Source organism: Poecilia mexicana, unplaced genomic scaffold, assembly GCF_051168715.1.
Source record: "Poecilia mexicana isolate PSO_F unplaced genomic scaffold, ASM5116871v1 scaffold_3, whole genome shotgun sequence".
In the NCBI taxonomy this organism is placed as follows: Eukaryota; Metazoa; Chordata; class Actinopteri; order Cyprinodontiformes; family Poeciliidae; genus Poecilia; species Poecilia mexicana.
In genome coordinates this window covers 3,660,391-3,732,479 of record NW_028263372.1, presented here as the reverse complement: position 1 = coordinate 3,732,479, position 72,089 = coordinate 3,660,391, and the positions used below count along the sequence as shown (strand labels likewise).

At 38.6% G+C, this 72,089-nt stretch overlaps 1 protein-coding gene and 1 pseudogene across 1 annotated transcript; one reads left to right on the top strand and one right to left on the bottom strand.

The window, feature by feature from the left end:
* Positions 1–15,712: 15,712 nt before the first annotated feature.
* dok4 (docking protein 4) lies at positions 15,713–68,248 on the bottom strand. Its single transcript, XM_088004060.1, has 9 exons — positions 67,131–68,248; positions 37,215–37,614; positions 32,884–32,991; positions 30,582–30,696; positions 30,328–30,462; positions 29,933–30,122; positions 20,883–21,021; positions 16,296–16,413; positions 15,713–16,189 (listed from the first exon to the last, which is right to left on the bottom strand). The coding sequence occupies exons 2-9, from the start codon at positions 37,278–37,280 to the stop codon at positions 16,047–16,049; spliced, it is 1,014 nt and encodes a 337-aa protein (XP_087860186.1). The 5' UTR covers positions 37,281–37,614; positions 67,131–68,248; the 3' UTR covers positions 15,713–16,046.
* LOC106903791 (syncytin-B-like) lies at positions 44,553–46,159 on the top strand (annotated as a pseudogene).
* Positions 68,249–72,089: the final 3,841 nt, after the last annotated feature.

The window sequence follows — 72,089 nt, the reverse complement described above, 5'->3', positions numbered from 1 at the left end:
GAAAAAAGGCCCATTTTGCTGGAGTCCGTGTGATCTTTGAGGGAAAAGAAATCAAATCACCGCTGTCCCCAACTGGACAGAAAGTCATTCCTGTCCTTATGGACACAACAAGCCCTTCATAGGCATGGTCACAGGTTCTGCTCAGTTGGTCACCTACAAAACCTACACACTTAATATTTGGATCCTTTTCTATCTTCTAATTCTGGAAGGCAGTTTGCCTATTCATTTACATTATCTTAATTCACTTCTATGTTTAAAAATAATTATATGTTGTTTATTGAATTCTGGTTTGACTGTGCTTTGCTAAGTGTATTTACTATGTTGTTAAGTACAGTCTCTGCTTTAAGAGAAAATGTTAAACGAAAAGCTTTATTTTTATTTGCCAAACAACAAAAGTCTGATTTTTGTTTTTTTCAAGAGTCATATAGTGTAGCAAATGATGCGTCCTTTTGGAAAACTCAATGGGGAAATGAATTATGGTTTTCTCATGGCTCAGAAAGATCAGCAGGGGTTACTATTTTAAAAAACAACTTTAATGGTTCTGTTCTACACTCAGAAAGTGATCCTAATGGCCACTATATAATTTTAATCCTGAATATCAACAACTATATTACCCTTCTTGCCAATGTATATGGATATAATTCAAAACCTGAAAATGATTTTTTACTTGATAGATTAGAATCTAGCTTTTTACACTGGTTATCAAAATACCCAAATGCTCTTCTTTTAATGGGTGGAGATTTCAACGTTGCTTTGAACAGCTCCCTAGATCGATGGCCTCCAAGTGTTAATAATACTTCTTCTATTAACTTGTCCTCTTTTATACAAAAATTTAATCTCATAGATATATGGAGGGAAAAAAACCCAGTTTCTAGAGCTTACACATGGTCTAATAAGCCTCGCTCATTAATGTCTCGCATAGATTACTGGTTAGTTTCTGATTGCTTACATAAGAATAACATTACTCCTAGAATATTAACAACACCTTTAACTGATCACAAAGCAATATCATTGATTGCCTCATTCTGTCCTAACATTACTCTCACATTCAAAAGTTCTTATTGGAAACTTAATAATTCCATCTTTAAAAATGTGCTAGTAATTGATAAAGTCAAATTATTAATAAACCATTTCTGGAAAAAAGCCTTAATTAATAACAATTTCTCTAGAAATTGGGAACTCCTTAAATTTGAAGTTACAAAATATTTCAGAGAGTTTGGTGCCTCTCTATCTAAATCCAGGAGAGATGAAGAAACAAATGTAATATCCAGAATAACTGAAATTACTCAAATCTTGCCTGAAAATTTATCTGAAAATGACTTAAAGGATTTAGTCATTCAACAAAATAAATTAAATGAAATATACAGAAGGAAAGCAGAGGGGGCTTTTGTGAGATCGAGAAGGAAATGGCTGGAGGAAGGGGAACAAAACACTGCGTATTTCTTTGAATTAGAAAGAACCCGTGGTCGATTCAACTCAGTTCAAAAACTTAACATTAACAACTTTATCACTGATGATCCCCAAACAATAGCAAAGTATTGCTCTACTTTCTACAGTGAGTTGCATGAATCACAATATAATAAATGTGAATCTGAAATTTTCTTTACACATCTTACTGAAACTAAGTCAATTAATGATGACCGAAGGAATATCTGTGATAGTCCCCTATCTCCTGCTGAAGTCCTGTCTGCCATTAAGCACCTAAAACTCAACAAATCTCCAGGAGTTGACGGCCTAACTTCAGAATTCTACATCACCTTTGCAGAACAATGGGCCCCTCTCCTCCACCGGCTGTTTGGAGAATGCATTGATAACCAAATTCTTCCTCCCACTCTGTGTCAAGGCCTTTTGACATTAATTCCCAAACCTAAAAAAGACCCCCTTCTGATTGATAATTGGCGTCCAATCTGCCTTCTTAATAATGACTATAAAATACTAGCTCGAATTTTTGCGATGAGAATGAAAAGTGTTCTTAACTTTATAATTGATGAAACTCAAAATGGTTTCATGACACAAAGACATATAGCTAACAACATCAGGCTGGTGTTGGATCTGATTGACTATGCAGATTTGTGCCATGATGACAGCCTTATATTATTTTTAGATTTCCGTAAAGCCTTTGACACCATTGAGCATAATTTTGTTTTTCAAACATTAGAGAAATTTGGTTTTGGCCCTTACTTTTGTGCTGCAATCAAAACCATGTATAAAAATGCTAACTGTTCAATCAAGCTTCATGCTGGTACGTCTCCCAGATTTGATCTAAAGCGAGGTGTGAGGCAAGGTTGCCCGCTGTCCCCATACCTCTTTTTGATCTGCTCTCAATTACTTTCAGATTTCATTAAACTCAACCATTTGAAAGGTATCTCTTTTGCTGATAAAAATATTATAATTAGTCAACTAGCCGACGATACCACTTTATTTTTAAAGGATGCTTCTCAGGTTTCTTTAGCAATTAATATTGTTGAGAAATTTTCTAGAGCCTCTGGACTCTACCTTAACATTGATAAAGGTGAACTTTTAGCCCTTAAAAATTGTAACAAACCCTCTATTTATAATATTCCTGTTAAAGAATCAGTCACCTATCTCGGCATAATGATCAACAAAGATCAAGATTCTAGAAATGCTCTGAACTTTAATCATATTGTAGAAAATGTACAAAAGAAACTAAATTCTTGGCTTCAAAGAGATTTATCAATTCAAGGAAGAATTTTGCTAACAAAAGCAGAAGGCATCTCCCGTTTGACAATTGACATCATTGATAAAATGCTTTATAGATTTGTATGGAAAAATAGGATTCATTATATCAGAAAATCAGTCTTAATGAACTCATTTGAACTTGGTGGCCTCAATTGTCTTGATTTCTCAACCTTAAAGAATACATTCGAAATAAACTGGATTAAACAGTTTCTCAAAAATCCAACCTCAATCTGGAATTTTATACCCAACTATTTATTCTCAAAACTTGGTGGCCTTAATTTTATTCTCCTTTGCAACTACAAAATTGAAAAACTACCCATAGGTATCTAATTTTCACAAACAAATGCTTCTTTCCTGGTCTCTAATTTACAAACATAATTTCTCACCCCATCGATATTATATTTGGAACAATGGAGACATTTTGTACAAGCATAAATCTTTATTCTTGGAAAATTGGTTTGAACATGGAATCATCTTCAGCAGCTTTTTAGACCTGATGGTGTCTTAATGTCTTATTCTGAACTTCTAGAAAGGTTTGGTCTCCCCATACCACCAAAGGAATATGCGCTTGTTTTTGATGCCATCCCATCTGGTGTTATGATGCTTCTTAAATCTTCTGTAACTTCTTTTCTGACTCCTCCAGGTCTAGACCCTGCTGTCACTAATGTTGGTCAAATCTGTTTTTCCACAAGAAAGCGAAAGAACAACCGTGATGTACGTGCCTTATTCCAGAAGGACATCGTCTCTGTTCCTAATGTTATCTCTTATTGGAATAACTTTGCCCCCAACCTGAACTGGAAAAAAATCTGGTGTCTTCCATCTAAATATTTAATTATTAATAAAATCAAAGAAGTGTCTTTTAAGATAATCCATCGTTTTTATCCCTGCAAGTTTTTCCTTCAACGATACAAAAAAGACATTGACACAAACTGTTCATTTTGCCAACTCTATGAAGAAGATCTCTGTCACTTATTCTGGTCATGCTATTTCTCTTGTATTTTCTGGCAAGATGTTTGTGCGTTTATTTCCCAAAGAATTCTTGATGACTTTTCCCTCACTTATATAAATATGTTGTTTGGATTCTTCTCTTATCCCACTAATAAAACCAAACATTTTTATATTATCAATCTAATTTTATTAGTTGCAAAATATCATATACATAAATCTAAATTCTCAAATCAGAAACCTTGCTTTTCAGCCTTTAAAGTGGAATTCATACAATATATTACATCTCTCCAGTATTCAAGGAATAGAAAAGCAATTAAGACAGTGGATATGTGCTCTCACTTTAACATCTTTCTAAGTTAACTTTTTATTTATTTATTTGCTTTTCATTTTGTTTGTGCTTCCTATGTAACACCCTGGCATTGTTGTCTTGTCTGTTTTGTTACTTATTGCGTTGAGTTTGCTATTTTGTAAACCCCTTTATTATCAATAAAAAAAATTAAAAAAAAAAAAAAAAAAAGAATTCAAAGACTCCTTCAAATGTGTTCTTCTTTTCCCCAGATTTGAAGGATGGGTCCGGTGTATCCTTCACGGCCCACGATATCCCATAATTCATTGCGGGTTCCAACTGGGCGTTCAGGCAGAGCGTCAATGGCGGTGAATAGCAACAAATTATTTAGCTTTATAACACTTTAAATGACACAACGTGATTTGGTACAACGTTTTTAGGCGAGAATGTAAGTGTGTAAATCTCAAATATCTGCTCGGTTCATCAATACATCATCTAATTGCAGTATTGCTCTGACATTTTCGGACCTGTCTGCTACCGCTGCGTTAACTGGTTCCGTACACCGAGAGAAAACGCCTAACTCCTGGCACACTGTTATAAAAACTCCCGCTAGCTTTCCCCAATGAGTGGGAGTTAAACACCGATATTATTCAGACAGGTCTGGTTGAAAAATGTTTGGTTTATAAAGTATTTCAAAGCAGAGCACATCGGTTTGATTGATTAATTAAAGCTAAGCCTTCAAACATAATAGGTTTATTTAACCGTAATGTCCTATCTGCGATGTGGAAAGTATTATATTTGTAAATTAATAATTTGTATTCCTTGTAGAAAAGTGCAGTACACATTTGAACATTTTAGAATCAAACTAAGAGATTTCCTTTTTACTATGGAACATCCTTTACTATAAAAGGTGAAGAAATAATATAGAAATCATTAATACATGACTGAAAAACAAACTTCGGCTCCGTTGGGTTTTTTTCTTCTCCGCTCTCTGCTTCGCGTTGTCACGGTTGCTTGGCAACATGAGTTACGCTGAGGTGGGGGCGGGGACAGTTGGTGAAGGCGAGACCTGTCCGAATCCACAGATATTTTTCTTCCGGTTTTAGTTTATTCCCGTCCTACGTAGACCAGTCCTTCGAAGGATGCAGACCCTGAATGGGGTATATGCCACGAGAGGTGGTGACGTATTTCCGTTTGAATTTATTCCACATAGGATGGTTCCGGGTCCTGCTTGCTCCTATTGTTCTTGGCCGAAGCTGCAAGATCTGTACCATGAAAAAGACGCAAAACTTAAAATATCTGTGAGCTGCTGGTACAACGACTGAGTTTTGTGGTGTGCCATTGTTTCCAGTAATTAGTCGGTACCATCCAGTGCTTAGTTTTTTCATTTTCCAGCTGATAACAAGGCAACAGCGGACTGTAGCCAAAACTTAGCCACTACAGCTAACACGCGGTTTGTAGCTGCCTGCTATTTCAAAGCTTGAGGATATTGAAGATCCAGCGTCAGAAATGGGAAGATGGGGGATATAAAGGGAGTTGTACGTGGTTCGTTTAGTGGAATAATTTGTTGGAGGAAAATAATGCCGGAGGAAATCCACTGCAACGGGAACAGGCTGAGAACAGAGGCAGCGATTCGGCACAAGGTAAGTCAATACGTGTGTGTTTATGTTATATGGAGTATGAAATTATTTTTAGGCAACTCCTTAGTTTTTGTTTATGTGACAATTATATAAAATACATTTAACATGCAGTCGGAGCGATACTGAGCATTTTAATTTAAAAACAGCCGAGAGCAGTGTTGAGAAAATAAATTTAAAATAATCTAGTTTTAAAACTTAACATGTCTTGATTCAAATGGCCTAATTGTGGTTTTGAATTTAGTAATGTATTCTGACTTTTTGACCTTTATGTTACCTGTAGTTACAGCAGATGGTTTGCTAGGATCGTTTGAACTGCCTTTTGTCTGTGGGAAAACAATACAGTGGAAGTTGTAGCTTTTCACACTCATCTGTGAAAGGCCGTAAACACGGCAGGGGTTTCTGGCTTCAGATAGAGGGTCAGAGACAGCTCCTGGTTGGATGAGCAAAGATACGCCTTATTTGAATAAATTAAATACAAGAAGATAAAACTTTCTACACAGAAGTAGCAAATTAGATTTTGCGCTTGCAACTTCTCCAAAGACGTCTTTGCTTTTTGTTTGTCGTTTCCATCTTTTGTCTTTTTCTCTCTCAGGTAAATTCATGTGTTGTTTGTGCTCTGAGGTTTCTGATGTTATGTGATGTGTTTGTCTGGTGATAGTATGCATCTGTCTTGAATAAATGCTGATTATTGTGACGCTGTTATCTCTGCGTGATCTCAGTCTTTGCGCACAGCATTTTTCTGAACCCGGGCATAAGAGAGGATTTAACGAGTCAAAAGGTTTTTAAAGTTCAAGAATTTTTTCCTCTCTTAACAGCAGCAATGCTCCAAACCACACAAGAAATCAGTCAGATTAAGGTCCAAAACCTTCGCTTTACAGCCGTTTAAGTGGCACCGACCCACATAAAAAACCCACAGAACAAATGGTGTAAATCACGTATTTCCCGAATATATGATTATCTACCTTTGCTGTTTCATAATTATTATCCACGTTAGAGTGAATTTTTCCACTTGACTGCTATAATCTGTCCTTGTGTTACACAACGTAATTTCTCTTTTTTTCCCCTCTGAGATTCTGCTTAGAAAATGAGGTTATGAAGTTACATCCTCCTGCTTCTTTTTGTTTTTAAAATGGTTAACGGTTACTGTGGGCAAATCCAGCAAGGACCAAGTGAAAAACTCCATCTCTAACACAGAGTGACCTGTGCACCCGAAGCAGGCTATGTGGAAAAAAAATGCGGAAGTGCTAAAACGGAAGTCCGTGGCATATACCCTATTCGGACAGAGCCAAAAGTGTATGATGATCTACGTCATGATTCTATGTTGCTGATTAAATAAAATCATATGGTAATGACTGCGTATACATGTCTGAGCTAAGCGTCCAGTGTTCAGGGTGAGAATCTGCTTCACTAGGCTGTTTGCCGTTTGCAGGGCCGGCCCAAGGCATAAGCCAACTAAGCAGCCGCTTAGGGCCCCAGGGCCACTAAGTGGGACCCCTCAGTGGAGCTGATTTTTTTTTTTTAGTAATAATTTCTATGTCATTATAATTTCAAAGACACAATTTCACGATGAAGTGATTTGTTTTTACAATAATACAATAATACAGGGCCGTGCAGAGACCACTAAAAGGGCAGGTGCTCAAAAAAAAAAATAAAAGGGCACATCTTACTGCATTCTAGGACAGAATATGAACAAAGCCACACAGCTTTCAGAGTTTAATAAACAATGATAAATTACAAAATTGTGAAATATACAATCAAAGCTAAGGTAAATCTCTATACAGAGCATACAACTATGCATATGTAAGATATTTTATTAGTAATTTCTTTCTGCAGGTCTATTTTGTTATAGGAAAGTTTTGAAATATTCAAACCCGCAATTTAACAAGAAATTGTAAATCAGAGCTGATGGTTTAGCTCTGATTTACATATTTTGTCTTTACAGAATTACACTATTAAAAATATAAACAAGGGCACAAAGCAATCTTTTAGTGACTGTAATCTATAAAAAAGAGCTGCCTGTTTGCTGCAGTGGAGATGAAGATGGTCCATTCAGGAAAGCAGAGCTGCAGCAAACTTTAAGGTGGAACTGCAGAAAAAAAGAAAAAAACAAAAGCAAAAATTGAATTGTTAATGCATGTCACTATGGGAAAAGGCTACTGAGTTTTGCTTAAAACTTTTTTAAACATTTAAATCACACATTTGTCTCATGAAGGGAATTTTTTTTTGCAAAACAAACTTATTTGTGCATGTCAGAATTCTTTTCTTGATAGTCTAATTTTTTGTTTGACTCAAAGTTTTGCTTGTGATTCTCACATGAAGTCATGGGCAAGACCCAAAATCACAACAAAAGATTTCTGATGTGTGCAAATAAAAGTTTATGTTTGGCAAATAACTTTTTAAGTTCACAAGACAAAAATTAGTTATTTAATTTAAAAAAAAGTTTTTTAAACAAAAGAATTTGTTTTTAAAAAAGAAATCATTACAATTCCAAAAGTTTTGATTACAATTTTATTTTACTTAACTGAGGTTAGTTTATTTTTTCCCATTGAATAATTCTGGTAGGTTCTGGTTTTTTTTAGGTGGTCCTTTGGTTTGCTGAGTTATCTCCCCACTAGATGGAGTCCGAGAGGTGGCAGGCTGTGGTTTCATTGATGATGTCATCCTCTCACCGGAGGCTGATCATCTAATTGACGGCAGCATAAGAAGGGTGGAACGCCGGTACTTCGATGCCAGAGTGTCAACCTTAGATGGTACCTCCAGCCTCTCAGAGTTTTGCTCCGAGTTTTTCCTCTTTTTTGAGATCTGCCTGTTGTTGTGTTGTGCTTCATTGGGGTTTTTTGCTCCCCTCAGGATCCTTCCACATCTGGTTGCCTGACTACTGGTTTCTCCCTCGACATCATGGGATCTTGCCCCATAGATGCCTGAAAGCCAAACCTCACCTGTTGCTGTAAGATTCTGCCAGCCATTCAGAAGTCTCCGACCGGCCGTTCCACCTAAACTCAGCCGCTTTCAAAGACAAGCCTCCCTGTTCGCCCTCCAACGCCACTCTCCGAACCACCAAGCCCCACGGAGAAGCAAATCTATAGGTTAGAAAGAACTCCAGGACCAACCAACCCCCTCCAAGCCGTTCGAACGCACTGAGCCAGTAAGTTTACTTAATTCTCATTCGCAACCTCCCATTTCCCAGTCACCTGAACTCACCACACTTCTCTTATCTTCTCAGTGCACCGAGAGCAGCCGAGCAGTTTTCTGGACTAGCTTTTGTTAAGGAAGAAAATTTCTAAATAGTTAACTTTGGAAAAAAGTTTGGCTCTCTCTCTTCCTCTGGATCCCAGGTCCTCTCGGCGGGCCACGTGTAGCCACAAGGAAAACAACAATGCGTGTTGACGTCACAGAATTACAGAGTTTAATCCAATATAAGACAATGCATAAACTTAGAAGTAAGACAATGCACAAACTTACACCAGAAACTGCAGAACAACGGAGACATGCATTCATTTACCTGACATAAATGGAAAGAAGAAGAAAAGCAAAGACGTGCAAAGACATCTTTGGAGAGTTGCAAGAGCAAATCTAATGTGTTACTTCTGTGTAGAAAGTTTTATAGTAAAAGGCGTATTCCTATCTTTAATTTATTCAAATAAGGTGTATCTTTGCTCATCCAATCCAGGAGCTATCTCTGACCCTCTATCTGAAGCTTAAAACCCCTGCCGTGTTTACGGCCTTTCACAGATGAGTGTGAAAAGCTACAACTTCCACTGTATTGTTCTCCCACAGACAAAAGGCAGTTTAAGCGATCCTAGCAAACCATCTGCAGTAACTACAGTTAAATTAAAGGTCAAAGAGCCAGAATACATTACTAATTTCAAAACCACAATTAGGGCATTTGAGTCAAGACATGTTAAGTTTTAAAACTAGCTTATTGTAAATTTATTTTCTCAACACTTTCCTTTAATTGTTGCTTGCTGTAAATAAAACTTTTCATTTTTACATCCGTCTCTTTGGTGTTCCTGCATGTGGGGTGAAATCCGTTAAACCCATCATGACAAATTGGGGGAAAAATTTAACTACATACTCTGCGAACCAGACCCTAAACTTAAAGTCTGGGTTGAGTTTTTCCCCTTCATTAATGACATACATTATATCTATCATGGTAATTCAGGGTGAGTTATTTTTAATTCTAAATAATATCCTTGTTGGACTATTATTTAAGTGCTATTCTCCTTCAAGATACATTTACCTAAAGCTAGAATAAATGCGATGTACATTATGCAGCAAAGGAAATTAGAAGATCAGACATATATCCATTATGGAGATAAGTTTTGGACGGGCGATGTGCCTCGTACACAGGGAAGAAGCTTTTTAGTTATCTAGCTTTGCTAGCAAAGTCGTAGCTAGCAGCTAGCTAATAGCACAACAACAGCAGCCTAATGTCTGTATGATAAAAATACTGAATCGATAGATAAGAACAGTTTTTCCTCACCTGGTTGTCTCCTCCCGTTCAGTAGTTCTTCAGAGAAAGGCAGACAGAGGCCTGTTGTATTTCATTACCTCTCTGCTTAAAGCACTGAAGCAGAAACGATACAATGTTCAACGTTTTCCGTCATCTGACAAGTAGCAAGTCTACTCCATTTTATTCACCAAAAACATTTTTTTATATATATAATTCACCAAAAACTGTTCTGTAATCTGGGAAGTTCGCTACGTTGAGCTCCAGTTAGCCACCTTATCTCACTGCGCGAGAGGCAACTGCGTCATGCGTCACGAGCAAAAGGTCAAAGGTAACAAGGTGACCGGAAGGCTTATTATGTTGTACAAAAAACCAAAACAAAAAAGTAATTTTAGTACATGTTATTATGTGTCAGAAGAGGGCTTTGAAAATAATAATACCAAAAAAAAATTAAAAAAATTGACCAAAAGGGCACTTGGGGGCAAGGAGCAAAAAGGGCAGGTGCTCAAGCACCCCCAGCTCCCCCCTCTGCACGTGCCTGCAATAATATATATTTGATCATGTATGTAGAAATTATTTGATAAAAAAAAATTGCTCTTCAGTTTTCTGGCTGATCCCTGGTTACAGATCTTTAAAAAGCCTGACATGCTGATTTTGGCTATGATTTAAAAAAAAATTTTTTTTTATTTTTGTCTGAAATGTTGCTAAATATAGCAAGAAAGTCACTGAATTGGCAACAGTGGGGTGAATATTGTTAACTGTAAATGTGTAGACCTGACCTGGTGGTCCGATAAGATGGGCTTCAGATGTAAGTATCGGCTAATCACGATCCCCCAAAATTAAGGATATTGGTGCCCAGAAATCAACTGGCCAAATCAGTTGGCCAATAAATGTGTCCTATATTATACATGTAAATAATGTAAACAGTACTGCCAGAGATGCAATAAGTTTATAGCAGGTGTGTGAATGATCTAATGATCAGACTGCTGATTGCAGCCAGTCCACATTGTTAGCAGAACTTGAGGGCCCAAAAACAAAAATTTCACTTATGGCCCGATGGAGGCTTGGGCCAGCTCTGGCCGCTTGGAAGTGACTTTGAGTTTGTTGATTTCTTTGAGATACTTTAAATGTTATACATGTTTAAAGTAATGTTGCTTGCAAAGTTGTATGTTTTTTTAAAATTATTATTAGTTTTATAAATGTAAATAGCATGCTTATGAAGAGGTGCTTTTCTGTATTTTTATTGTAGGATCCATTTGGCAAGCCTACTGCTGTTGTCTTTTCTGGTGTCAAAGTTTTATTTGTAATTTTCAATTTACGGGAATTTTTTTTTTTTTTTTTAAAGAAAAGCTGAATTTATTTTTTTATTAACACATTTCACAAGTTTCTTTATTTTGTTTATACCAAATCAAACCAAAATTAATGCTGTTCCACCTGAGGACAGTCGGGAAATAAAATCCACCAATGTTTTTCATTATTTGACTGTGTTTGGCTCACTGGTCTAAAAGTTTGAAGGAGTTCAAAGAGAGTGACAAGGTATTTTTTAAAGGCTGTTTGCTCACAAATGTACTCTGTGGTAAGATACTTTATATCCTACAAAAAGACTTAGTGACAAGTGACAGAAAACAGTGGCACAGCTCACTGACGGAAAGCTTTCACCTTTTAGTAAGCAGGTAAGACTTTATTTTTCACCAATACGTGCATCTAGAATAAACAGTGTAATTGGGTTACAGCTCATTTTCATCAGTCTGCAGGGAGGTCACAGTCAGGAGTGAGAGGTGATAATGTGAAAACAGACATGCTATACAGCTTTGCTTTTAGCCTGAAGGACAACTGGCACTGCAGTCTCTTTCTTTTCTGCTTTTCAGCATATTTGTTCAATTACCTCTTTAAATCATCATCAGCAGGTAAATGCAGCTTCAGTGGCCCAAAGGCAGTTTTACAAAGCAAAACTGCCTTTGGGCAGAACTGTGACTATAATAATAATAACAATAATAATAATGGAGGAAGTTGGGTTATGGTCTGAGAGAGGAATTCAAATGATTGGTTTTTGTCTTCTATCACTATCCACCAGTTCGGCTCAGACTAATGACTGTTTCCTAATGATTTTAGCAATAATTGCAGTTTTTATGTATTTACAGAAACAGTCAAAGTCTTGTCAATGACATTTTTCAGTTATCCATTGATATTTTGGGGAGGGAACAGGAGGAGAAATTTCTGGAAATATTTTTGGTATGAAATGTGAAAGCATTTTTTTTTTTGCCAACATACTGACTTCTAATTTGGTTGATGATCAAATACCTGAAATTTTGTAGCTATATATAATATAGCTATTGTGACACCAATAAGGAATGACTGTGGCTCAATTTTTGGCTAACAGTACTTAATATAATAATGATATAACCAGTTAGCTGAAACACACGTAGGTAATTAGTGCTGTAGTTTCACGTTTGATGCAGTAACTGACTTTGATAAGTAGTGAAACAAGGCAGACTGAAGGTCTACATTTCTTTGTCAAAGTATTCCCATTTCTTCATTGACAGACTTCAATGTCAACCTCATGGTTGAACCTCATGGTGTTACATTTGTGCAGGGCAGTCCTTGCTCATCCAGGCGTTTCAGTCATAGCCAGACTGGACTTTCCTAAAGTCTGTATTGGTCTTACAAAAACAATTTACATCAATTTCAATCTAAAAAGGTCAGTAAACAACATTTGTTTCTAGGTTTATGAAACACTGTAGCTTTCCGCTACAGTTATTTTCTCCAGGAAAGCAAGCAAACACATCAACATGTGGCAGTAATTAATCTACTGCCACAAAGCACATAGGAAACTGCAGGCACAAGACACTCTGGTTAATGTGTTCTTATTGTCCAAACAGGTGCAGATTCATGCTGGCAAAGTGTGGACAGAATACCATATGCTTGTACAAAGTACAAGCTAGGTTCTGTCTGCATTTTCATAAACATATGTTGAAATATTGCGTCAGACTCTTTCACGCAAAAACAGTGTCATTTTCAAACACGAAAAATAAACATTTCAGAATAAATAAGTAGTGAAATAAGGCAGACTGAAGGCTACATGTAAAAGGCTACATAAAGAAGGCATCATATATAATAGTAGACTGTAAGTACACAGAAAACAGACAATTCACAACCAACACTGTGTAAACAAACAGAAAAATGCTTAGCCCTCTTTTGTTTATGCCATGGAGTGGAAGTTAGGAATTTCATCATTATTCCAGTTAAATCCTATTTTATAACTTGTTCTGTGTAGATAGTCAGTTTGTTGCTAAAATCTGAAAGGTCCTTTCAACAATCAGTGGCAAACACAACAGAATAGTTATGCCCTGTATTAATTAGCCTTAAGTAGACCCACTGCATGACTTGGCAAGTGTTCTCAACAGAAAAGTGACCGACATACAACATCCCAATTTCAATAAGTAGTGCAGTGTTGAGTTCATGTGTAAAGGAGGAGGATTTTTTCCTGACAGTAAGCAGGCATATTCCCTTTTACATTCCTGCATGTTTGCAGCAGGTCATTTTTTCTGTGCTCACTTGTAGTTGAGAATAACAGTCAAAAAAAAACAAAGAAGAAAATTTAGACATCTCATACATAATGTAGAACTGCTTTGTGTGACTATTTCAGGATTTTGTTTAGAATTTTTAACTCTAAACAATCTGATCTTCATTCATATGAGCCTGAAGTTTCATGGATTCTGAGCAGGTACATTTTTATTATTTTGAACTGTCAATAGTTAAGACTGAATAAACCAACAATCTTGGAAATCTACTTGGAGTTTGTTGATGTTGCATATGTTGGTAAAGTCAACCTTTCATTACCTGCTGGCCTTTCCAATATCTCCACATGAAAAATAAATGCATTCAAAATTCTTCATGCTTTATGTTGCTATAAGTAGATGATTTCATTACAGACCTATTTATCTTAAGCTTTTGCTTGAAGTTGGCTTACAAATGTATATGTGTGGGTGGTTGGCTTTTCAGTCATCAGAGCCAATGTCTGTTCTACAAAGTATGCTCACAAGTCATTATCATCATAAATTTGCAAAGCAAATTAGACCTTGGAATAATGACAGGGTTGTATAAATTCAGCACAAGACACATCTGCAGCTCTTACAAAGACTATTTACAATTTGCGCACATGTATAAAAACATTCTAGTGACAGCATCATCCCCTACTTCAAAACCTGCTTTAAGTGTCAGTAAACAGATCTTCCATCTGAAAGATTACATTATTTTGGGCAAAGTCAAAGGCATCAGTCCAGAAGTAGAAAAACTAGGGATCTTCCAAATTAGAAAACTAGTCTTACCTTTCCAGGAGTAGCACAATCTATTTGGTGCTAGTAAGGTACCTTCCAGCCTTGGTCACTCCAAGGCCATTGGTCTAACAAAACAGGCTTAAGAAAATTCCATGAAACCAATTTTGAACATCTAATCCAGGGGTCCCCAAACTTTTTCCTGCGAGGGCCACATAACTGTTCCCTTTTCTGGTTGGGGGCCGGTCTTAGTTTTTCGAGAAAGAAACCTTAGAAAACTTTTGTTGACGGGGGGGTGGGGGGGGAGAGTGAAACAGTGGGACAGGGGGTGGTGGCTGGATTACTGCCGACGACATATTCGCGTTTGTAGATAGATTTTTACCCAGAATGCAAATGGAAAAAAACCGTGAGCGAAACGGTGACTGGTACTGACTACTGACCATATTCCATTGAGGGAAACTAAGTTTCATATCTGCTCAAGAGCCCCCCTGGTGGTTGAAGAAAAATCCACATATATATGAAAAAAAAACACTGAATGCTCTCTGGTATTGTTCAGGGGGCCGGACCAAATGAGGAGGCGGGCCGGATCCGGCCCACGGGCCGTAGCTTGGGGACCCCTGATCTAATCCATCTGATCCAAGGTAGCCCTAACATATACACACATTACAAACTGTGAAAAAGGAGCGAAAGTTAGAATATCATTATGCCTCCATAAAAATAACTGACTTATAGATCAAGGCATGCAGCTATTGCACAGTACACATTTAGCCATAAAAGCCTAAGTATGCTTTATGCAATCTATCTGGGATATGTCTTCCAAATGTCCACATGTCCCAGATTTCTTTTCTTTAAGGAAAAATCATTCTCTCATTGAGACCCCAACTACACTAATGTGCAAACTATGAGCCAATTGTTGAAAACTTATTTGTACAGTTTAAACAACATCATGTTAAATTTGATATACTTAGCAGCTAAACTTGTAAGTCAACTTTAAAAGGAATAAAAAGCAGTTCCAGAGACGCTCCTCTAGATTTACTGACAATTCAAAGCATTTTTAGATTACAACAAGATTCACTCAGTTGTTCTTTCAAACATGTACACACTCATACAGAGATGGTTAGCAATTTGGGATTAAGTGCCTGGCTCAAAGACACACTGACCGGTGGCATGGGGAGGAAGCTAGAATGAAACTCAAACTGTTCTAACTGCAAGCTGACTACTTTTACAACTGAGCTACAGCTTCCCAAAGTTACAGATACTGAAATAACTGAAGATGAAAAACAAAATGTTTTTTTTGTTTTACTTTACATTGTTGTAACTTGCAAATTCTGTTACACTGCTACTCACTTGGTTTGTTTTTCAAGAGATCTTGAGTATAGCCCAGAGAAAAGATGAGTCTCTACAATTGTTACAATTTTTGATCGAGTCTTTAAAACAAACTTGATGGTTACAGAACATTACCACATTTCACAGGAAGTCATAGAATTTTTTGCAAAACCCCAGGCAGAGCTGAATGTCTATGTTGGCTGACTGTTGAATACTGTCAACAGTCAGTATTCAACAGTCATGGAAGGAAGCCCATTTGAGTCCATCTGCAGTTGGTCACATGTCCTTTACAGAATAATGCAACAGGATCAAACTGCAGCATTCGAAACAGAAAAGATATGTGTCCTCACTGTACGTCTCAATATACTTGCACATATCCAAGTCCTCCTCTATGTGTGCATGTATCAATATGCATGTGTGTGTCACTGTCCTGGTAATGTAGGAAAGTGTGATGGGACAAGTGTATGAATATGTGCCAGGGACTGTGCTTGTGTATTTAGGGTCAACGTGGTGTGGCCCTTAGCTGGCAGATGGCTGGACAGTAGTTCCTCTTCAACACCATCAGCTACAAAAGAGTGGGAATAGAGTTGTTAAAAGGCAGTTCATGTTTTTTATGCCATACCATTCACAATTGATCAAATATTAAACTGAAAGAGTTGAATGTGACCTACCACTTCCAGGGTCCATCTCAGTCTGGTTTCCAGTGATATGGTGCCAATATGCAGACCGGGGTAGGATGGCAGTTGGTGTACATGGGTAGGAGCCAACCTCTGATTCCTTAGACAACATCTAGATGTCAAATGCACATAACAGCACATGAAATCAAGATGAAATTCATAAACTACAACATTCTTTATAACTTTTAATGAGACCCCATGGTCTCTACAGCAAACCACAAACAGAAGAAGCAACTTTATACTCTCCTATATTTCTAGATGAATCATAAAATAAACCTGATTTGAATCCAATTTAAATTCCAGCCTACTCATCCAGACCATCTTAATACTTCATGACTGTATATATATTCCATTTTTAACATCTCCCAGTTCCATTTATCGCTTGTTGTAACATCAGAATGAGTCAAGTGCATATCAGCTGGGATGTGTCTGATAGGAGCGGAGCAGGTTGTTGCTGCATTTTACAGTGAGCTACGCTTGTTACAGTCTAATAAACTTCTGCCCCTTACTTTCTTTCCTTCCTCAACAGGGTAAACTGATGGCTCCTCTATTTATTTATTTCGAACAGAGAAAAAGTAAAAACAAGAAAGAATAGAAATAACACAAATTATCGTGCCCAATTGACATGCAATTAGCTGTTCTACAAGAAGCAGGTAGAAGATACAAGATTATAATAAGTAGATCAACACATGTTATGGATTCTGTGTTTTCCTCTACCTCTTTTATTCTCTTCTATTTGCTTACATGCACCACTGCAGCTTGCATAACCATGTTTATGTGTGACTAAGGGGTTCTGGTCAGGAAAAGACCATAACCCCTCAGCGTAAATTACATTGAGAAATTATGAGATTTGGTTATATACAACAGGCTTTAACCAAAAAATGATCAAATGTTACAAGTCACACATTTCATATAAATGGAACAGATAAAGAGTTACATTCACCGTCCAGCGCTGAGCCACACTCAACACATCTTAGGGATGCAACCAGTGAGGCAAAGACTGTAGCGCGAGTTTAGCTTTTTATTCTTCTCTGCAATCTGTACCCTCCCTAAAGGGTAGTCTAATCAGTTTCAGTCTGTTTACACATGACTCCGCCAGTCACATTTGATCATTTTTCGGCATTAAAGCCTGTTATTATATATAACCAAATCTCATTATTTCTCAAGGTAATTTACACTGAGGGGTTCTGGTCTTTTCCTGAAACTGGTTAACAAACCTGGGTGGTACACAGAGACAAAAATTTATGAATTCCAACACACAACTTTACATTGTGCATTCTTGTTTGATTTTCTCTGTGCTGGATGCAGGGGCGCGGTAAAGTGGTGAAAAGTGATGACTATTCTAGGGGCCCTGACCAGATGGGGGCCCTCTATAATTTAATTATTTATATTTTGTTCATAGACATAAAATAAAAAACAATCGGGGTCCTGTCAAATACAAAATTAATCATATTGTATTTTCAAAGATTGTTTTTAGCTGTAAAAGTTTAATGTTGCCCCTCCCAGACCAAAAAAACACACATCCGTTTTCGCCCTGAACCCCCTTATCTGTGTTAAATGGTTCATTCGTGCTTGGAGCGCTTGACTGTGACGTATGGAGCTACAGTCAGTAGAAGCTGCAGCTGAATACAGTGGCGACTGTGGCAGTTACTATGCTGCTCAGAAAAGTTATAAAATCAGGTTTTCAAAACCAAAATAGAGGGAGAGAAAGAAAAAGGCAAGAGTGTTAATTTATAACCCAGGTTTTCTCCAAGAGAGGTGAGTAGACTGTGTGAGATTATCAACCATTTAGCATAATTAGCTTAGCTACAGACTGCTGTTTGCCTCCATTTCACTAGCATTTAATGAATTAAGGAAAAAAAAATACCAACATATTCATATATTTAACTTGTTCCCTGTACCTTTTACCACTTAACAGATGAGTGAGTGAGCAGCGGTCCTCTCCTGAGTGAAATTAAAGCTGCAGTATGCAACTTTTATATAAATATTTTTTTACATATTTTTTAAAACTGTTATTATGTGTGAGAGTATGGTATGAGAGGTAAAATGTAAAAAATCTATTTCCTCTGCCAGAAGGCACTGGTTGTTTCTAGCACACTGCTAGAAACAACCAGTCAGTGGCAGGAGAGTTTTAGTGCTCTCAATCACAATCTCATGTGGTGCTACTCATCCTTCCTCCTCCTCGATTTGTGCCATGCTGCAGCTAGCATAGCACAGAGCTGTGCAGACTAGAGGTGTGCAGATCGATCGGTCACCGATCATAATCGGGCCGATTTTCGTGAAAAAGTGCATGATCGGTGATCGGCGATCATTGGCTCTTGTTGCCGATACCGATCATCTCATTTCCCAGCCTACCTGTGCAGCTGGTCTCCTCTTTCCTTCACTCTGCGCAAACGCGCAGCAACAAATCCTAAGCGATGTGTAACTATATCGCACTGAATGAATGGGGAAGTTTGCGTGTTGCGGCGGAAAATTGAAGCACGTCAAAATGCATCAACACAATGAAGCTAATACAACATAAAAACAATGCCATACTTGACGGAGTTTGGCTGCATCGAGGCTCACTGCAGTAAAAAAGACATACGGAGGATCAGATAGCAGGTAAAGCAGCGCACAGCTACAAACACTCACCCGGATTAGAATGACGGTCAGAAAGCTAAACAAATAACCTGAAAAATTATTTAAGTCTTCGAGCTGCGATGTCAGACGCTGGTTCTGCTCTCGCTGTTGAACCGCTGCTACGCTACAGGTAGTAATATTTGACAGATGGAGCGCCGCTTCTGCTCCACCTGGTAGTGACTCTCACACCGAACCTGCTTAAAGCTGCAGCATCTAACTTTAAAAAATACATTTTACATACATATTAAAACTTTCACTGTCCTAACATGAGACAGATAATCTCTAAAAAAATAATCCATCTCCTCCCTGATCTGCATAATTACTCCGCTCAGTCAGAATCAGCCAATCAGAACTAGCAGTAACCAGCTAGCCGCCATGCTAACAGGAAGTTTTCATTCAGTAACTCTGGATTGTTTATTGTAATGGAACCTGTTTTTGCCTTTGAATGTTAAGTTTTATACTTGAATTTTTTTGGCAATGTTGAGAGGTTTTATTTTGGCTCTTTGCATTATTTAGCCTCTTCAGAGCCTTCATGTGTTTTCAGTCTGTTAAAGATAGTATTATCAATACCAGTACAATTTGCACAATGCCTGTTTTGTTTAGTTTTCTTCTTGAAAAAAGTTATTAAAAACAAGTTTTTGTCTAAATTAAGGTGAATTCATGGTTCCTTTTTCCACATAATGTAACCGGTAGTGTTTATCATAAAAATAATAATAATAATAATTATGTGATCGGTATCGGGAGGAAAAAACCTGATCGGCACATCTCTAGTGCAGACTCAAACTGTGAATTCTCAGTTTAGTTAGCATAGCTACCAATGATAGCAGATAAATGGTTTCTTGTAATGATAAGTTCTTTCTCCACCATTAGCACATTTAGCAGTGAGTGAATGAGGCTAATTGACAGCGCTAAGAGCGTCCTGCTAGTTCTGATTGGTTGTTTGGTCAGAACGGTGCATTACTTTAACCAGTAATAGTAATTCAGGAAGGAAATGGAGGAGATTGATTGTTTTCACAGATTATCCGTCTCATAACAAACTGCTACAACATGGTGACAGCTTTAACAAATATGGAGAAAACATATTTTTTATTAAAGTTATGTACTGCAGCTTGAATAAAATGCAACTACATAGCATTTTTAGAAGTCTGGATTGCTTTATGTGTAGTTGCACGTTGCTTTTGACTGTTGCTCATGGGAGAGACATTTCAGTATCTAAAACTAATAGAAAAAATGTAAGCAACCTACTTGCATACTGGATGTGGACTGTTGGGTGTTAAATTCATGAGCAGTAAATATTGTGCTATTATCAGTATTGAACCAAAGAAAGCAAGGCAGATGCAAGCCTTTAAAATTGTGACGCTTTTTATGGGTCAGATAGACTCAAAAAAATTGTAACAGCAGCTGCGCGGGGGGCCCAAACAAATTTTTTGTCAGGGGACCCAGGATTTCTGGCGGCGCCCCTGGCTGGATGTCTTGCCCTCCTTATTAAGTGCACCACAGAAACTCAAGCCCGACCCTGACATCAAGCAAATAATTTTGACTGGACCGAGCTCAAATTTTGTGTCAAGTTCTAAACTAACCCACATCTCCTCTTTGGGCTGTGTGTGTATGCGTGGATGTGTGCGTGTGTGTCAGCTAGGTTGTTGTGATCTGTGTTTTGTGTAGTTATTTTTGAGGTTTTTCTGTGTCTAGATCTGTTTTCCCCTGTGAGTCTCTGTCTTCCCTGTTGATTGCTCCCAGCTGTGTCTAGTTCCCTGATTACCCTCCCTGTGTATTTAAACCCACCTGTTGTCTTTGTCTCTTATTGGGTCCTCATCTATTGTTCATTGTGTGTTCTGCCATTTGCTAGATTCCTGTGTTCCTGAGTCATCTTCATTAAACCAATACTGCTATTATGTCAACCTGGGCCTACCGGCGTCTTCCTCACCTCTACTCTCCACAAATCATGACACAGGTTCTCACCCTTCTGTTTTTCTCTAATTCCAGCAGAACCTTTTTGTGCTGCTCAGCGATGGCCAGTGTAGAGGAGTGGACCCTCTGGTAAATCTGCTCCCCCTCTTTGGTCTGGAAGGTGTAGAGGCCTTCACCACTATCACACATCCTTCACACAAAGACAATGCTGTATTAAGCCAGGATATAAAACAGCACTAGCTAATGTACTGGAAATTTAGCAATCATTTCAGAAAAAAAAATTAAGAATTCAGAAATTGAATAATATGAAAAATATGAAATTTTTCTTCTTTTTTTTTTTGCAAGTTACATATTTGAAACAATCCACAAAACATGATTGCTACTTTTAGCTCTTAAAAATTACATATTGTTTTGTGTTCTGTGGTTTCAAGGCAAATTCCCTACACTTTTCTTTCCCAAATTACATATTTCTCGGTGTAGGTTTTGTTGTTGATTGTTGCATTCCTTTTCATTGTGTAGTGTTTTGGCCAAATGATTAATTCACAACCTGTTGTGTCATTACTTAAGAAGAGATTTAGAAAATTATAAATATATATATATATATTCCAGAGAATTAACAATTAGCTCATTAATCTACAAACTAAGCACAGAATGAGAGTTCAGTTTCACCAAGGGATTCTAAATTCATACATGGTGAAAATTCAAAAAGATACAGTTTGTACAGCTTATGGAATGTTTTTCTTTCAAAGTATTGTTGAAGAAGATTTTAAGTTATAATATATTTAAGGGAAATCTCTGGCTCTATCTCCCTCTTACAGATCCCAGGTTCTCCCGAGGGGTCGAAGTGAAGCCACACAGAAAAGAACAATGTATTGACGTCACAGAATTACAGTTTAATCCAATAGAAGACAACGTATGAAATTACAACAGAAACTGCAGAACAGAGACATACATTCATTTACCTCAAACAAATGGAAAAGAAGGAGGAAAGAAAGAAAGAAAAGCAAAGACGTCTTTGGAGAATTGCAAAGACGTCCAACAAATCTAATTTGTTACTTCTGTGTAGAAAGTTTTAGAGTAAAGGTGTATTCTTGTCTTTAATTTATTCAAATAAGGCGTATCTTTGCTCATCCACCCAGGAGCGATCTCTGACCCTCTCTAAAGTTAGAAACTCCCTGCAATTTGTTTCCAAGATCAAAAGCCATTTGTCCCCTTTGTCTAAACAAAGTGGAAGCAGAGCTTCTCCCCTACTGGCCTGGACTCCTGCTGTTTTACGGCTTTTCACAGATCAGTGTGAAAAACTGGAACTTCTCCTGATTGTTTTCCCAGACAGACAAAGGGCAGTTTCAAAAAGATCTTAGCAAACAATCTGCTGTGACTACAGGTAAAATAAAGGTCAATAGGGCAAAGTAAGTTATTAATCTGAAAACTATAATTAGGCTATTTCAATCAAGACATTTTAAGTTTTTAAAACTAGCATATTCTAAACTTATTTTCTTAACAGTATTTACATATACAACTACATTTGAATGTACCATTAAAATGACTCTCAAAAATGGTTTGTGATTAATTTATGACAATAGAAAACAGAAAATAATGAAATAGCGAATCAAAGCTGATAAAACCATGAATAAAATAATGCAAAAAATAAACATCAGGTAGTTTACCTATAAATAAACTAGCTGATGAACATTTGATGTTTGAAGAAAAGAGTTGACCTGGTGAAGTATGTTACTTTAAAGATTTTTTTTGTAATCTTAAAAGAAAAAGAAATAAATTAATCCACATCCTAACCTGATGAGGTCTGACCTCATCTTAAATGACCTCAGGTAGATCTGCTGACCTTTTGACTGAAGCAGCTGTAATAACCTCACCCAGAGACTCTGACATCAACTGGGTCTTCCTCTTGACTCCAGTTCTTCTGGAGCTGTCTTGATCAGCATGACTTCTCGTCTGTCTCCAACACTGCTCACAGAGCTGATTGACTTTTAGCCAATGCAGTTTGATTAATGTGTTTTAGTCCAGAATTCATCAACTCATTAAGCTGTTTTTCTGATAAGCTCTGAGTCAATGTCAGGGCCGTACACTTCATTTGGCATGACTGCAGGATAAATTAAGTTGCTGGTAACAATGAAATAAGAAAAGCAAAGTCCTGCAACTGTAGATGAGTCCCTGGACCAAATGGCTGAATCACCTCCTCAGTAGCCTATGCAGTCAAATTCTCCATGTGATGACCTCATTACCTGACTGGGCTTTGTTAAAGCAGAGACTTGTTAAAGCTGCAGGACACCGGTTGTGAGGGATGGATTGGAAGACCTCCGACGTAGGCTACATTCACACAGCAAATTTTCTTTTTATCAAATCCATTTTTTGTTATTGATTTTTTTTTTTTGCATGGTTATTCATTCAACTGAATGATGTGACTGCATAAGACTTCTATGAACAGTTTGCAACCCCAAGTAATCCAGATGCGCAGAAGAATTGATATTACATAGCAGCACTCAGTTTACATAAGTATTAATGGATGGCACCGTCTCTGGATCGATTTTAAAGTTGTAGAGCAATTGAAGTCAGCAATATTGCTACAAGATAATAGCAATATTGTCTTGTAGCACAACTAATAGCAACAGCCTTTTGTGGAGTACTGACTGTAACTTCTGTGGAGAAGTCTGTCTGGTTGTACAGTCAGAGCCAGGAGTGAGACGTAATGTGCTTCATTGACACAGACTTCTTTCATAATTTCTTTCATAATTATAATTCATAGCCATTGTTTACATCCGGATTTACTGTATTTGGCTTCTTCTGGTCCATGTCCCATGTCAATGACATGAAAGTGGGATGAAACTCACTCTAATATAGATGTATAATCTGAGGTGTTATATTTGTAGTCTTAAAATTATTTAATTTATTAACAGAAAAAAGCTTTCCAAACAAACTGCTATCTGAAAAAGTGAAGAGAACCTAATAGCTTCTAGTGTGACATCTGATCACAAACATCAGATGTCATCAGATGTTTGTGATAACTGGCAGGTAGTTCTTTGCATCACTATGGAGCAGAGGTGTGCATTTGACTGCTGCTCAAATTGGAAAAAAAATGCACCTTGTGCAGAACATGGAACCACCAGCTTAGTAGTGTGAGATTTCTTACAGGCACAACTTGAACATCACGTATATACAATTTGAACTGCCTTGTTGCTGAAAATGTGCTATAAATGAAATTACCTTACCATACCTATTTCAAATCATTATCCATATGCTGGATGATACATATGTTTTACATTTGTTAATCACTCTACATCATTTTCAACTTTAAAAATTATTTCTCCACAGAAGCTGTAGGTCACACTAAAGGAGATATCTTTATAAACCTGAGTAACTATGGAGTTAGATTTGTTTGACAATTATTCAATAAAAAAAAATATAATGTCAAACAAAAAAAAATCTTAAAAACTTTTTAATCATAAAAATAATTTTTTTACGAAACAAAAAAATGTTTAAAGATTTTTTTTTGATTGAAATCACTAATTTTTTGATTGAAACTTTTTTTTTGGTTGAGTCTTTTTTTTTTCTTTGTTGAACTCGTTTTCTTGCTTATACAACTTTATTTGCTTTGGCGAAGCTTACATGAACATTCTGGGCGGGGCTTAAGGACGAGCAATGTAAGACGTGTTCCGATTGGTTAGCGCTAACTAAAGCGGATGACTCCCTGAGATCTCAGAACTCTGTCCCGAACTGCAGGGCTTCAGTGACGGGACACAGAATGTGAATGGTAAGTAATCTTCACAAAATTTACCGTTTAGCAGCTTCTAAAGTGTCCACCCTGTTTCAAAGAAGAAATCTTAAACAACTTATGACGACAGTCACATATTTTGTCTGCCGCGATCCCGGTAGCACATTGTGCTAGCTAATGTTAGCACTAGGTAAAGCTCATAAACTAGGCTTGTGTAATATTCGTTAACCAGCGCACCTCTGTCGAGTGGCATTAAGCGTGGAAAATACCAAATATATCTGGAGGAAATATGTGTTAAAAACTGTTGCATAATCCTACGTGTGTGTGTATTAACTAGCCAGTGATTCTTGAGAATAGGGACAAAATGGGTTTTAATTTTCCCATATTTTTTTTTATTATTTCTCAACCTTATGTATGCAAATATGACAAATAATGTTTAGAAAATATGAAGATGCTAAGGTACAGGCTCCCAGTTGCGAATTCTTTTTAAAAAATTACATTTTTAATCGACCTGACCCAAAACTTTGTCATCACCATCTGACAAAAATAAATCTAAAATGATTTTTAAAATACCCCATTAGTGATATTTTTACTCAATTTACAGACAAATGCTTCTCAAGAAATAAAATAAATATTATTTAAAACAAAAAACAAGAAAAAGTCCATCTGATGGAGTTGACAGTGGATGATGGAGTTGACACAGAACTGAAGGTGGTGACAAACTAGTGAGTAAAATGAAAAACTTGGTACATGTGAAGTAATGCAATTCATGTAAAATACATTAAAATGAATTAGTTGCACAATTAAGTGAGATTTGACAACAATTTCACTGAAAGAGTCAGAAAAACTCTGACGGAGTTGACATCTGACGGAGTTGAAGAAATGCCAAACTACCTCAATTTATATGATGTTATTCTGAAGGAGGCCATATTGTAGCTCGTCAGGTCCATGAAATCTTTACATTATACCAAAATTAAGCTTTTACTTCGCAAAATTTCATCAAAGTTTTGTAAATTGTCAGTTATGGAGTTGACACATCATGGTTGTGACAAACAACTTAGGAATAAAACAGAAGAAAAAACTAAAGAATAACTTAAGCTAACCGGAGCTAACAAGCCCTCCTAGCAAAGGAAGAGAAAAGACAATGTCATGGGGTCCTCAGAAGTTCTGGTGCCCCCCAATAATGCCTGATTTTTTTACATTCTTTTCATTTCTGACGGTGTTGACAAAAACTAAGGACAAATTTCAACGGAGTTGGAAAATATCTAAAAATTATTTTTAATTCAATTTATCGATACTTTTATAATTATTTATATGACTACTTATACTTAATTGTCATAATATATAATTTTAGTATTTCTTTAATTGTTTTAAACTATAAGAATGTATTGAGTTCTGCTCCTGGACAAGGGCTTTTACAGGCATCATCCACCGACTACAATGTTTAAAATAAAAAAATATTCAGCAAAAAAAGAAAAATATACATTGTTGTGCTCACATGACCCAGGTTAGTTTAGTTAGATATTTGAAAAAAATATATTTTGTGTATATTTTATTCAAATTTCATGCTTTATCCATAGGACCTGTTTTGTCCCTATTCTCAAGAATCACTGCTAGCATTGAAGCTAAAATGGGAAAACACCGGATCGTTGCACCAGTGTTATCAGGTCCACATTAATCTGCACCACACGTCAAGTGACTGTGCCGATGATTTATTTACCAAGCACATAATCAGTGTTGTCGATGAGGGGAAGCAATGTAACTCTGAAATATATTTTCTTCCAGATTGTCACGATCCGTGTTTCTGTGTGTTTATTTTTGAGTTTTTTCCTGTGTAGTCCTGTTCCTGTGAGTCTCAGTCCTGTCCTCCCCGTTGATTGCTCCCCAGGTGTGTCTCATTCCCCTGATTACCCCGTGTGTATTTAAACCCACCTGTTGTCTGTGTTCCTCGTTGGGCCCACACTCTCCAGTGGAACTGCATTAGTCCTGGATTGTGTTAGCTCGAGTATCAGTCCGTTTATCTGTTGCTACCGGTATTAGCTGTTGCTGACTCTGCCGTGCTGCCTGTTTTTTGGACTGTTTCGAGCATCATCTTTATTAAACTCATCATCTTCACCATACCTGGGTTCTCTGCGTCTCTCCTCACCACCACCAACCACACCACTTCATGACACAGATGTAAAATGTAAAACTAGCTCCAGCTGCAGTGAGGATGAAAAAGGGAGAAATAACATTAACATAACAGGGAATAAAGCAAATTTGGTAATTCGCTTTTAATGTGTTCCAGATGCAGAAAGAAAAAGCTCTGATATAAACTTGTTTATTTACTTCTGCCAGGATGTTGGTGGTAATTTTTGTATTTTTATTACAATGTATTATCAACACATAAGCACGCATTAGTTTTAAAACCAACAAATAAACTGACTTGGAGAAATATATTTAGCCAAACACACCCGGCCCCTAAAAGCAACACTTACTTCCCTACATGGCCTTCTCTGACCCAACACTTGCTGGTCTCTCCATCCTCATGCTCTGATCGTCTGTAGCAGCTGGAGGAATCAGTAAGACCTACAAGCCTGTCCTGCTTCAGCTGCACTCTGCTGGTCATACTAGAATGGGGAATTCTAGTATGACCAGCAGCAAAACACAGCAAAAGGCATATTAACACCCTAACACAGCAAAAGGCATATTACATCTAATTCGGAATAAAACTAAGTACAAGACACATATACACCAAATAATAAAAAACACAGAAACTATGTGAATATCCTCCTTCGGCCTGTGACCTACCAGCTTAGTTTTACATTTTACATCTGGAAGAAAATATATATATTTAAGAGTTATGTTGCTTCCCCTCATCGACAACACTGATTATGTGCTTGGTAAATAAATCATCGGCACAGTCACTTGAAGTGTGGTGCAGATTAATGTGGACCTAATAACATTGGTGCAACGATCCGGTGTTTTCCCATTTTAGCTTCAATGCTAGTTAATACACACATACACACACGGAGGATTACACAACAGTTTTTAACACATATTTCCTCCAGATATATTTGGTATTTTCCACGCTTAATGCCACTCGACAGAGGTGCGCTGGTTAACGAATATTACACAAGCCTAGTTTATGAACTTTACCTAGTGCTAACATTAGCTAGCACAATATGCTACCGGGGATCGCGGCAGACAAAATATGTGACTGTCGTCATAAATTGTTTAAGATTTCTTCTTTGAAACAGGGTGGACACTTTAGAAGCTGCTAAATGGTGTAATTTTGTGAAGATTACACCATTGTGAAGTACATTGTCGAAATTAAGTCTTGGATGTCTTGTAGTTTTTTGCATTTGAAAGACAAATAGATAGTTCTGTTGTTTGGGCCTAGCAACAGCTCCTCGTGTTTTTTTAAGTCCTTTCTCAGTTGTCAAATCCAATTTTTTTTTAAATCTGAGACAACAAGCCAAAGTAAAACTTTTTCTTTCTGCATCACTTTGAAAGGTTAATTCATGCTTTGATCACAATTCGTTAAGATTACTGTACTACACTTTATGTTGGCCTCAGTCACAAATCACTTTCTAGACTCCAGTTGGTTTTAAATGCTGCTGCTCGGCTCTTAACTGGTACTAGAAATCGACAGCACATTACTCTTGTTTTAGCATCTCTTCACTGGCTTCCAATAGATTTTAAGATAGATTTTAAAATTCTTCTGTCTGTTTTCAAATGCCTCCATGGCCTTACCCCACCGTATCTGTCTGATCTGCTTCAGCCGTATGTTCCCTCACTGATCAGTTGCACTAGCAAGATTAGTTGCTGTTAGTGCATGAGGAGTCACTGAAGAGGAAGTTGAGCGGTATCCACTCATTCTCACTTGCTGCCCCAAAACTGTGGAATGTTTTACCTAGACAAAGAGTCTCCTCATGTTTTTAAGTCCTTTCTTCAACAGCCAGAGAGAAAAAAACCTGAAAGAGTTGGTTTTTACAGTTACCGTTATTGTATTAGTATTTTACAGCACTTTGGTCAACTGTGCTGATTTTAAAGTGCTTTAGAAAATAAAACTGGCATGAAATGGAATGGTACACCTTTAATTAAAAGAATTATGTTCAAATACATTTCATTTTCATTTGATTTAATTAATATTCAACAAGCTGGATAGAGAATACACATTGTGCAATCACACGTCTGGTTCATAATTTGTCAATTAAATTATGAACATGGACATGGATGTGTGTAATTAAATGTTTCAGGGTTTTGATATTGACCTAGAGGCTGAATCCACACTCTGCACCCATTCTGGAGACTGTAATTACAAGCTGCAAATTGAAGTGATCAGAAATTGACAAGATTCTCTCAGCAAAGGAGGATGCACTCATTCCAAAGTCTCAATAGCTCTTCAATGTGCTGTCAGCTCCCGGATAGTGAGATGCACTCAGTTGAGATTTCATGTCAGAGAGTATACGCAGATAGGATTTTTAAAAAATATTTTAATTGTTACTAACTGATTTAGTTACCTCCATAAATTAAGCCTGGGCGTAATTTATGCCCAGGCTTAAACCTGAAGCCTGGGCAAACCTGAAGATTTCTTCAGGTTTGCACCAAGTAGCAGATGTGTGAATTCTAATCCATAAAATGATGGATGTTCTTCAGATTTTCCCGTCACCATTTAAGAAACCCAGCAAAATATGGAAAATGTTCCTCTAACAAGTCTCCTGTCTCTACCACTCCCATCCCAGCCTGGAGTGCCTCCAGCTGGTTGTCCAGGCTGATGGACCTGCCCTCTGTGCTGGACATTTGAACTTTAAAAATTTTCAGTTTCGTGAACAGACCCACAAGTGAATGGAAAAATTCATTACATCAGAACTTATTTGACAGATGTGTTTCCATCTCCTTTTTAAAATTAATTTTAGTAAAATAAATCAAATTGTTGCACAATAGCTTGTGCCTTTTCTGGTGATTAAACAGAATTTAAATCCCCTTTGCTGAAATCTGAAGATGTTCCAAAAATGTCTAACGAAATAAAAGTGTCACTTGTCTTTTATTTTAAACGTGGCTTTAATCTTTGATCTTTTGCATTAGCTAATCAAACATGATAAAGTGTCACTCAAGGGTTCAATATCCTTTTCTTAAAAAGTCAAGTAGTTACAATTCTGTGTTTATGGATGCCCACATCAGTGAATAGTGCATGTATACCACAGAAATCTCATATGTACTACAACACACACTTTTAAAGTGCTATAATAATGGGCAGTGCCTACACAATCATTTCAGTATCTTTATTCTAACATATAGTTTGGAAACTGTGATTATATGGATAAGTTCAGTAATAACATATATATCTCGCCTACTTTTTGCCACTGTCAGCCCTTCCAGGTCTCACCGTCCGGCTTCAAAAGTGAAGCGAGTGGCATCACGTCCATAGCGCCGGAGAGAGCAGAGGGGCCAGGTAATCAGCTTGGTGCGAGGGTTGTGGATGTCCCACAGGTATATGTTCTCATGGGTTATCTGCATCATACCCTCCCCGTAGATATCCAGGTTTGGACAGGGAAGGAGGAACACATTGAAGCGCTCTAACAAGACATAGAATGTCAGGATAAAAGGAAACAATATTTTCTAAGGGAAGACTTTTTATCAAAATGAATATCCGAAGAGTCCTGCTGTGGACTGAAGCCTCCCTCTAAGGCTGTATGTCTCAACAATACGTGTGTGTGTGTGTGTGTGTGTGTGTGTGTGCGTGTGTGTGTGTGTGTGTGTGCGTATGTGTGTGTAAAGTACCTGTGTGTTCACACTGTACTCCAGCAGCCAGCAGGTCAGGTTCTCCCATACTGATGTCATTCAGTCGAATACCAAGACACTCGATAGACAGCATCTTGAACCAGTCCTCTGCCTCCAGCTCTAAGACACACAGCATTTCACATCTGGTCTACTCCGTCTTACTTTGACACAAGCCTGTTCCTGGAACATCTCAGCAGCGATGTTCGGCAGCTGAGCTGAAGTATGTGAATGTTTGATTGTGTAAGTTTGTTTACCTGATTCACAGGTGAAGGTGCGTGAGGAGTCATCTGTAAACACAATGGCTACTGCGTGTCGCTTGGTATCTCGAGGTAACCGGGTGATGTTCTTGACATTACTAATTTCTGTCACCTAAATAAAAAAAGAAAAGGGAACATATGTTGACTAAATTAAAAACACAGTAAATTTTGCCCCTCCATCTTGGGGGTTGTCAGCATGAATGTTTAAATATTTCACAATTATTAAACAGTCCTAATAGAAGGTCACAGAAGATCACTAAAATTGTTTAAGAAGTTAGTTTAAATTTTATGGGACTATAAATACTTGAGAGCCAAAAATTCAAAGAGTTTTTGTTAGAAACCACCTTCCTCCAGACTCCCCTTAAGCTTCCTGCTCTTACTAAGAAAATCTTTAGTATTGAGGGTTGACTCGATCAGGATGGATGTCTCACTAAATCCAAGGCACTTGTGCTGTAAGTGTTATCTCGGCAGATGTGGCACTTTGTTTTCAGGTCAAATGTAATAATAATAATAATAATAATAATAATAATAATAATAAATTTAATTTATAATGCGCTTTTCATTAATAAAAATCTCAAAGTCCTACATGGTTAATCTAAAAACATAAAATCAACAATCAAAAACAATTAAAAAAGACTGTTGAATAAAAGTGGAGAAGGCTTGTCTAAAGAGGAAAGTTTTCAAGCCAGTTTTAAAATCGGACAATGATTGCGGGGCTCTCAAATAGTCCGGGAGAGAGTTCCAAAGACGAGGAGCAGCCACAGCAAATGCTCGATCACCCAAATGTTTATCATGTGTATATCTTATGTCTCCGGGCTTCAACTATTCAACGAGCAGAGTGCCTCATTGAATAGCATGAATTACCACTTTTTTGTATTAAAGACAAGGCATTTATTTACAGGAGTGTTTGGAAATTAACAGTCCCTATGTGAACCTCCAAGCGCTTCAGGAGGCATCGGTAGAGAACAGCTGGCCAAAATTAGCGTTCATAAATCGGATCAACCTTGAGCTAAACATCCCTTACTCCGCGGAGGGCGAACAGCGCCTGTGGAGTAAGGGAGTTTAATTAATTTAGAATTAAAAATAACTCACCCTGAATTACCATTATAGATATAATGTATGTAATAAAAGCGTGTCATTAATGAAGGGAAAAAAACTCAACCCAGACTTTAAGTTAAGGGTCTGGTTCGCAGAGTATGAAGTTAATTTTTTCCCCAATTATTCAATGAAAAAAAAAAAAGCTAACCTCAGTTAAGTAAAATAAAACTGTAATCAAAACTTTTGGATTTGTAATGATTTTGGGTTTTTTTTTAAACAAAAAGTTTTGTTTAAAAAAAACTTTAAAAAAAAAATTAAATAACTCATTTTTGTCTTGTGAACTTAAAAAGTTATTTGCCAAACAAATTTTATTTGCACACATCAGAAATGTTTTGTTGTGATTTTAGGCCCTGCCCACGACGTCATGTGAGAATCACAAGCAAAACTTTGAGTCACAAACAAAAACTTAGAATAAGAAGAAAAGATTTACGACAAACAGAAATAAGTTTGTTTTGCAAAAAAAAAAAAAAAAATTCACTTCATGAGACAAAACTGATTTTAATTTTAAAAAAAGTTTTTTAAGCAAAACTCAGTAGGCTTTTCTCATGGTGACATGCATTAACAATTCAATATTTGCTTGTGTTTTTTTTTTTTTTCTTTTTTCTGCATTTCCACGTTAAAGTTTGATGCAGCTCTGCTTTCCTGAATGGACCATCTTCATCTCCACTAGAGCAAACAGGCAGCTCTTTTTTTATAGATTACAGTCCACTAAAAGGTTGCATTGGGCCCTTGTTTATATTTTTAATAGTGTAATTCTGTAAAGACAAAATATGTCTGGTGGTCCAGCTCTGATTTACATATCTTGCTAAATTGCGGCTTTGAATATTGCAATACTTTCCTATAACAAAATAAACCTGCAGAAAGAAATTGCTAATAAAATATCTTACATATGCATAGTTGTATGCTCTATATAGAGATTTACCTTAGCTTTGATTGTATGTCACAATTTTGTAATTTATCATTGTTTATTAAACTCTGACAGCTGTGTGGCTTTGTTCATATTCTGTCCTAGAAGGCGGTTGGATGTGCCCTTTTTTTTTTGAGCACCTGCCCCTTTAGTGGTTTCTGCATGGCCCTGATAATCAACAGGGAAGACAGGACAGGAACAGGACTAAACACAGAAAACCTCAAAATAAATACTGTAAATGCACTGAAAACACAGATGATCACACTGCTGTTCTTTACAAAAACACAAACTTACTTTGGGACAAGTTCTGATGTAAGCAGCCTTCTCATCAGGGTATTTCTCAAGACGACGAGGTCCTTTGCTCGATGACTTCCTAAACACAAGCCAGCAGCGCCGATAGATCTGCAATGTGCATGGATACCCACACAGACAGTCACAAATGCAAAAAAACGAATCACACCCTCATAACCTTTTATTTAGTCCACCAGTGACTGAAAAATGTGCTAGTGTATACAAAAAAAGTTAAGAAGTTGGTTTCTGTGAGTTTCTTACCTTCTGGAGACATGTTTTATCCAAATTATTTCATAATAAAAAGGTAAAAATACCAGAGAATAGGTGTTGGCTTGTGAGGTGTGGGCTGGTCTCAGACAGAATAGACTGAGAATAACTCACAACCCAACAAGCCAGTAGTATAGTAACAATAGTTTAAAACTTTTTAAATTGACTCCTGTTTAGTTTGTGGATGGTTACATTGCTCAATAAATGTGGGTTGCAATATTAAATTACAACCCCAATTACAATTAAGTTGGGACGTCTTGTGAAGCATAAGTATAAACAGAATACCTTGCAAATCCTTCTCACCCCATATTTAATTGAATTCACTACAAGATATTTAATGTTCAAATGGATATTTTATCCATTAAATGTATATTTGACATAGCAATTTGGAAAATAGTTCAAGATTTATAGAAATCATAAATCAAGGTGATGGGGGTTAAAAGACTAATTTAGCACCCTTTACCTTTGGAGCAGTGTTAAAACATTTTATTTAGTTGCAATTATTTACCAATTATTATATATTGGGTTTTGTTGGGGCAAATATTCACTCATTTGAATGTTGATGCCTGCACAATGTTCAAAAAAGGTTATGACAGACCGAGGAATCAATCCCTCTCGCAAGTCATGGGTCTTCTGCAGTGTGATTGTCATGAGTTGTGTAGTTGTGGGTGACGTTAGACGGCAGTAGACCCAGGTTGTAGTGAAAATAATGGGTTTTATTGAAGGAAATAATTAACAATCCAGGCAGCACAGGTGAGCAACAACATTAGCTCTAACTCTGGTAGCAACTGGTAGTCAGCAACACAACGGAAGACAGCTAGACACGAAAAGGATCCAACAAGGAGCATGGAACACAGGTGGGATTAAATACATAAGGGAACACGAGACACAGCTGGGAGCAATCAAGTGCAGACGAGACAACACAGGAACTAAATTGACACAGAAAACCAAATCCTCACAGTATTTGGTTCCTCAAGGGCGACTACTAGATGCCTAAAAAGTCCAAAAACAACTCAACTAAGGTGGGCGGAGGGGCGCTGGACCAGAGTTCAAGGAAAAACACAAACAAAACAAAATAAACTCAGTCCAAAACCAAACAGGGCCGTGAACTGTCCGGTTGACAATGGCGACGTAGGAGGTGGACCCATGGTGGCGGGTCCGGATGCCAGCAACGGTGCAGGAGGCGGACCCATTGTGGAGGATCTGGCAGGCGACAATGGTGCAGGAGGTGAATCCTATGAGAAGCTGCAGTGGATGACTTGGACACTGCATGGACCCACTTAGAGGCGGAGGCGGTCTGTCCTGAGGCTGGCTGGACCCACGAAGAGGCGGAGGCGGTCGGCCATGGGGCCGGCTGGACCCACAAAAAGGTGGAGGTGGTCGACCCTGAGGCTGGCTGGAACCACGAAGAAGCAGAGGCAGTCTGCCCTGAGGCCGGCTGGTCCCACAAAGAGGCGGAGGCTGTCAGCCCTGAGGCTGGCTGGACCCACGTAGAGGTGGAAGCGGTTGGCCCTGGGTCCAGCAGGAGCCACAGGGTAGCAATGGAACAGGTATGTGCTTGGGTTCCAGGAGGCTTGGCTCTGGCAGCTCAGGGACTAGGAGGGCACAAAGAGACTTACTGGGGGTCTCGGACGGAGCACAGGAATATTCACTGGGGGTCTCGGTTGGAGCACAGGGACGCTCGGAGGGAGCGCTGAGAGATTCACTGGAGGGCTTGGATGGAGCACCTGGCCCGTTTACTGTTGCCGGTGCTCAATAAACAGCAACAGTCTGCTTGCCTGCCGTCACAGGCAAGCAGACTGTGATGGCAGGAAGAAAGCAGACTGCGGCAGCAGGAGGACAGCACTCTTGGTCTGGCGACTGGAGACAAAGACAAAGCTCAGGTGAGCGAAGGCCAGTGGTTTGCCGGCCATGACAGCTAAAGCTGCCTGGCGATGCCACTCCGCCTCTTCCAACAACTCTGTCAAGTTCATGAAGGGGACACGGGGAAACCAGTATTGAAGAGCCAAAACAGTTTGTGGTTACACCAAAGCATCTGGGGATGGAGCATGGTTTCACCACGGTGTCTATAAATTCTCTTACGACTTGTTGTAAGCTTTCTATTCCTTCTGGGTATATGTGAAGTTGCTTCTTCTCTTTTCCATGAATCTCATCGTAGTCTTGGTCAGATCCTTCTGTTATGAGTTGTGGAGTTAAAAGTGAGGTTAGACGGCGGTAGACCCAGGTTGTAGTGAGAATGGTTTTTAATGAAGGAAACAATTAACAAGGTGAGCAACAAGATTAACTCTAACTCTGGTAGCAACTAGTAGTCAGCAACACAACGGAAGACAGCTAAGACAGAATAGACACGACATTGATCTGACAAGGAGCAGGGAACACAGGTGGGATTAAATACACAAGGGGTAATGAGGGAACACGAGACACAGGGGCAGACGAGACAACACAGGAACTAAATTAACATACAGAAAACCAAATCCTCACAGGGATGCTACCAGAAAACCTTGGATATCTGAGGTCTGGGCATCTGAAAACATTTTCCTTGGATGACAAAAACCACTCCAGTAGACTCCTTTCAATACCTAGCAAGCTCCATACCCCATCTCTTGGGCAGAATCCACCTGTTTTACGAAGGAAGGTCATTTTGGTCGCTTGTATCCATGAATCCTACCCAAGTTCAAGTCCCAATTTTAACCCAATCTCAGTAGTTTCTACCATCTCCTTAGTTTAGTGCCCAAGTCCTTAAGAGCTTCTTCAACACACCTCTTGAGGACTAGAGTTTGGGACTGCTGCTTTAAAAGTTTTTTCTGTTTGATATATCTGAAAGACTTTACTTTTCTTAAACTCTAGACCAGTGGTTCTTAACCTTTTTTGAGGTACCGAACCCACCAGTTTCATATGCACATTCACTGAACCCTTCTGTAGTGATAAATAAAATATGATTCCCCCCCTCAAATTCAAGACATAGGGTCTTCTTAAAAGGTAGAGTCTCTGAGAACAGTTCTTCAAAATATAGTCAGTGTTTTCAGCAAAGTTGAGCTGACTGTCCAGGAACGACCCAAATTTGCCACAGTTTCAACAGGTTGGCCATCGAGAGAAACTGGAACCACTTTAAGGTCTTGCTTAGATCATTTAATTAGCTCTACATGCTTAAGAGAATGAAAAATTTATAATAAATAATAAAGACTTTCCGGTATTCTGATTTAGTAATGTAATTTTATTAGTTGTGTTACCACCCCTACGCCACTAGAGGCAGTACCAACCCCGAAAAGATGCGACTAAGGAGCAGATTTAGAAGTACACCGAAAGCTACAGAATTTGGTAAAAAATGTGAGTTTTGCTGAAGTAATTAAAGACACAAGTTCAAATTCATGCTGAGAGTGGAACTCCTTCAATCAGTGCTCCTCTGCAGCTCTGATTGGCTAAGCAATGTAACGTGATCCTCTGCAGCAAGTGATGGCAAAGCGGGGCGTGTCACGACTTTACACAAGTGTGTCTTTACCTCCGCGGCAGAGGCTCCGCCGAACCCCTGAGACCGACTCATCGAACCCCTGGGGTTCGATCGAACCTAGGTTAAGAACCACTGCTCTAGACTGATCACAACTATGGGATCTGTTTGTTTAACATGGTTGTTTAAGAAATAAGAAGCTACTCTTTCATTGGATAAGCCCAATGTCTGCCAATAAAATCAAACAATGGGCTGTCGTGGTCGATAAAAATTATATTTAATATACATTTTTTGTTAAATTATGACAGCGTAGGGCTGCCAGATATGGACCGTAAATGCATCAGTCTGTAGTCCAGACGGTCAGTCCTCCCCTGGACAGAAGTTCAAACTGAATGCAGCTTTTTTTTTTCTGTTCAAATTGTCAACCCGCCACAGTGGTGGGTGTGTTGCTCCAATTTACACGCTACTTCATACTTTTACCTGCATTTGGCCAGTGGCAGGTGCCAATTTCCACCCCTGCTTGTCCGTATTGCTTGGTTAAATCAAAGGAGATTTTTAGGCCAGGCAGTGTAATAGCAAGACTCCAAGTAGCATTCCATTAATGTAGAAGAAACACACTAACCCCGAGCTTCCGACTCCGCATTCGTACGTAGCCCTGCTTGACGATGTCACTGAAGTTAGAGGCCATCTTTGTAGGGCAGAGGACCTGCTGCCTGCACCCGGAGAGCTCATCCAGATGTCTCTCCTGTCTTTCAGCTAATCAGCCACCTTTTTCTCCTCAACTTTTAGCTGCTTTCATATGTAGTTCTTCTGTTCTTTGGGTCTTTCTTTTACCACTTTCTGTTTTCAGTTCCATTGGACGTTAATTCTCCTTCAATGAACAATAAACCTCCTTAACTTTCCTTTAACTTTCCCATTTATTTAGCTCCATGTCTTCTCTCACTCCTCTTGTTTTCTCATATTTATTTTTGATCTTCGGGCAGTTCTTTTCTTATCTCCATGTAGATTACCTCTTCTTTATCCTAGGGAAACAAATGAAAAAGAAAGAATCTAGTTAATGACAGTACATTACAAACAGCTTTGCAGGATGTAGGATGGCTTGCTTTAATGCAATGGTAAGAGCACTGACTATGTTTGCCTGTCATTGTTTTTGCTTACGAATTAAAAACATATGAACACAGTTCTACTTAATCTGAATTTTACCTCACTCCTTAAAGCTCAAAAACAAGTTAATTTACATTGTACAATGTCATTTACAATTTTCCTTGTTACAAATGCTTCTAAAATGCTTTGTGCTTTGGTTTATAAAGTCCAGAGAACTCCAGATATTCACACTATATTCAGTCATTCACCAGCTAATCAGTTTTGTGAATCTGCATTTTTCCCTCCTCGCAGCAATTTTAGTAGTCCAAGTAAATTTATGCCAAAGTTGCAAGTAAACAAGTAAAAAAGTTCTAGTTAACACACAGGATTCCTTACATCACCCCTGCCTCTTCGAAGTGTCTGGTTAAATTTAAATTTTTCTTGGGAATGTACCCACATCAGTTAGAAAATTCCTTTTTCGAAACTTATGAACCTCCACCAGGTTCAAAAGGGATTTACCGAAAGACGACTGATTGAGGCGTCAGTTCCTTCTCGCTATGGAAATGAGGGACACAGCAAAGCAGTAAATTCCAAATAATGCTAAAATGACAGCAAAGCTAATTTCAGACATAAATGTAGTGTGTTGATAATGACGTCCTGGCCATTGGTTTGATAGCACTATTAAACTATTATTGGCAAAGCGGCAAACTTGGCATACTTGCCAAAGCAAACAAAACATTATAACTTTCACATAAAAAGGTCGATTGGCTCCAAACTTGGCATGAGGGATACTGGTTGGATGCCTGACTATCCTATGTTGTCATAGTTTGACATAATCTAATCCATGCTGTCTCAGAACAGCTTCTAAGTAAGCTTTCTAAACTTTCTAAGCTTATTTAGAAAGCTCCATCTCTGACCCCCTTGGGCTGATCAATATGATCTAGAGTCAATGCACAGCTTCAATTATTACAACTAAAACATAGTGATCAGGCCTGAAACCTGGGAGTAGTGATGAACTCTGACCTGAACCTTCAGAGCTACATAAAGACAGTCACAAAGTCAGCCTTCTACTACCTGAAGAACCTCTTTAGGATTAGAGGACTTATGTCAAAGTGAGATCTAGAGAAACTCATCCATGCATTTATCTTTAGTTGCATTGATTACTGCAACAGCGTCTTCACAGGTCTGTCCAACAAATCAATCAAACAGCTGCAGCTGATCCAGAACGCTGCTGCTCACATTCCCACTAAAACCAGGAAGATAGAGCACATAACACTAGTTTTAAAGTCCCTACACTGGCTCCCTGTAGCTCAAAGAACAGACTTTAAAATACTGTTGTTAGTTTATAAATCACTGAACGATTTAGCTCCACAATACATTAATATCTGCTGTTGTAGTATCAACCTTCCAGACCCCTCAGGTCTTCTGGTTCTGCTCTGCATCCCCAGAACCAGAACCAAATGAGGAAAAGCAGCATTCAGCTTCTATGCACCACAAATCTGGAACAAACTTCCAGAAAACTGAAACACTGACTTCCTTTAAATCTAAACTAAAAACCCACCTGTTTAGAGCTGTATTTGAAACGTAATCAATTACGAATTTAACAATGGTACTTGACTTAATGTCATGTTTTGATTGTTGATTCTATGATGCATGACTTTGTGTTTTTGTGTTTGTTATGATGTAAAGCACTTTGAAATTCTATGTTGCTGAAATGTGCAATACAAATAAAATTTGATTGATTGATTGTGTTAGAAGACAGGTAACTGGTTGGTCTCACTTGCTTTAATGCGCAGAGTTTTTCGGTAAAGAGCATGGTCACGCCGTTGCCAAAATTTCACATATTTCAGCCAAGCTGCACCAAACTCACTATGATCAATCCTTGCCCATCCCCTGAGAGAAATGAAGTTCAATAGTTTGTGGGCGTGGCCTAATTCCTCCACAGCGTCCCCTAGAAATCCTTAACAAATCAGCCGGAACCTATGTTTTGATCGACAATTATGAAATTCGGTACACATACACATCTTGACAGGACCGAAAAAAGTCTCTTGGAGCCATGGTCTAAACCAGGGGTGGGCAACTTCAGTCCTCAAGGGCCGGTCTCCTGCAACTTTTAGATGTATCTCTACTTCAACACACCTGAGTCAAATAATGAGGTTGTAAGCAGGACTCTGGAGAACTTGACTGCACTTAGGAGGTGATTTAGCTGTTGGATTCAAGTGTGTTGGACCAGGGTGACATCTAAGAGTTGCAGGACACCGGCCCTCGAGGACCAGGATTGCCCACCCCTGGTCTAAACCCATCAGGAAGTCAGCCATTTTGAATAAAGCTGCCATTTTCTCTTTGTTAGACATGTTGTATCTGAAAGAACTCCTCCTACAGCTTTTGAGATCTGGGCTTTAAAATCAGTCAACACAGTCTTGAGACAGTGAAGGTCAAAAGTTATCAAAATCTTTCTTGTACATCAAAGCATGTGGGCATGGCCAATCCTCAAATCTGACCATTCGCCATGAAACCGTTTGCCACACAAGCTCCTAGCTGAATCAAGCTTTCTTTGTGTCAGATCAGAGCTCATCACATTCACATGATCAGGTGGCGACATCACCTTTGCCCCACCCCTTTTCAACAAGAAGTCTCCTGTTTTCCCACTGTTTTCCTTCTTTTGAGTAAAAGAAGGACTTAAAGATTTAAACACAGGTTTAAATCTGCACAAACTATAGAGTTATAGTTTGTGCAGATTTAAACCTGCACAAACTAAACACAAACTAAACTAAACGCAGATTTAAACACAGGTTTAAATCTGCACAAACTATAGAGTTATAGTTTAATGAAATAGAACAACATGATGGTAAATCCTTTTTTCAACACTGGCTGCTGGCTGGAGCATTTGGGCATGGTTGAATGGTGAATTCTAATCCCTTTGCATATCATTGTCTTTAAATCATACGAGCATTATCCGATTTACACCAAACTTGTTATGATTGATCTCTGTTAACCTCTAAAGAACCCAAAAGAGCATCAAATTGCAGTTTAACGCCACTGCACCCTCTAGGTTATTCCAATAGCTATATCTCTAAGAATCAACCGATCTGTGTTAGAGATTTTTTGGTATTATCATTTTTGTTATTACTTTAGTTCATATTCAGTTTAATGTTAATCAATAGTTAATTAACATTCAGTATTATTGTGATTTTCAGTTTAAAGTGTTCTCTTCCTTCTGTGTGTATGAACTGACCTGGAGGTCACGACTGTCTGTTCATCTTCATGTGAGACAGTTAACTCTGTGTTTCCCAGACATTAAATTCTTATCAACCGGAATACCTCCTAACTTAGGAACTGCCTGTGTGCAGTCGTATTTTGTCTTATGTTTATCTTCCCTCTTCTTTGTTGACAGTTTGACTGAGATTTGAACCGGGCTCAGACCGTAGATCAGATATCACACCTGGAACTGGGTTGCTAGTTGTTTGGGTTAAATGTTTTACGACCTCTGTTGTTTTTCCTGGTTGCTCCCTGTGGCTGTTCAGCTTTGACAATAAAACGGGCTCACGCGGAAGCAGACCAGAACGCTCTGTGAACGGCTCGGAGGAGCAGTTGGCGGAATCTTCTCCTTTTGCAAAAGCTTGGTCATAAAATTCATATACGTTGTCTGTGGTTCTTTTATGTAGGTTCGAGAAAAATACCCATCATTACTTGGTGCCGAAACCCAGGATCTCTCACCCCCCCGCTGTCAGGCAGAGGAAGACGCGCTGAATCCATGCATGGCCAGAGTCAACTGGACCTGGAAAGAAAGACCCAGGAAGCAAAATTCTTCGCTGGGCCAGCGACGTAGGTCCGACTTTGTCTGCCAACGGCGGAGTGACGAGATCCAACTGGACAACCCGAAAACTACAGAAATTTAGGTGAATTTTAAAACTAAAGAAGTTATAAAGGTTTGAGTCCTTGTCAAATATCGGTTTGACTAAAGAAGTTATAAAGGGTTAGAGTCCCAGTTGACAGTTTCAACTAAAGGCAAAAGGTAAGGCTCTTAGAGACCCCTTACTTCGAGGACACTCCTTAAGGGCAAGTCCTCACGTAGATAGGAAGCTTATTATTACTGTTCTGTTATTACTGTGCTGATATTGGTGTTTTGTCTGCTGCTTTGTTGATGTGTGTGCATGAAGGAGTGAATGGTGCTTCTCTCTCTGGGAGTAAAACTCTCTGTCTTCGGAATTAGAATCCAAAGTGAAGAACCGCTTGGAAGCTAGGCTCCAAGTAGAAACCTGTTCTTCAGGAGGCACTGAGCGCTGACCTACGGCACTTTCTCTGAGAGAGCACATGATACTAAAATTTTCAAGCTAAAATTACAAGTGATCTAAATAAAGGGAAACACAAATTCTTGTAATTCCTCACTCGCTGAGGGCCCTGATGGGGATGAAAAGTACATGCTGTCCAGATTTCCTGGTAGCATTGTACACATGAAAAAATGGAAAAAGAAATATAAAATAGATGGGAAGCTAAAAATTGATCAATGGCAAACAATTGTGGGAATTTTGGAGAGTAGTGTAGAAAGAAAAACAGGAATAAAAAAGGCTAAAAAGGAGGATGAACAAAGGTGTGCTAAATTATGGTTAAAAGCAGCCATAGACCAGAAAGAACAAATTAAAAAGACTAAAGACAAAAAATTCGTAGAAGCAAAAAACTTATTTGTTAGACCGAAAGATAATAAAGTCATTCTAAGCACACGGAATGATGTAGCGGTGCAGGGAGCACAAGCTCCTGCAGCCAACCCTCCCCCCGCCGCTGCAGCAGCTCCGTCTGCCCCAGTCCCAGCAGCATGACTGTACCCCTCATTAGAGGAAGGTGCACAAAACGTATATGTTTTTATACCCTGGACCTTAGAAGAGGCCATTAAGGCTGTGAAAGGAGTAGATGTTTTTCACCTGGATGAATTTGGAGGTTTGGAAACCTCTGCCTTTTCCAACGGCCGGACTAAAGGACGCGGAAGAAGCAGAGGCAGAGGAGGTCACAATAGGCGACAACCCCAAAATAACACCCCACAAAATCCACAGCATTTAAATGGCTGTTGGACTTGTGGCAATACTGGCCACTGGTCAAGAAACTGCCCTTCAAAGAATGCTGCACGGGGCAGCAGGAGGGATGATGGAGTGAGGGGACCACAAACAGGAGAAATCCTCAGCATGATCAGACTCTACCACACCCCAAAAAGACAAAGCACCAGACTAAATTGATGAAATGGTGGACACATGTGCAGCTTGTTACATGTTAAGTAAAAAATAAATAAATAAAAGAAATTGAATTCCTGTGCAAAACCAGTGCATGCAAAATAATATTTAATGTTACTGAAAATTAGGTTTAAGCCTCACAAGTCAGAAATAATTACTTTTAGGAAATACTGGTTTTGTTTTGTTTGTTTTGTTTTTTAGCGTTCCTACACTTTCAAAGAAAAACCAGTTGAGAGACGTCTCACTGAAATAAAAAACATGGGAACAACTTCTTTGTATGCTAAAAGTGGAATTATGACTTTCCTGAAGGAGGAGAAGCTGAAAAATAAAATTAAATAATAAAATTCTCCTCAGAGAACAATGTTTAATGTATTGTGTTGTAATCAGATTATAACACCAACTTGGTGAAATGATCCTTTGGCTGTATAACTGGAGGGGTCAGAGGTCAGAGTAAGGTACCGACCTGGACATTATCCAGCCTCATGTCTCTCTTAGGCCTTGAGAGGAGGACTGCCCGCTGACCTCACAGTCTGCAGCACTAAGATCAACAAATTTAGATAAATCCATTGTTCTCTGGTGAGACGTGACTCAGATGAAGTTAACATAAACTTACATTCTACACTTTAAAATGTAATATTGTACAGGATAAAAGAGACTACAGCTTTTAACATGTTTCATGTTTATATGTGTTTGGATAAGGAAAGGGAAAATGGTGAGGTAATACTATATAGGTAATACTATATAACTACTAAATTCTTACATAAAAATTTTTATGAACTTTTGAGTTAACAAATACTGTTAGATGATGATTGATGCTTTTTCTAAATGGGTTGAAATAGTTACACAAAACATGCAGAAGCTTTGACGGTAGCTAAGGCTATCTGCAAAACTATTATCCCAACACATGGCATCCCACAGACTGTTTATAGTGACAATGGACCACATTTTGTAAACCAAGTGATACAAAACATGGCTACTCACTTGGGAATGACATTGAAAAACCATTGTGCCTATCACCCACAGACTGCAGGGTTGGTGGAAAGAACAAATGGTACTGTGAAAAGCAGATTAAGAAAATGCATGGCAGACACTGGCCGACCCTGGCCAGAATGTTTAGACTTGGTGAAGCTCTATATGAGGATCACCCCGACAGCTGATGGTCTAACACCTTTTGAAATAATTCATGGGAGAGTATACAGATTGCCTCTGTTTGCTCCTGACTTACAGAAAGCAGATGAAGAACAGACATTAGCAGATTATATGATCAGGATCCTGAAACAGAAAGAGGTGTTAAATGCAAATTTACTGCCGTCTGACTGTCCTCCTCTACAGGAAACCACCCCCATCAAGCCAGGTGACTGGGTCTACATAAAAGTCATCAAAAGAAAGAATTGGGCCAGCCCACGCTGGGAAGGACCATTCCAGGTGCTGATAACCACACCAACAGCTGTAAAGATTGCTGAAAGACCCAGCTGGATACATCTCAGTCACTGCAAGCTGCAGAGAGTGTTGGATCCCTAATCCCGAGTGGGGGGAAGGCTGGCTTCAAAGGGGTTCCTGACCAATAGGGCGGTTCGTCTCAACGCCAGTGAAGAAACTCGACAGATCCTCACTCCTTTAGTTTGGGGGTTCTGATGTCTGCGCGCTGAGCAGCAATGGAGACTCCATATGCCAGATGGATCTTCTACTGCGCTGTGACTGCTTCATGTTTGATGTTTGGAGGAGGAAGCGAGCCTGAGTTCCACCCACACAACTACAGCACCAACCTGTGGTGGAAACTGATGAATAGAACCGCTTATGAGGGACATGCTGTGAACTGCTACGTGTGTGCGCAGCTGCCGGTTTCCTTACACAACTCAGGTCTCCGACCAGGGACGTTACCCTGGAACTTGTGTAACAGAGTTTACACCTACTGCGAATCGACACAGGATTTCATCGACTGCACAGCCTCCAGGGGTCAAAGGATGACTCCACACTCCAAAGTCTGGAAAGACGACCCAGACTGTGACAACCTGCTTCAGGAGAGGAGTTTCAACATCACGCATAAGACAAAGAGGAGACAGGAGACAACACTGTGCAGCGCCATAGTGCCAGGAGATTATGGCTCACGGATGTTGGCAGGTTGGTACTTCATATGTGGGAATGAAGCGTACATGTTCTTGCCAGAAAATTGGGGAGGACTGTGTGCTGTGGTTCCTTTAATCAACCCGATTGCGTTCATCAGGAAAGCACAAAATGATCTACGCACCCGCTCCAAACGAACAGTTATGCCAGAGGTCAAAAGATGGGGAGGCCTCACAACACATACTGGAGTTCCATGGGAATTCAGGATTTGGAACGGCGGAGAAAAATTCATGCAAAGCCTGTTTCCGTGGGTTGGAGTAGGTGAGATTCGGGACCACGTTGAGATAAACAGGTATGGATTACTGCGACTAATCAACATCACATACCAGCTGGCCAATGGCACCATGAGAGAGCTGACTGAACTGAGAAACATGGTTCTGCAAAACCGTGTTGTACTGGATTTCCTCACAGCCTCTCAGGGAGGTGTTTGTAAAATCATTGGCCCAGCGTGCTGCACTTTTGTGCCTGATGAAACAGTTCTGGAGGAACTATTTCTGATGCTCTATATGAGCTGGAAGACCTAAAAAAAATATGTGGAGAGTGGAACACGCGGCTCACCCTCTTTTGATTTGTTTTCATGGCTCACATCTGGACCATGGTGGACTTTACTGTTAAAGCTCGTGACACCTATTCTGATTGTTTTAGTTCTGTTCTGTCTTTTTACGGGTTGCATTATTCCTTGTCTTATGAAATATGATGTTTAAAACAATTAACACAACTGTTGTCAACTATCAGCTAGCAAAGGCATCCTATGAGACAACTGAAGATGACTTGTTTCGAGTTTCTGATGATTTTCTGAACAATGATGACTTGCTGTAATCAATAAACAGATTATATCACATCCTGTATGATTCCTACACCGAAAATGTGACAAACAAGTGGTGTTAGTGATGAGAAAACTGCATTTGATTCTTTGCTGTTTTTCTTTTGTTTTTATTCATTTCATTTATTCATTGTATTCATTTATTCATTGTGTACTTTTTATGTTTAGACTAGAAAAAAAAAGGAAAAAAAAATTCTTGCATTTATTGGTTCTTTTCTTTTCTATACTTGGCTTTTGTATAAAGTTTACACACATAGTAAAATGATAAAAAGGGGGGAATGTTAGAGATTTTTTGGTATCATTTTGTTATTACTTTAGTTCATATTCAGTCTAATGTTAATCAATAGTTAATTAACATTCAGTATTATTGTGATTTTCAGTTTAAAGTGTTCTCTTCCTTCTGTGTGTATGAACTGACCTGGAGGTCACGACTGTCTGTTCATCTTCATGTGAGACAGTTAACTCTGTGTTTCCCAGACATTAAATTCTTATCAACCGGAATACCTCCTAACTTAGGAACTGCCTGTGTGCAGTCGTATTTTGTCTTATGTTTATCTTCCCTCTTCTTTGTTGACAGTTTGACTGAGATTTGAACCGGGCTCAGACCGTAGATCAGATATCACACCTGGAACTGGGTTACTAGTTGTTTGGGTTAAATGTTTTACGACCTCTGTTGTTTTTCCTGGTTGCTCCCTGTGGCTGTTCTGCTTTGACAATAAAACGGGCTCACGCGGAAGCAGACCAGAACGCTCTGTGAACGGCTCGGAGGAGCAGTTGGCGGAGTCTACTCCTTTTGCAAAAGCTTGGTTATAAAATTCATATACGTTGTCTGTGGTTCTTTTATGTAGGTTTGAGAAAAATACCCATCAATCTGCACCAGATTTTTTATGCATCATCAGAGAGCACTGCTGGTGCGATACACATTGCGTCCTAATAAATCTGCTGGATTTATTAAGGATGCAGTTCTGCATCTCCAACGCCGAACCATGGATTTGTTATGCTGAGCTTACGTGCAGCGGCTCTATTTCCCTCCTGTACTGCCAGATCGATAGTAGATAGCTTTCAACTTAAAAGCTGCATCATATGAGTTTGAAGAAATTTCTCTGTCATGCCTGCATGTGCTTGTTCTAAATGAAAATTAGCACTTTCTTCTTTGATTTCCAATTTTGACTTCCAATGATTCACTTTCTGCTAAAGAGCCCCCTGGCAGATGAAGAAAAAAATTCACAGAAAAGCTGCACCAGGCTATAAGCTACTATAAGTAGCGGCTTATAGTCTGAAAAATACGGTAACTACAAAAACGGAAGAACAGTCTATGAGTGGAATTCTCTGCACCCTGAAGGGGGCGGGGCGTGAAATGTCTCATTCACATTTAAAAAGACAGCAGCAAAATTAGTTGCTATAAAATGAGCATCAGAACAGAGGTAAGCGAGGGGTCTGTGGAGCTACAATACCCAGGAATTCAGAACGAAGCATTGCAGCTCTGATTATAAGTGAATATATGTGAAAAGGAAGGATTAAAAAGCATCAACTTTGTATTTTGCCAGACATTAAATTTGTTGTTAAATATAAATATTTAATATAATAAACTAATATAGTAAACTATTATGTCTAAATTGGGGTGATGTGATACACTTTAATGTGGGAGATTTTAATCACTGCTTGTTTAAATCTGCTTAGAAGATCATAAGTTACTACACAAATTTTATTACCAGCAAGGAGCAAACACAATTTCAATATTTTATTTTTGAGACTAAAACTGAGCAAAATACAGTGTTAAATTAAAAGGAAGAAAGGCGGAACCAAAGAGGAGGCAGTGTTTCACCAGGAAGTTTAAAGTGAAGAGCCCTTCCTGTCCCTCATCAGACAGAGTTAGGGGAAGAACATGGCAGCTCCTTCATTCACTAATGCTATATATTTTCATATGTTATATGTTTCCAGCTTTTCCACCCAGAAGAATGCTGAAGCGGAGGCATCAAAATCCAACATCTTTGCTACAATTGTTTCCAATCCTTTGAAACTTATAAAAATGGTGAGGGTGGTAGGAGTTTGCCTGCAGTCAGTGGGTTGCTGGTTCAAACACCTTAACTGTCTGTCTGTGTTGTTGTGTCCTTGGGCAAGATACTTCACCCACCTTGCCTGCCTGAATTCATTTTTTTAAAGCGAATAATTTGACCTCATTAGCACAGTACAAATACACAGAAAAAGAGATATGTGTAAAAATATTAATACAATGTAAGAATGTTCTAAAACTGCGAAGTCAAAAAAAGCTTCTAATAATTGTGTCCATTTGTGCTTCATTGTACATTTCACACATGACAACTGCAACAACTTATTCAGGGATAAGACTGTATTTCAAAGTGTGGACATTCATTTCAACTATTAGTAGCCAAATCAAGTAAGTGGGTCTACAGTTCACTTAGAGTTATGTGTGGATACTACGGTGGCCGACAGGTGCAAATGCGCAGCAAAAGAGAAAACATGCAAACAAAAGAAAAGACACACCCCCGAATCAAATGCAGCAAACAAAAAAGAAAACACCCCCGAATCAAATGCAGCAAACAAAAAAGAAAACACCCCCGAATTAGAAAACACCCCCGAATTAAATGCAGCAAACAAAAAAGAAAACACCCCCGAATTAGAAAACACCCCCGAATTAAATGCAGCAAACAAAAAAGAAAACACCCCCGAATTAGAAAACACCCCCGAATTAAATGCGGCAAACAAAAAAGAAAACACCCCCGAATGAAATGCAGCAAACAAAAAAGAAAACACCCCCGAATGAAATGCAGCAAACAAAAAAGAAGACACCCCCGAATGAAATGCAGCAAACAAAAAGTGTTGAAAACGGAAGTGCTCCAGACCACTATGGGGAGTCTAACAAAAAATAGCTGTGTCCGAATTCAGGCTCTGCATCCTTTAAAGCGGGTGTTCAGAAAAGCAGCAATGGCGACAAAATAATTTTTGCTGTATTACACTTAAAATTACACAAAATTATTTTTTACAATGTTTTTAGGCGAGAATGTAGATGTGTAGATCTGAAATATCTGCTCGGTTCATTAATAAATCACCTACTTCCAATATTGCTCCGACGTTTTCGGAGATGTCTTCTCCCGCTGCATTAACAGCCAGCTTCACTCGCAAGCTGTCAGCTGGCCGGGCGCTCCATGTAGATATTAATAAAGTATTTAATTTATTCCTGAGCAAATGGGTTTGACTGATTAAAGTTAAGCCTTCAAACATAGTTTATTTAACTGTAATGTCTTACTACCTGAGATCTGGAGAGTATTTGAAAATGAATAATATCCCTTGTATACATTAAACATTTTAGAATCAGACAGATTTTCTTTTTACTATGGAACAACCTTTATTACAAAAGGTGAAGAATAATACAGAAATAAAGAGTAAAAAACAACTGAGTCCGTTTTTTTTCCTTCGCTGCTCTGTGCTTCACGTTGTCACGGTTGCTAAGCAACATAACGCCGAGATGGAGGCTAGGCAGCTAGCCGGAGGCTTCAGCTTCTCTCTTCTGGTCGTCCATATTCGTGGCCTTCGAAGGACCCGTCTTCTGTAGATCGGGCCGTTTCTCACATAGACATAATAAAAGGACAGACGCCTAATGGACCGCTCTCGTCTTATCAATACATACTTATATAAGTATACAAACATAAATAAATAATCATTAATACTGAATACATTAGGCTATGCATGATTATGCACACACACACACACATATATATATATATATATATATATATATATATATATATATATATATATATATATATATAATGTTTTCCAGCCTACGAGTTCTGGTTTAAGAGTGATTCAGCAGCTGAGATTGGGTACAAAATCCGATACGAGATTCATCCGTGCTGTGCAGTGAATCTGTCTCTCCCTTCTTCCTCACGTCGTAGGAAACCTTCAAAACAAAAACGGGACATTTTCGAGTTATCCTACGTTGACTGAGTTAAATAATTAAATAATAGCCATTGTCATCTGTGTAAACTTTGCTGGTGAATGTTATGATTTTTATAATATTGTTTCATTTCTATAGTAGGCTCTTGTATCAGATAATCTAAATGTTGGAGAATGACTGAAACATTTTAAGATTTACGGAATCTCGGTTAGCTGTCAGAGCGGGGGCTGAACACCAAGCACTATAGCTAGCATTAGCTGGTATTTCGCCAGTGGACATAAATACAGTATAGTAATATTCTAATCACAAAAATACACAGTAATATGTCCATCTTACTTGCGAAAAGTCTGTCGAGCCCTCACGTCAGTAGTCCGTCGATCCGATCAACAATATTCCGCAGTGCTGAAGGCATCTTCTGCTGTTTTGGTTGAGCAAAGCAAAGTGTATTTGCGCCGGAGCAGCCAATCGTGGGGGGGAGGGTCTACTCTTTTATTATGTCTATGCTTCGAAGGATCAGTTTCTCAGGGCCCTTGAAAGGATGCAGAGCCTGAATTCGGACACAGCTATTTTTTGTTAGACTCCCCATAGTGGTCTGGAGCACTTCCGTTTTCAACACTTTTTGTTTGCTGCATTTCATTCGGGGGTGTTTTCTTTTTTGTTTGCTGCATTTCATTCGGGGGTGTTTTCTTTTTTGTTTGCTGCATTTAATTCGGGGGTGTTTTCTAATTCGGGGGTGTTTTCTTTTTTGTTTGCTGCATTTAATTCGGGGGTGTTTTCTAATTCGGGGGTGTTTTCTTTTTTGTTTGCTGCATTTAATTCGGGGGTGTTTTCTAATTCGGGGGTGTTTTCTTTTTTGTTTGCTGCATTTAATTCGGGGGTGTTTTCTTTTTTGTTTGCTGCATTTAATTCGGGGGTGTTTTCTTTTTGTTTGCTGCATTTAATTCGGGGGTGTTTTCTTTTTTGTTTGCTGCATTTAATTCGGGGGTGTTTTCTTTTTTGTTTGCTGCATTTAATTCGGGGGTGTGTCTTTTCTTTTGTTTGCATGTTTTCTCTTTTGCTGCGCATTTGCACCTGTCGGCCACCGTAGGATACACTCAAAAGTTCTTAACAGCTTTTTCAATTACTGACAGCTGACATGTGAAACTATTTGCTTTTAGTGGCCATGTTCTTTTGGTCACTGTGTCCAACATCATCCTAGATCACAATTACCTACCAAACCCACCATCTACTTCCCACTGAGGCCCTCTCTCTCTCTCTAGACTACCATTACAAGACTTAGTTATTATCATGCCTTTATGACTGCTGTGATAACAGAGACCAGTAAGCAATTAAAAGCTCAGAAACAAGGGCCTCATTATTTGCTGGGGAGAAGACTCCTGAGTAAACCTAATTCTACCAGAGGTATTAAATTTATAGAATGTGCTACATAAGTAAACATGTTCAAAGTTTAATAAAACAGAAATGCCCCCTTCCACTTTATTTCTCCATTGACAATTAGTGAAGATTTGTGAGGAGGGAGGAAGGTCTAGCCATGTTTAAAATTACTGTCAGCCATTTCAAAATCGGCTGACAGCTGATTTCTATTCTATACAAAATAGAAATCAGCCATTTCTATTTTGTATTTTACTCTTTTTTGTTCATTTAGGCTTTTTACAAAGCAGATCACAATGTTTCAATCTGCCAAATAAAGAGCAAATTTCAGCACTAACTTGCTTTGTTTCTTATTAGTTCTGTAAAGCTTAGGGCGGATTTCTTTTTTAATATATGTGTTTTTGTTGGGTCACCCATGACTGTGTACTAGGTCTTCCCTTGCCTTATGTTTGAATTCACTGACTGCACTTGGTACTCAAAGGGTTTTATGTATTTTCCAGGCACATAGTGACATTTTATACCACAATAAAGTAACTATGTTACGTGCAATTGTTATAAAAATGCCACAGTTGTTTAAAAAAAATGGAGACTGCAGCTTTTAGAAGGTGCTTTGGCGCTTTGTGAGACCAAGCATTTAGGCACCCCTGAATGGTTGCTAGGGGAGATTTAAGGATTTCTCAGACATGAATGAAAGAATCAAAGCAACATTCCAGGTGGGTTTTTGATGAAGTAATAATGACACGATATAAAACTCAGTAAAGTCAATAATACTTCCCCTTTAAATAATGTTGAATTTCAATCACAAATTAAATGAAATTAAATGAAATGACATCAGACTTACATAGTGCTTTTAGCGGAACATTTAAAGATGTTTTACATGAAATTAGTAATTTCCGTTCACACACTGATGATAGCAAGCTGCTGGATTGTAGCCACAGCTGTCCTGGGTCAGTATGACATAAAACCGTTCGGTATCATTGTAATTAGCCATTTGATGTGGCCTGGTTAACCAAAGAGAAAAATATAACAGTGAAGATAACAGTGATGTAATTCATCTATTATCCTAACAGTTGTGAAAAATGGCCTGTAGTTAGTGCTTTCTCTAGTTCAGAGGACCCAAAGTTCTCTACAATCTTTACATTGAGCCATCCAGGGCCATGCAGAAACCACTATAGGGGCAGGTGCTCAAAAAAAAAAAAAAGGGCACATCTAACCGCCTTCTAGGACAGAATATTAACAAAGCCACACAGCTTTCAGAGTTTAATAAACAAAGATAAATTAGAAAATTGTGAGATGCATGCATATGTAAGATATTTTATTAGTAATTTCTTTCTGCAGGTCTACTTTGTTATAGGAAAGTATTTCAATATTCAAACCCACAATTTAACAAGATATGTAAATCAAAGCTAGACCACCAGACATATTTTGTCTTTACAGAATTACACTATTAAAAATATAAACAAGGGCCCAATGCAACCTTTTAGTGTACTGTAATCTATAAAAAAAGAGATTACAGTACAACACTTGCAACATGATGGCTGCAAGTGTAGCCATCATGTTTGCTACACTTGCAGTGGAGATGAAGATGGTCCATTCAGGAAAGCAGAGCTGGATCAAACTTTAACGTGGAAATGGAGAAAAAAGAAAGAAAAAACAAAACAAAAGCAAATATTGAATTATCAATGCATGGCACCATGAGAAAAGCCTACTCAGTTTTGCTTAAAAACCTTTTTTTTAAACTAAAATCACATTTTTGTCTAATGAAGTGATTTTTTTTTTTGCAAAAAAAAACTTATTTGCACTTGTCATAAATCTTTTCTTGATATTCTAAATTTTGTTTGTGACTCAAAGTTTTGCTTGTGATTCTCACATGACGTCATGGGCAGGGCCTAAAATTGCAACAAAAGATATAGGGTTAGGGTTAAGTTCACAAGACAAAAATGAGTTATTTAATTAAAAAAAAAAGTTTTTTTAAACAAAACTTTTTGTTTTAAAAAAATCATTACAAATCCCAAAGTTTTGATTACAGTTTTATTTTACTTAACTGAGGTTTTTTTTTTTTTTTTTTCATTGAATAATTGGGGAAAAAATTAAATTCATACTCTGCCAACCAGACCCTAATCTTAAGGTCTGGGTTGAGTTTTTTCCCCTTCATTAATGACTCGCTTTTATTACATACTATCATGTTGTTCAGGGTGAGTTATTTTTAATTCTAAATGAATATCCTTGTTGGACTTTTATTTAAGTGCTATTCTCCTTCAAGATACATTTACCTAAAGCTAGAATAAATGCGATGTACATTATGCAGCAAAGGAAATTAGAAGATCGGACATATATCCATTATGGAGATAAGTTTTGGACGGGTGATGTGCCTCGTACACAGGGAAGAAGCTTTTTAGTTGTCTTGCTTGCTAGCAAAGTCGTTAGCTAGCAGCTAGCTAATAGCGCAACAACAGCCTAATGTTTGTATGATAAAAATACTGAATCGATAGATAAGAACAATTTTTTCTCACCTGGTTGTCTCCTCCCACTAGTTATTCAGAGAAAGGCAGACAGAGGCCTGTCAGTGTCTGTTGTATTTCATTACCTCTCTGCTTAAACTGCGAGTCCGTGCTGAAGCAGAAACGATACAACGTTCAACGTTTTCCATCATCTGACAAGTAACAAGTCTACTCCACTTTATTCACCAAAACGTTTTTTTTTTTTTTAATTCACCAAAAACTGTTCTGTTTTCTAGAACGTTTGCTACGTTGAGCTCCAGTTAGCCGCCTTATCTCACTGTGCGAGAGGCAATTACATCATGTGTCACGAGCAAAAGGTCAAAGGTAACAAGGTGACCGGAAGGCTTATTATGTTGTACAAAAAAACCCCAACAAAAAACCAAATAATTTTACTACATGTAGTAAACCATAGAATGGGTTTCTGTCTAATTTACTAACAAGAAAAAGGTGATTTGCTAAAATTTTCATTAAGTTTTTCCAAAGGACCCTTTGTTGCACTAAAACTAGCAACAACAGCAAATGATTTTAATATGCATAATTTGTGTACTATTGTCAGTTAGGAGCTTATTTCACTGTATAGAGAAAAAAGGGTTGCAATCCTCCACAGTTCGACTTATGTTACTCAATTTTTATCTAGTACTAACTTTAAAAAGTCTTTCAGGTTTGCAGACAGAGAGCAGTACAGTTTAGTTTGCTTTAGAGAACTGAAACGTCAATAAAGCTGATACAACACTTGCTTACTTCACACAGGGTAAACATATAATCAATAGATTCTTTAAAGTCAGCAAAAATTATTTATTTTTTTTAACTAATTTTCAATCTCTCTAAATGTATTTCCATTTGCTCTCGATGAATGGTAACAGCACAACCCATAAAAAAAATATTTCCATCGTATTTCTGTCCCTGCTTAATCATGTGTTAGAACTGTGGGAGGCTGCCTGAACTCAACGCAGAAACAGGAAACTCTTAATTTTTGGCACAATTAAAACCTGTCATTCACGAGAGGACCCAAATTTGGGTCCTCGGCCCTTGCCGCAACAAGATCAATTGAAAACACATGCTATACATTTATCAATATAGGCATATTGCATATCCACGGATCGGGGAAAAGCTCCTCTAAATGACAGAAACAATATTTTCTACCTCAACAACACCCAGCTTGAACACTAAGCAGCTTGATAAAAAAAAAAAACGTAATTAGATGCTAACGAGGCTAACGAGGCATACCCGGTAAAAAACTCAACAGTGAAAGAGCTAGGTGGCCCGATCCTCACAAACTATCAATCAGAGTAAAGCCGAAGCTCTGCCGTTTCCAACAATACCAGAGTCACCACGCTACGTGCAAAACTCACTGAACCAGCAGCTAAAGAAGAAAAAAAGAAATTGCTCATTTCACAAAGCGAAAAGCATAAATTCAGTCCTACCTTTGCTGTTTCGTGGTCATAATCCTTATTAGACTAAATATTTCCACTTGGTTCGATAATCCATTTTCCCTAAGTCCATCTCACATTCCCAGATAGCACATGATGTTAAATCAACGTTGAAAAATAGTTAGAATCGTTGATTTTTGGTTGAAGTCGACAAATGACGGTGGATCAACCATCAAACAACCATCCAATCAAACCGTTGAAACTGTGACATTGAATCAACGTTGTTTTGTGGTTGAAATCTGATCACTGAAATGCCGAAGTCTGATTAATGGTTGATTTTTGGTTGAAGACGACAAATGACGGTGGATCAACCATCAAACAACCATCCACCTCTAGCCAAGTAACCAATGTTGAAACTGTGTCATTGAATCAATGTTGTTTTGTGGCTGAAATCTAATGACTGAAATGCTGATGTCTGATCAACATCTGATCAATATTGAATCAATGTCAGATGTATTGCCGCACCCCTTCCCCTCCTCTCCTCCTCATCAGAGCTCTGGGTCAGAGTATTTTATTACTGAGCGGGGGTTATCACATTTAAATTAACCACTGTAGAGGATAGTCGGTGGTGATTCCTTTCTGTACATTTTCTTACTTGTTCATAACAATTCTCACTGACTGTGTGTGTGATATATTGACACAAAAACATCTACAACTTACTAAAAGGAGCGGAGCGGTCCACCCCCACCGTTTATATGAGTGGGATGTCCCAAACACACAGCTGCTTCGCTGTTGGCTTGTTGGAAAATATGTTAATTCAATGTTGAATTATCATCACAAAGGTTGCATGTTTGGTTGAGGTCGACAACTGATGGTGTCGACCTCAACCGACACCATCAGTTGTCGACCATTCAATTCTAGCCAATTAACTAATGTTGAAACTGTGTCATTGAATCAATGTTGTTTTGTGGTTGACATCAAATAAATGAAATGCCGACGTCGAATCCAGTGTGTTTCAGCACTGGTCCTCCAGGCCCTACAAGTTTTAGGCATTTCCCTAATTCAACACACATGATATTAATTGACGTCTGATTAACGGGGTTTTGCTGAACTGAAAAAACGCAGGTCAGTTTGATTGACGTCAAGGTTTGGGGAAGAACTACCCAGATAGCACACGATGTTTATTTAATGTTGAATAATGATCACAAAGGCTGCATGTATGGTTCAGGTCAACGACAGAAGCTGGATCAACCATCAAACAACCATTCAATTCTAGCCAATTAACATTCATTGATTGAAATGCCACATCGAATCCAGTGTTTTTCAGCACTGGCACCAGGCACACTGCCCTGCAAGTTTTAGCCATTTCCCTAATTCAGCACACATGATTTTAATTAACATTTGATTAACAAGGTTTTGCTGAACTGAAAGCATGCAGGTCAGTTTGCCTTGAGGATAAGGTTTGGGGAAAAACTAGTAATCAAAGTGTTCAATCAATGTAAAGTGTTTTTTGCACCCCTCACCACCGCCTGCCATTCAAACGCCCAACCCCCTTCCCTCCACCCGTCAAAGACACACACACCTCTTTCCCCCCACCTGGGCCCATCTACCCCTCAATCGGGTGAAACAACTTTAATTTTAAGTGAGGGTTTTTCATTTTTCACATTTTATTTTTTAAAAGATTGTTTTGGCTAGTGGCCTTTATTTGATAGTTAATTGACAGGAAAGTGGGTAATGAGAGAAGGGGGGTAATGCAGCAAAGGTTGCCAAGGTCAGGAATTGAACCTGTGACAGCTGTGTTGAGGACTGAGGCCTTGATTGTGGTTTGTGCTTAACCCCTGCGCCACCACAGCACAACCCCTTTTAGGTGAGGGTTAATCACGTTTTAACTTAAGCACTATGTGTTGACAACACTGAGTTGTGATTCCGTTCTGTACCCAGATTCACTAGCGGAACAAGTCAGCGTTGGGCCAGGGGGCGGGGCTAATTACCGGACCCCTAACGAATCACCAGGCCCCTGACGTTTATCGCCTGCGCTACCAGAAACTGTTGAGCGAGGGGCGGGGAGGTTGGTCTGCGTTTTTTGGTTGATCTTTACCCAGGAAACACATCGGCTAAACCGTGAGTGAAACGGTCACTGGGACTGACTAGTATATATTCCATTGAGGGAAAGTAACTTTAACATTAAATAGACCTTTCTCAACAGGTGGTAGACTTTCTCAGTCTATAATCAGATATTTCCTTTCTGTACATTTTCTTACTTGTCTGTAAATATTACTGACTGTGCATAATGTGTTGACACAAAAACATCTATAAGTCTGTAGTAGGAGTTGTACAGTCCACCTCCCCGATTTTACACTTGTGGTTTGTCCCAACCAAAAAGCCACTTTGCTGCTGGCTTGTTTGCTACCGGCTTCTGAATTGAATTCTCCGCTGAGCACTTTTATGGTAAGTTTTTCAATATTACTTTGATCTTAAATGTGTTTATTGAAAAATAAGGGCATTGTTTTGTGCCCATAGTAATCCTGGTTATTTTGGGGCAAAACGGATATTTTTAATAATTAAGGTCATGTCTCCTTTTGTATTATTTTCATCCTACCCACCACTCCAGGCCTAAGTATGAAATCCTGCGAGATTTTGTGGGATTTGAGTTTTTAAAATAGGGCGGGGCCTATTGTTTGGTCTGGGAGAACATGTGGTGGACAAGGAAGTGTAAGGCTGGCTGCTCCAGGTGGGCTTTAAATTGTTGTGATAGTAATCACTTGTTTTTAACTTTTTATTATGATATGCTTAGGGTCGTGCTTAAATGAGCCTCTGTACCAGAACAGCTGAGTTGGATGATTATATGACCGTCTGCAGCCATCAAGAAGTGCAGAAGGTTGTTAATCATCCACAGATTCAATCCAGGTGAGGCAGAAGGGAAACACTTAACATGTAAGGCAGGTGAAACACTGAACTAAACCTGCTAATGACTGATTCAGTCTGTTGATCCTTGGATTGGTAACTGGCAGTGTTGTGTTCAAGACCACCTAACCCAAGACCAAGATGAGACCAAGACCAGAGTGTATCGAGACCGAGACAAGACCAAGACTTTTGGGGTCCGAGACCAAGTCAAGACCAAGACCGAGGGGAGTCGAGACCGAGTCAAGACCAAGACCAGCGGCCCGCGCTACATGACACAATAAAATGTAAAATATGATCGAAATTGCTTCTCAAAATAATCTGAAAGATCCATATTACCATAAAACACCTAGATATTAAATACTTAATACATTTTACCAATATTAAATATTCCATTTCTGTGCTAAAAAGTGTGATGGTCTCGTGCCATCCCTAAAAACATAATGCCCTGGACATTTGCTCATATAAGAAACCACCACCACTGTCTGCACCATTAAATATAGCAATTGAGGCAATGCCCTGACGGTAAATAACGCTCAACCATGAACACTGACCAAGGAGTAACAAGCAAGAATTAACCAAACAGAAGGTGCTCATCGTGACTGTTTTCACTCTCTATCCCAGTACATGAAGCCAGGTAGTCTGACACCATGGCAGACATTACAGCTGCCACTTTGAACAAAAACAATCAAAGAGCAATGTGCATGCTCTGTGTGCTCTTTCATTTTTGTGTTTTAGTTATTTGTTAATTTAAATATTAACGTACATAATAAAATAAAATAATGATGCAGTGTACACAGAGCATTACAAGAACAAAGAACGGGTGTTCTGTCAGGTCAGATTGTCATACGCTTAACACGAACTCACGGTGTTCTGTCAGATCAGCATACGTTGTCAGATAGTCGTACGCTTAGCTCAGATATGCATACGCTGTCATTACCATATGATTTTATTTAATCAGCAACATGGAATCATGACGTAGATCATCATACACTTGGTTATTAACAGCTGTATGGCATCCAGCTGCAGCCAGACCTGCTTTAAACACACTTTGAAACCACGACAACGCATGTATATCCATCTAGTTATCACATTATGTCATATTATAAACAATTTAATTACTTATTTTCGTCATAACTTGTTGCGTATACTGACAACTACACTGACGGTCGGACTTCTTAATGCGCATGCGCTGGCATGGTACTCACTGCATGTATGCTATTCTGACAGCGTATGGCTATGTGATAGAACACCGGCTGTATCTGTCAGACACGTCATTACCATATGATTTTATTTAATCAACAACATAGAATCATGACATAGATCGTCATACACTTTGTTATTAACAGTTGTATGGCATCCTGACTTAGCGGTTAAGTGTGTTTTACACGGGCGTGTGTTGTAGCTGACTCCAGCAGCAGCCAAACCCTGCTTTAAATACACTTTGAAACCATGACAACACATGTATATCTATATAGTTATCATTGAAAACAATTTAATGACTTATGTTCATGATAACTTGCTACGTATGGTGAACTGACAACTCCTCTGACGGTCGGATTTCTTAATGCATGTATGCTATCCTGACAGCGTATGGCTATCTGATAGAACAACGGCTCTCAGTGACACTCCAGTCCTATCTAATAAGAAAAGAGCCGTGGAGAAGAATCGACTGTTTCTGAATGTCACCTCACTATATTGCAGACTTTTGGACATAGCGTTGTCCCATATATGCGACAAGTCAGTCTACACCTCCGCACAATAATTCAGCACAGTGAGTGATAACATTTTTCATCACAATGCTTATGTGTCTCTGTACAGCTAGCTTTGATAACATCACGTTAACGGAGCATACCTTCTTTGAGCTACTTTTGTAAGTGACGAAAAAAGTTAGACGTTGTCCCCACCGTCTGTGAAAGCGAAGCGCTGCTGAGTTAGCTGTGGCCATCGGATTTCTAATGATTTATGCAGCGCTATTATATTACTGACGATTAGACAAACATTTTCTGCCGCTGAGAGGAAACCACTGCGCATGTCCTGGAGCGCCACGCGCGAGTGAAAGGTGGGGAGGGGAGGGGGAGGGAGAGTAAAAGGTGAGGAGGGGAGGGGGGAGTAACAGAAACACATAGTTGCTTGGATTTTAATCGGTGCGTTTTGCATCCACTGAAAACAAAAATGTTAACAAATAAAGTGGACAGAATGCTGTACGTTTAGTGATATTTTCACAGTTGCGGTCTTGACTGGTCTTGAAATAAAATGCCGAGTCCTCAGAGCCCGAGACCGAGACAAGACCGAGACCAATTGCGGTCGAGTCCGAGACGAGACCGAGACCATCAAAAAATGGTCTTAAGACCGGTCTTAAGACCAAGACCAACTTCGAGTACCACAACACTGGTAACTGGTTAAATTGAACTGGACTATTGTTACTTGTGTGGGATCTTTATTAGCATATAGACACTTTTTAAGGAATTTAATCAACTTATTTGGAAATATTTGTAGTTGATGGAAGATTGAACCAGCTATTTGATGGAAGTTTATTATGTATGAATTATAATTTTTCCAACTACACTATAAATCACCTTTTGTTTGATTTATTTGTTTCTGGTGTGTTAAATAAACCCTGATCCTCCCTGAGTTTTATTGTTAGGTTTTCTGATAAACAGCCCTTTATTTTAAATATTGATTTAATATCAATATCATAAATCCTACACTATACTGCAGCTTGATGGGTAAATGCAGTTGTATATGTAAACATTAAGATAAATATTAATGGGAGATTAAGATATTAATTTAACAGTGAGTGTACATGGGGAACTATATGGTTTGTATTTGTTCTCAGACCTGTAACCAGTACACTGTTTAATCTTTCATTGTGTTTCAGAACTTTTCAAATGTTTATCATATTTCTAACTGGCACCTTCCTCACTTTTATTTTTTTCAGCTGTTGCTCTGCAGTTTGACCGAAAGCTGACTCTTGAGGACTGCAGCAAAATTGTCAAGAAGTGGCTTCATTATGCACCAGAATGAGAGGAAGACATCGCAAGGAATCAAAGTGACGCCAACCAGAGTCAAACTGGGGTTACCACAACTTGTACCGTTTCCCTACTTCATACAGTACAAAGCTTAACTTCATCGACTCTGTTCTTCTGTGGACAACAGACTGTTGTTTTGACAGTCAAAAAGGAGTCAAATATGTTTAAAGATCTGTCCCTCTTTTCTTAAATAAAATGTTAAATCAAACCCATGTTGTCATTTTTAAACTTTTGTACACAGTTTACGCATCATCTGCCAATAATCACTGTTTAACACCAGTGAAGAAACTTTTAGTGGCATGTTATGATGTAGACCTATCAGACGTAAAATGTACATAAATCCTTAGCTTTCATTCAATATAAAAACAACCCAAATCTGCATGTACATCCGCAGTCAAATGAGTGTTGAATCAACATTGATTCAATGTAGAATTAACACAAATCTGCATGCAGATCCACGTTCAGATGATGGTTGAATCACCATTGATTCCTAACTTATTCAATGTAGAATCAACACAAATCTGCATGCAGATCCACAGTCAAATGAGTGTTGAATCAACATTGATTCAATGTAGAATCAACACAAATCTGCATGCAGATCCACGTTCAGATGATGGTTGAATCACCATTGATTCCTAACTTATTCAATGTAGAATCAACACAAATCTGCATGCAGATCCACAGTCAAATGAGTGTTGAATCAACATTGATTCAATGTAGAATCAACACAAATATGCATGCAGATCCACAGTCAAATGAGTGTTGAATCAACATTGATTCAATGTAGAATCAACACAAATCTGCATGCAGATCCACGTTCAGATGATGGTTGAATCACCATTGATTCCTAACTTATTCAATGTAGAATCAACACAAATATGCATGCAGATCCACAGTCAAATGAGTGTTGAATCAACATTGATTCAATGTAGAATCAACACAAATCTGCATGCAGATCCACGTTCAGATAATGGTTGAATCAACGTGGATTCCTAACTGATTCAATGTAATATCAACACAAATAGGCATGTAAGTTGACATACAGATGATGGTTGAATCAACATTGATATAATGTCAGTTATGGTTGAAACCCTAACGTTGATTCAACATACAAGTCACCGACCACTTTCAATGTTGTTTCAATGTCAGCGTTCAACGTTGATTCAATGTTTCTGGCTGACATTGATTCAATGTTGTTTCAATCATTCTGTGCTATCTGGGTTGTTTTCGGCTCCGCCCAGAGAGTCTTCCGTGTCCCAGCTACCTTATACAAAATCTAGAGGCGAACTCCGGAGAGACAGCAGGCGCAAATCGTGACACCCCGGTGGCAGGTGTGACACCTGCCACAAGTGCCACTGCGTTCGGGACTAGCTCCCAGTGCTGCCGCTGCGTTCGGCTGACTTCGGCTGACCTCGGCATCTCTTACTGGCTCTTCCGCTGACACCTGCCACAAGTGCCACTGCTTTCGGGACTAGCTGCCAGAGTTGCCACTGCGTTCGGCTGACTTCGGCTGACCTCGGCACCTTCCAAGGGTTGCCACGACCTCATACTGGCACCTCCCACGCCTCACGGACCGCTCTCGCCTATTTTTGCTGACGAGATTTAGGGCGGCCATCTTATAGCGTTCGACCGCTCCACTCAGCGTTATATGTTTAACAGGCACAATGACGTATTTGAACATTTAATCTTTCATAACACGCTGTTTTGTTACTGGAAACCTTATACATGCAGCCATATTTATAAACAGTTGTATTTTTAAAGTATTTTTAATTGTATTATACATACTTCAGCATATTTAAATATGCTTAGTGGGGAAAACAATAGAATAGAAATAGAATATTCTTTGGTGACAGCTTCTGTGTAAGATTTAATATGAATGAATTTATAATTAATGAAAATAATGGTGGATCTGGCACAAAGTATTGCATTTCCTCTTAAGTATTCTGTTCCCTTAAAAAAAGCAAATATGCCCTGGTCTATTTTTTATACAGTCTCAAATTTCAGTTTCCAATAAACAGTCTCAGTGAAAACATGTTGACAGTTGCCATAAGCTGTCACTTGTGCCACGGGCTTCTGGGTAAGGTGCCACTTGTGCCACCTTACCACTGGGTAAGGTGACACAAGTAAGGTGGCCATGGGTGCCACAGGCTGCTAACCTCATTCTCTATCTGTTTCAGACAGAATGTAGCATATGAATAACTTTAGATCAAACAAATAGAAATAAAATATATCTTAATTACAACATAATTCTCATACATATTTAAATATACAGCCGGTGTTCAGACTTAAACAGAGAAAGACAACTCCTGCACTGTCAGATGGGACCTCTTCTGCAACAGCTGATAATAGCTACCACTAGGTACCTACCACTACAACTGACACTCGGTTGCCATGGTATGTCAGTGCTGACAAGCTCCTGTCAGTTCCGGATTATAATTATTTTCATACAGGGACCTTAATATAATGCTATTGATTATTAAACCGGGTAAGTTCACTAATATTGACTTATTAGTTAATATTAGTGACAGTGGCAACATGAGATATTGACAATTCCAGAGTGACATTATGTTCAGCCTGGTTCCATGACAGTGCACAGGATGTCATAAGTTATAGTGGCTGCCTGGTCTATTATCTAATAGACCAGGCAGCCACTATAACTTTCATTGTTTTTTGTTAAGATAATGCAATTTAAAAAAAAAAACATGTTATCATAATTTTCCAAAAATGCCTGTTAACCAGTTTTAAATAGTTATTACTTGTTTTCATTTATTAAATTTAATCCCCACTATTTTTCATTATTTGTTAAGTTTATTACAGATTTGTGTGGCATAAATGAAGGTTGCTTCTCTGTGTTTGTTTCTGGTTCTGTTCATTGTCTTCAAAGTTTTCTTATTCAAAGATGAGAAAATGACTAAAATCTGAGCTACAAAATGCATTTCAATAGCATTTTCAAGGCAGCAGGAGGACTTTCACTTTCAAGTTAAACCACCTTCAAATTTTTTTACACCAATATTGAATATTGATAAGTCAAAACACAAAGTATTTACACCTCAAAAAATTTGACAATGTGTGAATCTTAAGCAGCATTAAGAACAAGATTGTTACATATTTTTGGAAATAAAAATTACTTTGGGTTATACTTAAGATGAAAATGCTTTTTTCAAAGAAAATTGTGCTGCTTACATATTATTTTATTTGGCAGATATGTTTCAACATTTTTTCAAGTTTATGTCACAAAGTATATGCATAGTAATTGATTTGTCAATATTTATTAGCCATTGTATGTAAATACTTTAAACAGCAATTTGAAGTCTGCTGTAAAATTCATGTTTAGTCAATGTGTGAATTTACTACATCAGGATCAAATAACTTATTATTCCTCCATGAGAAATTCTGATCATTAAGCTTAAATTTATTTTTCAAACTTTATTAATTTCTACAATATGCGTTAATTAGCATAGCTTACAGAGTCTGATTATTATTACTATTATCCAGTTGCAACATTTGGCTTCCTGTTGCACCATGTCAGCCACTGTTCTGCGATATAAACATAGGCAAGGGTTGAATGTCATTTTGATTAAGTAAAAAGTCCTATTAACTATCAGTGATGTGTGATTAACCAGATGTGTCCTTGAACATAGTGACAGGTTCCACTGTAATAGTGACACTTTATAGTATATTCAATTGGCCATCTTGCTTGAATTAAACTCAGTCAAAAATATTAAAAGTGTTAAATGGATAAATAACCAATTACCATTTAATTTTTTTTTTATAAACACGCATTATAAGTAACACGTTTTCAAAAAACTGTCATTGCCATCCCCCAAAACATCGGCACCAGTTGTGACAGCTCTGAAACATCCTGGACACCTAACGGCAGCTCTAGTGGAAGCCAGACTCAGTTGTTATAAAGGTGCCGAAACCAATGGCATCCCTGATACCTGCTGTGTATTTGATTAATTCAAAGACAAAAGGAGTCGGCTGGATTATTCAGATGAACTTTAGTGAATAAATAGGATGAACGAATCATACATGATATACAAAACGTGTAGGAATTCAGCTGACATAAGTATTTCTGCGAAAAAAAACTCTTATTAAATTCTGTCTTCTTCGTCTGTCTTTAAGTTCTTCTTCTACTAGTAATAAAGCATCATGGGATATGTAGTCCATTTGCCTAAGTCAGTGGCAGCACTGGCAGCTAGTCCCGAAAGCAGTGGCACTTGTGGCAGGTGTCAGCGGAAGTGCCAGTACGAGGTGCCGAGGTCAGCCGAAGTCAGCCGAACGCAGTGGCAACTCTGGCAGCTAGTCCCGAAAGCAGTGGCACTTGTGGCAGGTGTCAGCGGAAGTGCCAGTAAGAGGTGCCGAGGTCAGCCAAAGTCAGCCGAACGCAGTGGCAACTCTGGCAGCTAGTCCCGAAAGCAGTGGCACTTGTGGCAGGTGTCAGCGGAAGTGCCAGTACGAGGTGCCGAGGTCAGCCGAAGTCAGCCGAACGCAGTGGCAACTCTGGCAGCTAGTCCCGAAAGCAGTGGCACTTGTGGCAGGTGTCACACCTGCCACCGGAAGTGCCATTAGTAGGTGCGGTGTCACGATTTGCGCTCGGCCCTGCTGGAACTCCGTCAATGTACGTCGCATGCGTTTTCCGCCCTGTAATTGGTGAATGGCTTTAGGTTCCGTATTCATGTCAACGCCCTCGGATTCTATTGGCTCTGACGGTTCGAAAGACATGTCAATCATCAAAATTGGCCAATGGGTTCCCGAGAAACTGCCCAGCGTAATTTTGAACGTCTGAATGGAGAATTGCATGATTTTACGCGCAGAGCGCATTGTTATTGTAATGTAATTGTGAGATATATTAGTTTTTTCCTGTGATTATATCATTTTGACAAATTAGTTTTCATTGCTATTTGCATTTTCATTGTTATATAATTCTATTTGAAATGTTATTGTGAGTTAATCTGTTCCATTTTCAGATTATTACAATTTGTCTATTTTTTTCTCTTTTTATGAATGAATGCAATGTGGATTTTTAAAAGGAACCTCCAAAAACAATTATTAGATGTAATTACTTATCTATGATAAATAATTATTTATTTTATGATAAGAATAAATGATTGAAACAGAACCTACAGAAAAAAAACAGAGAAAGTTCAAATGGCACAAATTGTGCCAAATTGTGCCAAAATGGCTAATTTGGAAGGTCCGCCTAGATTTTTATCAAGTAGTACCTCTCTAAAACTCATATGATTAACTTTTTTTTCATGAAACTTGGCACAGTAAAAGGTCAGATTGTGTACTGTTGTTTACTACAGGTTTTGGATTTCATCTGCTTGCTTTAAAGGAATCTTAATATATTGAACTGTTTTTTTTAGGCGGAAATATATATTTTTTCCTAATTTCTGCTGTGTATCATATTAATTTACTTTCCTCAGTAACATGAAGGGTGGTTTTTAGAGCTGTAATATATTCTCTAGGGTCTTACCTTTGTTTTGATACCAAAACAATTAAAATAAACTCTGTAGTTCTTGAGATACATTCAATTCATTTTGGGCATGTTATTTTCAGCCATATTTCTCAAAAACAGGCCATGAGCTTGAAAGGTTAAGCCCACCATTAAACTGAAAAAAGAAGAAAACAAAACTCAAGTAGCTGCTTTAAATATCAGAATATTATTTTTGAAGCCCAGTTAAAGCTAAATTGTGAATATAGGCATGGAGAGGGAATTGAATACATTCCCACTCCATGTCTATGTTCATCTGTGTTATGTGTATTTACTACAAAAATAAATAGGCTAAACAAAAACTGCTACTGTGTGTAATTAGTTACAAGGCTAATAATGCTGAAATATGTTAATAATTCGTAGTAGTAGAATAGCAAAACCGGTATCCACCGTTATTGATTTATACTTCAGTCTGCAAAAGGCATACAAATAGAGAAAAAAAAACTTCAGCAAAAAAAACAAAAAAAAAAACATGTTTGATTCTTTTTTTATATGTTCAGTTATTCAGAAACGAACTGGGTTTTTCTTTTTTTGTGGCTATAAATATATTATTGTTCTGTGGCTATAAATATATTATTGTTCTGTGGCTATAAATATATTATTGTTCTACAACAAATACTTGCTCTAGAAAACAGAATTAAAGTGCCAGTAAGCTGGAAAGATTCAAAGGAGACATCCCCAGTCCTCCATGTTACCTGCGTGACAGCTGTGATCGTGGGTTCATCTCTCTCTTCGCGAGGAAGCTGTTGACGGGCGGGGTCTGGGTCTCTCTTCCTCCGCTGGCTCACAACTTCGGTCCACCCGCTTCACCAGCTCTGCTTGCTGGGGGACAAGCCACGGCAAATTCAAAACACACGACAGACTGGGCACAAAGGCGCCTGTGTGATCACGCACGGCTGTGCATCCCCCAGCCCGCCCGGTGTCTCCGTCTCTGTCTGAAGCTCTGATCGGCTCTGAGCTGGGCCGGGCCTGGCCAGGCCGAGGCGAGCCGGTCCGTCAGAGCTACAGCGTTTCGGAATCCGACTGGATAAAACAGAGGCACACGCCCAGAACTTGCCCAGCCATCCATCCACGTTCCAGTCGGACCCGCCTCCCACAGCAATACAAAGAGGCAACGCGGACGTGGAGAGAATCCACATATAGCTCTCTGTGGGTTCCAACTAAACTTAACCTTATTTTCCAATTCCAACGCATTTATTTATTTATCTTTAGCCTTGTAATCCAGGAAAAAGACCCTGAGCATGCAGCCCAGCTACAATGATCAAAGCACAAGCATTTCTTGAGAATGTAACAAAACCAGGTGTTCCTTTGGAAAAATAAATGTTTTAACTATAAAACAAAAACTAATGTGTTCATAGCAGATTGGCTTGGCTATCAGATAAGATCATGCAGCCTCCTGGGTGTTTTTTTTTTTAACAAATGAAGAAATTTCCTGGCTGAATATTTTCTTTGTCAATACTCAGTCACAACAAGCAAACAAAGTATTCCTCATGATGCTGTTGTATATTCATATAGAACTCTCTGTTATACTAGGGAAATAAGCAGATCATCTGCAGTAGCAAAGTACCCCACTAGCCCAGATCCTGAACAGATGGCCAACACCTTCTCCCAGCCTCCAACCCAACATGGTGAACAGAAAATGGGGTTGCTTAGATGGGGTGTTGATGCATGTTGGCAGAGATGGAGAACTCTGTCTGCACCCCAAGAACATTGGTGTGATGGAGGGAGGTGTCTGGGGAAGGGGCCAAAATGCCCTTGTAAGCCCTCCTACTGCCCTGGGAAGATGCTGCTCAATTTAACAATAACTGTTTGGTTAAGATTCAGAACCAAAGGATCTGAATGTCAACAGTACTTAATTGTAGTACACCCACAAAAAATTTTGTGACCTGTTTTTGTGTTGCAAAATTACATTTTCTATCATTTCTGATCAATTTTACACCTTATTTACATTTTATCTTATTTTAAAATGCTTGGAGGAAAGGACTGATAAATGTGAGCAGCAGTGTGATAACTAATTGCCAAGAAACAAGTGTTAAGAAAAAGTATTTTGCAAAGCATGTTCATTTTTCTAACGTTAATAACTTAAGATTTGCAGATTATTTTGTGTATTCCCATATTGAAAGTAAAACTAAGATTGAAGTGATGAAGTCTTTAAGCATTACAATTTAGTGTTTTTTTAATATTGAGTACAGTCTGAGTCTATATGATTTACACTATGTCAGCATAGGAGTCTAATTTCTTATTCAATATCTGATTGATATTAAATATGTCATGATGTGATGTGGCTGACCTAAAAGCAGCAGGTAAAGATGTAGTGCGGTTTTGAAAATTTACTGAACAAAATAAGAGTTCAACTTACAAAACATGAACATCCAAGGGAACACAAAACAATCCGAAGCAAAACCAAAACTGAGACACGAGGAAATTCTAAGGAGCACAGGGGAAGTGAAGATCATAGAGACAAGCAGGGTAACAAGACAGACTGGCGAGTGATGACTGAGATAGAGGAATTTAAATACTGGGAGGAATTAACCTAACTAGATGAAATGATTGCAAATGTGAATTGTTGGCACAGGAGCTAGCTGAGGGGCACAGGGAAGCTAAGGAGATATACTGGGAAAGAAAAAAGGGAGCAAGCATCAACTTTTGGAGATGGCTAGAGCACCAGAGAGCTGAAAATACTTCTAATACGAAAGAAACACTAATTCTAAAAAAAACAACAAAAAAACAAAAAAAAAAACTGATAAACTAGAAGTGAAAAAGACATGAGGAAAAAACTTAAACAAACCTAAACAGAAACAAGGGTGATCTAACAATAATAAGAACTAAGGAATATAGAGCTAGAATAACTACAAGATTTAAACAAAGAAATAACCGAACTAGAATTACTATAAGAAAGATGGACATAGATTTAGACCAAAAGACTAACTAAACTTAAAGTAAAGGAGTAAGAAAAATAGAAATACTACAGGGGGAAGCTAGAAGGACATAATAACTTAACTGGAACTACTAAAGAAAGATATACATAAATCAGACATGTAAGAATAACTGAACCTAGGGTGATGAAATAACTAAGAAATAAACATTGCTAGAAACAATACCGGGACTCAGGCATACAAAAATAACAGAACCTAAGGTAACTAAAGAAAAAATGATAAGATAAGATGCAAAAGCAAACCCAAACCCAAAAATCCAGAGTCCTGACAAAAGGTCTGTTAAAGAGAATGTGGTAGAAGATAATACAGATTTGGATGTTATGAATAAGTTTATTTGTAGACACTGGAATGTATGGACATTTTAAAGCCCTCATATTTCAGTTATTAGAAACTGAAGAATAGGAATTGGAGCTCAGGTAAATGTTTCCATAATTCAAGATTCGGTAACACTTTATTTGAAGGGGGGTGAATAAGACTGTCATGACACTGTCATAAACATGACATAACACATGTCATGAACATGAATAAGCCTTCATGAATATTTATGACTGTTGTCATAAAGCGTCATTCGGTAAATTATGACACTTTTAATACAAAGTTGACATTATTCAAAATGTCTTTGTTATGACAGCTTGACATTAACCAAGAAATCTTTACTGTTTAAACTTTACCTTTAATAACATAAAGTTACCTCATTTTTAAAGTGCAATCAATAATACTTTTATAACAAATTTATATCATTTATGAACTAGAGAACCCAGCTGTAGTAGAACCAGATACCATGGCAGAGGTTCACAAAGAATTAGTATGGAACATCAAGAAACAACTTTTCAAACTCTCAAGCAACAACGTTTATCAGGTGGCAAAAGACATTGCTACTAATAGCCAGCACGGAAATGAACTGGACCCAAACGATGAAGAAAGCTGCATGGACTTTGTCATATCCTTTTTGCGGTCTTATGCCTTACTCGAGCGGGAAGACAAAGGTATGGGTTGGTTGCTGGATTTGAATGATTTGATATATAAGCTAATGAATGCTGATGCTACTGATAATTTTGGAGCAAGTGTGTTAAATGATGTTTGTGCACGTAATACACCTAGTCACACTCAGTCTGTAATAATCAAACAATCCACATCACAACCCCATGCTCACTTTAACAGTACAGTCATGCAGTCCAAACCTGACTCTATTTCCCAACCCAACACAAAAATGGGGTCGGTAGAAGGACTGAGACAGATGTATGAAGAACTGGGCGAAAAACTCCGACAGTATGAATCTATTGTGACCCCACCAATTCCAGTTTCTCTCCACCAAGTTGAGTCAGAGTTATATAACAGGCCACAAATGACCCCAGATCAACCTGTGTGTCTGAATGACCTCTCCTACCTGCAGTGCAAAGATTTCAAAGTACACGGTGGTCAGGTTGGAGATTAGAACTCTGACTTAAGCTACAACAACAACAGTAAACATACAGAGGCAGAAGTGGTCAGGGGGGTTTTGAGGATCATAAAATCAGGAGCCTTTAAAGACATGCTCGTGAACAAAGACTCAATCACTGTATCTGAGCTCAAAGGTTTCCTCAGGTCCCACCTTGGTGAGAAAGCATCGACTGAGATGTCCCAGGAATTGATGTGTGCCAGGCAATCAGACCAAGAACCACCTCAACAGTTCCTATACCGCATGATTGGGCTAAAACAGAAACTCCTTTTTCAAACTCGGCACACCAGTACAGACATCACATATGACCCCAAGACCATTCAAAAAGTCTTTCTCCATACCATATACCAGGGTTTAGGAATTAAACATGCAGACCTCCATCAGAGACTGAGGCCCCTGATTGCAAACAACCAAGTTACAGATGAGCAAATCCTCAGCCAAGTCATGAAAATCATGAGTGATGAGAATGAGCACCAACGCAGACTGGGCAAACTCCCTAGACAAAAGACAACACAAGCACAGTACCAAAGTTGAAACAGGAGGTGATTTCAACGACAAATCACAAGACGCAGCAGCAGACAGTAAGAATCTCCAGACAATAGGACAGCTCAGTGCTCAAGTTGAGGCCTTGACTCAGATGGTGGCTTCATTGATGGATCTGCATGCAGCTAACCCACAAGTGTCTCAGCCTTTAACTAGGTCAGCCCATATGCAACCACACCCTCCCTACCAACCATCCTCAAGCAGCCGGCCACAACCTCTGTTGAAGTAACCCGCAGCTCATATGAGGGGCAGGATGGCTTGTTGCCCTTTGTGTACTGAGCAGAACTCACAGGAGTGTAACCACTGCTTTACATGTGGAGAAGCAGGGCACAGGGCGATTGAATGTTTGAAGCGAGTCAAGCCGCAGGGAAATGAGACTCGGTCTCTGTTGAGGGACACCCAGAGACCGGTGAGCAATTCCAGTCCCGAGCAGTAGATCAATCTTCAAGTCAAATAGCAAGACGCCTCCAACAAAGACAACCTCATACACTCCTCAGCCAGAGAACAGTTGCCTGTAAAGCACCCCTGGTTGGAAAGAAAAGCCTGCTGAAATGCCTGCTTGGTGGCTACTCAATTACAGCCCTGTTTGATTCAGGGTTGCATAATTGACCAAGAATGGGCTGCCACTCACATCTCAAATTATACAGTGAGACCCCTTTCTGAGTTATTAGAGGAGGAACTCAGTGTCTATGCAGTTATACTCCATTCAGTGCCGTACAGTGGATGGGTGGAGCTCA

Coding starts and splice junctions, on each gene's coding strand:
- dok4 (XM_088004060.1), bottom strand. CDS start 37,280: ATGGCCTCTAACTTCAGTGACATCGTCAAGCAGGGCTACGTACGAATG. Junction 30,697..32,883: donor ACATCAGAACTTGTCCCAAA/GTAAGTTTGTGT, acceptor TTTTTTATTTAG/GTGACAGAAATTAGTAATGT. Junction 16,190..16,295: donor TGAGATGGACCCTGGAAGTG/GTAGGTCACATT, acceptor ACTCTTTTGTAG/CTGATGGTGTTGAAGAGGAA.